This window comes from Diceros bicornis, chromosome 18 (genome assembly GCF_020826845.1).
Source record: "Diceros bicornis minor isolate mBicDic1 chromosome 18, mDicBic1.mat.cur, whole genome shotgun sequence".
Lineage (NCBI taxonomy): Eukaryota > Metazoa > Chordata > Mammalia > Perissodactyla > Rhinocerotidae > Diceros > Diceros bicornis.
The window spans coordinates 19,785,731-19,856,882 of record NC_080757.1 but is presented as its reverse complement, the minus strand read 5'-3'; the positions used below and the strand labels follow the sequence as shown (position 1 = coordinate 19,856,882).

The following is a 71,152-nucleotide window of genomic DNA, read 5'->3' as shown; positions in this document are numbered from 1 at the left end:
AACTGGACTGATTATTACATGAAACAAGGGAATGAGCCCATTGTAAGAAGACATTGCCTTTGAGGCTCTTTCAGATGTGGATTGAATAAACAACCATAGCATCACAAAAATCTTAAATGACATTCTGGCAATTAATTAAAAGATTTTGTAAATGAGATACAGCTTAAGTATTAAAAGGGTTTAGATGAGGAGATACAAGATTGGAAATACAGACCTGGTCGAGGATCTTGAGGCATCTGTCTACAACAGATGTTGACTTCTTCCCGTCCCGGTTTGGTGGCACCTGTCTTAGTTAAAGCTGAGTGTCAGTAACAGGAGGTGAAATCCACTGAGGAGGAGAGGCCTTTTTAAAATGAGAAATGTGAATCCAGGAATTTAGGCCTTTTAATTTTGCAGTGCATGGATTGGTTAAGAGTACCTGGTAGTGTCCTTTCCAACAAGGCTAGAAAGAGTCTTTCATTTGGTGTCTCTTCTAATAAACAAATTCTCCAGGTTGTAGTCCATGACCCTTAAGGTCTTTGTCTCCCAGGAGCTCAGTGTTAAAGGAATCTGCTACCAATTTTTACTTTCTTTTTAGTGTCTTAATAAGACCTTGACAATAATGCAAGATATCTCCTTTGAGCAAAGTTGGTTAATACATTCCTTCATGTAATTTCATAGGCTGTTCCATTATTATGTCAAAAGGAGATGGCCGATGTTTACCAACGGGTATAGATTTATGACTGAGAAGCACTAGTAGATGAGTTTTGTCCATGAGAGATTAAATGCTTCTGAACTTTTACCAATTGAGTTTTGATAGTGCCGTTAGTTCTTTCCTTTAATCCTGAGGATTGGGGATGATGAGCACAGCGAAAGTGCTGCATTATTGGCCAAGTGTCACAAACAGATTTAAATATTTATCCAGTGAAATGAGTTCTCTGGTTACTGTGTAACTCAATGGGAATTCCTCAAACAGGCATCATTCTGTCTAGTAGCAATTTACCTACTGTTAAGGCCATTGCCCTTCTGCGAGGGAAAGCCTCAATCCAATGTGAAAACACACAAGTCAGTATTAAGATATATTTATATCCTTGAGGTAGTGACATTTGAACAAAGTCCAACTGCCATACCTCAAAGGGTCCCTTAGGAAGGGGAAAGTGACCTTGTGACCTAAGAAGTGGTTTCCTGGGATTATATTTAGGACATTTAGTACAGTGAGCATAGGCTTTATGAACCACTGTGTAAGAAAGTTTCCACAAATATTGTTTTCCTCACAACATCATCTTTTCAGGTTCCAAGTTGGTTAATTCATGTATATGCCGGAGCAGTGGCAATAGTGCTCCAATAGGCACTATGGATTTTTTTCTTGGACCCAATTAAATTTGTGTGGTGGAGTCAACAATTCCCCCTTTTTGTGGCCATCTCTGTTTCTCTTCTTCCGTGGCAATTTCTTGAGCATGTAGAAGGGAATCTTTCACTGGGTTATCAGGGTTAACAGAGAGCAGTGGGCATTCTTGAGGCTCAACAGGCTGAGTTTTTAAAATTACCCACTTAGCAGTTACATCAGAAAGTTGATTTCCTTTAGTTTCCTAAGTGTCAGATTCGGAATGCCCCAGTATTTTAATAATCGCCAATTGTTTTGGTAGTGCTATAGAATTTGATAATTCTGCAACCTGTTTTCCATTTTTTATAGGTTTCCCTAAGAGGTTAAAATGCCTGAATGTTTCTACAGCATTCTGAAGTCAAGTGCTACTCCAAAAGCATAAAAAACATGGTGGTTGTCAGTAAAAATATTTGCCCCCTGATCTTTAGCCAATTGACAAGGTGTAGTTAAAGCAAGTAATTCAGCTTGCTGTGCTGACTTTATTTCTGGTAAATAAGAACTATCAATTCTGTCCACTGAGGATGTTATTTCATATCCAGCCCAGTAATTTCCTTGCTCATCCTTTAAGTAAGATACATCTGTAAACCAAACTAGATCAACATTATCAACATGAGTTTCTTGTAGGCCATTCCTAGGAGCAAGAGGGTAATCTGTTATTAACATGCAGTCATGGCCATTTTCCTTCTGCGGTGCTGGAAGCAAAGTTGCAGGGTTAAGATTATTACATCATGCTAAGGTAATATTAGGTGCAGAATGCAACAGAACTTCATAAGAGGCTAATCGCCTTACAGACTAATGCTGAGTGTGATAAGAATTTAGAAGACATTCAACTGAGTGTGGGACATAAATAGTTAAAAGAGACCCCACCACCATTTCTTCAGTGGCCATATACAAGAGAGCTGTTGCTGAAATAGCCCTCATACAAGGCAGAAGTTCTTTTGCCACTGAGTCTAATTGCAAACTATAATATCCAATAGGTCAATGTTGATCGGCATGTTTTTGAGTTAATACCCCTAAGCATTTCCTTTATCTTCATGTACAAAGAGAAAAAATGGCAAGTTGAGATTAGGGTGACTTGAAGTTGGAGCCTCGGCCAAAATGGACTTTAAGGTGTTTATGGCTTTTTCTCCTTCTGGTGCCCATTCAGTGAAATCAAATAGGTCAGACTTAAGTAATATATATAAATGTTCAGCAGTCACTGAAACATTATTTGCCCAATTCCTGCAGTAGGTAGTCAGTCCTAAAAATCCCCTCAATTGTTCTTTTATTGGCAGTTTTATGAAGCCATCAGTTTCTGTTAGAGGTCTGTAATTTTCTACCTAGTTCAGTTTGAGGATGTGAAAGTGCATCAGAAACCTGCGTTCTGCAGTGAATGGCAGAATCCTTCTCTGAAATGATTCAAAGGTGAAGAAAAGGACTTTTCATATTCTCTTTATCAAGAGCAGACTAAAAGTTCAAGAAAATTATCCTTTTAAGAGAAAACCAAATTCTAATTTTTGTACCAACTTACTTTTGATATTAAAACTTATTCACCTGATTAAATTCATTTCAGCCTTACCCAACTCGACCATGCACAAAACTCTTTCCTCAGAGTTTTTCTTTCACAAACCGTCTATTGCTTCTTTTGGAAGAATTGCCTCTATTCGGAATTCATCCTATGCCTTCTTTCCTTCCTGGTACTTTAGGACAAGTTTATCATTCTTAACAAAACAAACAACAATATCTCCATTCCTATACCTTCTTTACTTAAAACCTACATCTTATTTTCCTTGTATAAAGACTGTCTAGAAATGTGTACATTTTCATAGAAAATTTCTCAGCATCACACAAAATGTGTTTATTCACAAGCCCAAGTATTTCTTCAGTTTCTCTGAAGTAAGAAGCCAGAGGTAGATAAATCTATGTTTAGTAATTATTCTAATTTTACCTTATGTGGAAATGACCTGGATACTCAATAAATTTTAATCATTTAACTTAATGTTGCTAAACTCTAAGGTTTTAAGTTATCAAAAGATTTTGAAGTTCTTTTAAGTACATATACCATAACACATAGTTATTGTTAAAATATTCATCCAAAAACTTTTATCTTTTTCACATCTGTTTAATTGACTTGCTCCCAATAATTATATTTAGATTGCCTACACCAGAAATCAGGAAAGATACCACATGCTCACTCTCCTGACTTTCCCCTGCTACATGCTATGTGCTCTGGTGATGTGCTCCAACCTACTACAAACCATTGTGCCCCTTCCCAAGGCATAGAGTCAATGATGGGGGCCTGACATGGTGTCAGTGGGCTTCAGTCTAAGGTGTGAGGGGGTCTCCCCTGACAGTGCAGGACTCAGGGGTGTGGGTGTGAGGGAGACTCACTTACACAGCAGAGCTCTGGCATCAGTCCACTCTGCTCAATATTGCTTCACACTGGGTACTGGACAGTCCCAGCTCTCCTGCAGTTCCTGCCTTCTTAACAGGCCTACCCAATGAGGGCCTGACCCTGAGTCATCCTGTGTGTCCTGGAACACATTCACTTTCCTCCCAGCTGAGGACTTCTCAGTGGGGGCCCCCTACTGGTGGTCCCTACGATGTCTTTGGGAAGAACTGAGACACAAAATTAAATGACCTAGAGTCACACAGCGAGAAAGTCATTCTCCTTCCAAGTATCTTTCAATCCTTCTGAGGACCTCCAGAAGAAAGGCTCAGGTGGGTGCTGGCACCACCTCCCCAGCAGGGTTGGTCTCCCTTTTAACACAGAGAGGTCAGGCTTCACACTCAGAACTTGAGGTGGACAACATTCCCCAGCTGGAATTTAATAGCCTTCCTCTCCACCTTTTATAATGTGGTAAAATAAACATGACATAAAAGTGATCATTTTAACCATTTAGCTTCAAGGTCTCTTAAGGCTTCACCCCAGAAATTGCACGATGTGACTTCTGCTGCATTCTGTTGGCCACAGCAAGTCACAGGCCAGACCAGATTCAGGGCTGGGGAAATAGACTCCATGTCTTGATGGGAGGAAGGGCAAAGTCACATGGCAAAGGGCTGGACACAGGGCAGCATGACTCTTTCGGGCCATTGTACTAAGGAGCTATCACAAGAAGAGTATTTGTAACGACCTTTCATGTGCTAGCCATTCGAATTTAAGCTCTCAGAGGGGACAGGGTCTCCTGTTTGAGATTAAATCTGGGAAGGGAAAGCCAGGCCCCTCTGCTGCTCCCCAAGCTGCTCAGAATGGGAGGGGTTGGCGAGAGTGGCCCAGTGACAACACGCGGAGTCTTGCAGTTTCTTTCCTGCCTGTGGTCAGAAGTCCACAGCACCAGTGGACAGCTGCCCCTATTTTTTGTGAGGTCCATTAGCTCAAAGTAAATATTATTGAGCATATGTTATGTCCTGGGCCCTCTTCTCAGCAGTGTATGTGATTAACTCATTTAATCCTCCTACCACTCTGCCTGGTAGATACTATTATCATCTCATTCTTATAAATGAGAAAAGGAAACACAGCCAGTAAAAGTTAAGTTGTTTGTTCAAATCACTCAGCTAGCAGTGTCCTCTTTAATGTGGGCAGCATACACTCAGTAGAACTAAGGAGTTTGAGCACTATGAGAAAGGGGAGCATAGACATCAGGGAATGCTGATCAGGATACAAATCTCAGCCTCTCACTTATTGGCTCTATGACCCAGCACAAGTTCCCACACCACCCGGACCCTCATTGTCCTTATCGATGAAGAAAGTGGGATCTTGCTACCTGGCATAGATGTTGTGAAGAGTAGATAAATGAAGCGTGTAAAGCGCTTAGCCCATAGTGAATGTTCACAGCACAATGGCTGCCCTCATCCAGCCAGGATCTGCACCCCTCACTTCCCAGAGCACCAGGCTGCTCCTTGGAAGGGGAGCTATGCATGGACCCCGGTGACTTCCTTCTCTCTAGCACAAATGGACTCCAGCAGCAGGTCATCTTCCATGTTTGTATCAAATGTCACCCTCCAGTTTCCTATGTCAAAGCAGGTTTCCATCTCTGACCTGTATCCCACTTTTAAATTAAAAAAAAAAATTACCATGGCTTGCCCCATGGCCTAGTGGTTAATTTTGGTGTGCTCTGCTTTGGTAGCCCAGGCTCGGTTTGGACACGTACCTACACACCACTCATTGGTGGCCATGGTGTGGCAGCAACCCACATACAAAATAGAGGAGTATTGGTGCAGATATTAGCTTAGGGTGAATTTTCCTCAAGCAATACCGAGGAAGATTCACATCAGATGTTAGCTCAGGGTGAATCCTCCTCAGCACAAAAAATAAAAACAAAACAAAAATTGCCAGACATTTCTGTAATTTTCTAGACTGGGAGGCAGAGTAGCATTGGGGAAGCATACACATTAAGAAGATATTTTCACATATTGAGGTACATGGGGTAACCATTCAGGTTCAAAACTGATTTGGCTTGAACTAAAGATGCCTGACTTATGCCTGTCAAACATATGTTGTATATCTGCTTAACCATTAAAGTAAAGAATGCACTCCCTTAAGAGAAGAATGCCTACTTCCCCTCCTATGCCCTATTGGTAACGCCAGTCTTAGCCCCTTTCCAAACATCAGGGTCATGTTGACCTGCTAATGTACAACTGAATACCTCCTGGAAACTTTGATGAAAATGTATCCTGAGTGTTTTTAATGTATGTTCTTTGTTCTAAAAAGATATGACTGGGGGCCGGCCCCGTGGCTTAGCGGTTAAGTGCACGCACCCCGCTGCTGGTGGCCCGGGTTTGGATCCCGGGTGCACACCGACGTACCGCTTCTCCAGCCATGCTGAGGCAGTGTCCCACATACAGCAACTAGAAGGATGTGCAGCTATGACATACAACTATCTACTGGGGCTTTGGAGGAAAAATAAATAAATAAATAAATAAAATTTAGAAAAAATATAAAAAAAATAAATAAAAATATGACTGTACTGAAAACTGGGCTCCTCTGGAACAACTTCTTCATTTCTAGAAGAGGTCTTCCTGGGTTATAATTCTCACTCTGGCTGTAGTAAAACTCATATATTTCTCTTATCCAGAGAAAGATTATTGGTTATTTTGCAGCAACAGCATGTAAGCGCATTCATCTTATCATCACCACGTGGGAACTGAGTGTCTACTATCTTTCCCACTTGAGCACATGGGGTTCAACACTCCTTGGGGATAGCGGTGGTTGGGTAGCAGATTCAGGGGGCATAGGCAAGGAAGACAATTTCTCAACCCTCTATGTCCTTCTGGCTGGTCTAAGAATTAAGTAGACATGAGACAGAATAACAGGAGAAAGTCAAACAAAGCTTTATAATGTGTGTACATGGGAGAAACCCAGGAAATCTAAGGAACTCACCAGAATGGCCAAAGCTGCTGCCTTCGCACTGTTTTCAGCTAAAGACAAAGGAGGATGTTGGGGGTAGTAGCTTGGGACTTCAAGGGGGAAGAAGGCAATTTACATGGAGATGGAAATGCAAATGGGCCAACTATAGACAATGTGACCTGAGAGACACATTTGACATTACATTACTGTTATCTTATAGGATTAGCTCCTACCTGGAATAGGCCCTTCTGTTTTAAATTAGATGCTTAGGGGGAAAGTTTCTTTCAGAGTCTTTTGTTCTTAAAAATAATCAACCCAAAGAGATACATTCTGGGGTGGCCAGTTGTGATCCCCCATAGGCTCGCCCTTGAAACTTTATGAAGATTCACAGTCCTTTGAAACTTTAAGAAGTTTCATAGTCCAGAAGCTGAGTTGGCAGATTGTTCCATATCATTGAACACATCTTTTTTTAAGTCCTGATAATAGGTCAGTCCAGTTAAATTCATTTTAGAAGGCAGTGATGTAGGTGGGCTCCCAAAGTTGGGCCTATATTGTGGAAGCAAGCAATCAGGTATTTAATAAGAACTATTTCTATGGAAACAAAAAGAAAAACAAGGTTAATGGTTGGAGCAAATTATAAACCAGTTTCTGAGTCCAGGGGACAGCCAGTCAAGAAGATTTCTAGATGTCAGGGACAAAGCATCTTTTGCAGCTTGAAATGTCTCTGATGATGTCATCGGGTGTTCAGGCAACCTTCTGAGGGGCTTACACAGCAATGGGCATGTTATCGTGGTAATCTCTCTCAAGTTTATATCAAGTTGCCCAGCTTCAGTATACAGGGCTTCAGGAACAAGGGTGGTTTTAGTTCTCAATGATTCCAAATGAAAATGATGGAAAAAAGTGAAAATGTTAGTTTGTAGATTTGTAGCCAGATATTTCAGGAGACTGGAAGAATTCAGGATCCAGTCCAGGTTACAGGTAGAAAACAAAAAACCTCAAAAACCATTAACAGAACTAGGACCTAATATCCACAAATGTGTCTTCTAGTTTTTACTGAAATATATTTTTTTCTCTAAAATCACCCTCATTTTTACCAAAGATAGCAAAATTAACACTAATTGGTTTGTAAAGTAAGTCTGGTTTTAATAAATTTGGCCCAGTTATTTAATAAGTACAGCAAGAATAGGACTGATAATATAGGCTCCTTTAAACCTGCTTTGCTGGAACTTTTTATAAGGAATCTCAGATTGAACTTTGTAGGCCTCTTGAGGACAGGAAAACTAAGCCAAGGACTTGTCATCAGATTTTGCCTGTAATACCTATAGCTTTGGGTGAATTTCTTTCTTCTCTTGAGGTTTCCCAAAATATTCTGAGGTTTCTTACACCTGCCAGAGATGTGACCTTCTTCACTCACCTGGTACGGTTCCTGGAAACCCTGTACACAAGGTACCAGGTCAGTGTTTCCAAGTGGCTTTATTTCATAAAGTCCAACCTTCATTCCTCAAAAACTGTTCGGTCATAGCTGAGCCTACGTATGTTTCTCTCAAACATGACATTCCAGACAAAGCTTTGGTAATATAACCAATATTTTCAATTGTGTCCTGTTATAAGGAAAATAGATTCTTATTGAAGTTATGTGAATAACCATATTGCCGTGAAATAAGAATAATCACTTACTAAGAGTTTCCAAATTCTGGAGGGCTCAGGTAGGGAGAAAAAGATAAATGTTTCAATTTTGCTTACAAAGGGATAATTTACCAAATTGCTGTCAGTCATAGTTAGCTTAAGAGAAAAGAGAAAAAGTTTTCCTTAAATCTGAAAAAATAAAACATTAAAAACATCAGTAATATTTCAAACGAAAAGTCATAAAATTTATACCAACTTCATCAGTTCATTCAGTCCCATGTAATCAGCTTTTGAGCTTGATCTTCTGGGAGCAGTTTCGTGAAGTCATCAGTTTCTCTGTTAGAGTAATTTCTTACCCAGTTCACTTTTATGATTTGAAAGATTGTCAGAAACCTGTATTTTAGAATAAGTGTCAGAGTCTTTTCCATCTCTCTGAAGAATCTCTGAAGATGAAACATATTTGCAAAAGCAGAGTAAAACAAAACTGTCTGTAAATGACAAAAGACTTAAAAATGGCAAACGAGAAAGAAACTTGGTTATTTCTGTGACATACAACATTTTAAGATAATAACTAGAATTATGACTGACAACCAAGACAGATCAGAATTTTAGGAATGTTATATAATTTTTAAACACTTATTATATCAGTAATATTTACCCACATAATATCATAGGTCCCTATGAAACAATGTTTAGTTATCCATTTAACCACAATGACAATTGAAGATTTTCAGGTGAATGTGGAGAATTAAATAGTGGTGAGAAAAACCTTGGCACCTGTGATTAAGACCTGATAAAAACAATACAGGAAATTAATTTTGATAAAACATAAAAACCTTTCATAATTGTTTTGTCAAGAGCAGACTAAAAGTTTAAGAAAGTATCCTTAATAGAGGGAGAAAAACAAATTCTAACCATGCACCAGCTTACTTTCAATATTAAAACTCATTCACTTAATTAAATTTACTTTAATCTTAGCCAACTTGACCATACAGAAAACTCTTTTTCCAGAATTCCTCTTTCACAAACTTTCTATAACTTTCTTTTTACATTCAGAATTTGTCCCATGTCTTCTTTCTTCCCTTCTAGTACTTTAGGACAAATTTATCTTTCTTAACAAAACAACAATCTTTCCATTCTTGGTACCTTCTTTACTGAAAACATGCATTTTACTTTCCTTGAATACAAAGATCTTTCCTTTATTAATTTTAGTAGGTTTAATTACATATATTAATTGAAATTCCTAACCCTTATAAACCTTAATTTTAGTGAAAACTAAGAAGTAAATAATCATAAACTGTCTTTTATATTAGCATTCTCTGGCTTGGCAGATTTATAAATGACTTTTATGATTTTTAGAAATATGTTACTTTATAGTACTATCTTTTCATAAAACACAAGACATGTTTACCAATAAACCCAAACACCTTTTAGTTTCTGTGTAATAAGAAGCAAAGAATAGATAAACTTGTATTTAATAACTAATGTGCAATATTTTATCTTATATGGAAATGATCTAGAGACACAACGAATTTTTATCATTTAATTTAACCAAGTAAAATTTTTTTTTAATTTTTTTAAATTTTATTTATTTTCCCCCCAAAGCCCCAGTAGATAGTTGTATGTCATAGCTGCACGTCCTTCTAGTTGCTGTATGTGGGACACGGCCTCAGCATGGCCGGAGAAGCGGTGCATCGGTGCGCGCCCGGGATCCGAACCCCGGCCGCCAGCAGCGGAGCACACACACTTAACTGCTAAGCCACGGGGCCGGCCCAAACCAAGAAAAATTTTAAAGTTTCAAGTTACCAAAGAGGTTTTGGAAGTTATTTGAAATACACATGTCATAAACTATAATTATTCCTAAAAGTTTATCTATAAATTTTTATCTCATTTACGTCTAAATCATGTGTTCCCAACAGTTATGTTTAGAGTACCCGTGAAAACATCAGGAGACGTTAGACAACATTAGCTGTCATTCTGAGTTATTATGCTGCTGACAAATCTGTAACAGGGATAACACGAAGCTATTGCACTAGTAAACCCAGGCTGCACGTCCACATCATATCCAATGCTGACGACCCTGAGGACGTGTCTATTTCAACCAAACCAAACTTAAACAAGCTTTCATTTACCAAAGATTATTTCCTATCATGTGAACTTGAAAGACATTGGCGGTAGTTTCTACTACATTTAGAAATAACTTGTGTAAGCACTTACGTTAAGCCAATTAAACAGAGCTCTTAATTTTGGCCCTACCATCCAGAGGAAAAATATCACACATATAACATACATATAGACAGGGAGAGTCCACAGCTATTGTTCTAAAACGTTAGGACAATGTACCACACCTTTAAAGGCCTGCACAAAGCATTTAACAAAGGCCATTTTTCTCAAGTGTACAATTTAACACCATACCAACTTACCCCTGGAGGTGGGGGAGGCTTTTATTATCTCTTTTATTAGTACCTGCTGTTAGCTTCTAGTTTTTATCTCATATGACATGGGCTCAGGCAACCCTATTGTCTTCCTTTAGCATGTTTAATTAACAGTGTCTTTAGGGCAGATTTACGTGGTGTCTTACAATCAGGCAGGGGAAACATTTCCTTTCCCCAGCGAGACACAGTGTCTATCCCGACAATACAATCTATAACACAATCATGCAAAAAGAGATGTAATCACTTCACATAAAGTCCATAAATACATCAATTTTCATAAGAAATTACATCTGAATTCCATCGACACTTATACCTCTGATCATAGCTTTCATTAGGACTTTATCAATAGGTCTTGGTCTTATAATATTAGATAGGGGAAGCATTCCCCGCCAAATATAACACATTTAGGCAGAGTTGGTATAACCTCTTTATATAAAGTTAGCTCAAACATTCCAATCTTTATAATCTTATCAACATTTAACTTTTACGTTTACTCAATTTAATTGTAGCCTGTCATTATTTTTATTTTTATTTTTTTGTGAGGAAGATCAGCCCCGAGCTAACATCCGTGCTAATCCTCCTCTTTTTTGCTGGGGAAGACAGGCTCTGAGCTAACATCTATTGCCAATCCTCATCCTTTTTTTCCCCCAAAGGCCCAGTAGGTAGTTGTATGTCTTAGTTGCACATCCTTCTAGTTGCCGTATGTGGGACGTGGCCTCAGCATGGCCGGAGAAGCAGTGTGTCAGTGCGTGCCCAGGATCCGAACCCGAGCTGCCAGTAGCGGAGCGCACACACTTAACCGCTAAGCCACGGGGCTGGCCCCTGTCATTATTTTTTTATATTTCTTTTTTACTTTGGCCTTTTCATAGGTACCAATAAAACAATTATAGTGAGAGCTCTCACAACTTTTTTTACAATTTAAAAGTTTTTCCAATTTAAATGATCCATCATCTGGCCACGTTGAGGAGCAGGATCTAAACGCGACTCAAACCAATAAACCTTTTACAGCTTAACCCTGGATGCAAGAGGTGTCCTCAGAAAGAGAGCGCAAAAGAACCAGCCCTCACCAGATCCAGAAAATTCACTCCCAAAAATAGTCTAAGAAAGCAGAGGCCTTCATTGCACAGGCAGAGCATACTAACAAGCAACAAAGTTTGAGACAACAAAGGCCCCTATGAAAGCAATTGGGACCTCTTATGACAAACTCCCCTGAGAGCTGAGAGCCAGACAAAAAGAGTACGTCTTGGAATCCCAGCCTATTCCACCAGCCACCAGGATGCATGCCGGTATGTGTATCCTTCAGATGGCGGAGACCGGAAAGGTCACAAGCCAAGCTCTCAAGACCTAGAACAAGATGGAAGAAAAAAACCTTGTCTGCTATGCACATTAACAGCTTTAGCTAAGCCTTGGGTCTCTTGGAGCCAGATTAATACCTAGGAGGGAGGTGCCATGAGGTTGGGGGATGTATGTGGTTTTACAGCGTACCTCATCCTTGCACTGACATTTTCTGGAAGTTGGTGGGGTACCTGTGTCATCTACCCCATTCCGTGACCCAACTGATCCTATCACGGGAGTCTACTTGAGGTGGCTAGCACCCTAATGGCACTTAACTGCGCTTACCTGCTCGATCCATGCCAATCAAATTTGGGGCCTTTTTCGCTTCAAAGATGACCTTAGCAACAGCTTCACCTCATGCTCATATTCCCAGACAACAGGCTTATAGAGCTGCCTGCACCTTGCCCTATGGTTTTTCTTTTTATGAAAAATGACACAAAAGACAGAAACAAGAAAAATAGTGACCATCTCTCAGAGGAAAAGATCAATAAACCAATGAGTACTCAAACCACATTTCCTAGAGTTGCTGAGTCCAAGAAGCTAGCTTCACCAATATTATCTCCTACTAATCTAAATTTAGAAAAGGAAACAAAAGTCACCACTCTTGCTTCCACTGGACCCTGCAGGCAGAGATCCAGGAGACTGACATGGTAAGAACTACCACCTCCTGCCGGTTCTCGTCAGAGGTCCAGGACCTTCCAGTTGCAGTAGTCCAGGAGTGAGCAGCCTTCAGTCAGTGATGTTTATCCCCATCAAGTCATCAAACTGTAGAGGAGGAAGACAATTCCTCTACCCTCTAGGACCTTCTGGCTAGTCTAAGAATTAAGTTGACATGAGACAGAATAACAGGAGAAAGTCAAACAAAGCTTTATAACATGTGTACATGGGAGAATCCCAGGAAATCTGAGTAACTCGCCAGAATGGCCAAAGCTGCCACCGTAAGCACCATTTTCAGCTAAAGACAAAGGAGGATGTTGGGATTAGTGGTTTGGGACTTCAAGGTGGAGGAAGGCAATTTACCTGGAGATGGAAATGCAAATAGGCCACCTATAGACAGTTTGACCTGAGAGACACATTTGATATTACATTAGTTCTCTTACGTATTAGCTCCTTCAATTTCAAATTTTTTTAGGCAGTTGGGGTTAGGCCAAAGTTTCTTTCAGAGTCTTTTGTTCTTAAAAACAATCAAGCCAAAGAGATATATTTTGGGGTGGCCAATTGTGATCCCTCACAGGGGTCTAGGTTCTGAATCTTACCTGGTCCCTGCTTTGTAGGGTGGATTAGGCAAGCCTCCCATGGCAGTGTAGAAGAAAGGCCTGAGTCATGGAGGAAGTGGCCTGGGATTTGCCATGTTTCGGGAACACCACAACCATCACTGTGTGCAGCTGGGCCCATTATGATGGCTGCTGCGAGGGGGCTGAGGAGCAGCTGCTACATGTGCAAAGAACTGTAGGATTTTACTTGGGGAAAACCACTGAGTGATATGGCTGCCCCCCAAAGTAAAATCATCTTAGGCTGCATTCCTAGAGGTGGAATACCTAGAAACAAGGAAGGTGGAAGCCCCGTACTGTTATGTGTTAGTCTGATTCCTTGGGTACAGTGTCCAGTTCTGGGTCCACACCAAGAGGCCAGGGCAAAGCAAGAGAACGTCACTGAGTGCCTACTATGTGGCAGGGCCACTGCACTATTGTGATTTACAAGAAATATATATTTGTTCATTCAGATGATCGAAATATATTTCTCATATATATATATGGTCTTCATCCACAGTTCCTAGCTCACAGCTCCAAATACCTTTGGAATTTCTTGTTTATGCTACTAAAGCTGACTTTTGAACCCCACCCAAGGGAGGGGACTGGTTGCCAGGAGAACCAGCCATGTGATCAGAGGATTGGAACTTTCAGTGTCATCCTCTGGTTTCCAGGGAGGGAAAGGGGTCTTGAGATTGAGTCAGTTGCCAATAGTCAATGACTTAGTCAATCACGACTACATAATGAAACCTCCATAAAAACCTAAAAGATCAGCTAGTCTGTGTTTTTCAAAGAGCCTCTGGGGTGGTGAACACATGGAGGTGCTGGGAGAGTGGCACGCCTGGAGAAGGCATGGAAGCCCCACACCCCTTCCCTCATATCTTGCCCTACGCATCTCTTCCATCTGGATGTTCTTCGGTATCCTTTATCACATCCTTTAAGAAACCGGTAAACTCAAGTAAGCATTTCCCTGACCCTGTGAGCTGTTCTAGCAAACGAATCGAACCTGAGGAGGCGATCATGGGAACCTCTGATTTATAGCCAGTCAGTCAGGCATGGACAACAACCTGGATTTGCGAGTGGCATCCTGGGGTGGAGGGGTTGTTGGAACCTCCAGTCTGTATGGATCAGTCAGAAGCACAGTGACAACTTGGAGTTGCGACTGGCGTCTGAGGTGGAGGGTGGTCTTGTGGGACTGAGTCCTTTACCTGTGGAATCTGATTCTATCCCTGGTTAGATAGTGTCTGAACTGAGTTGAATTCTCAGACAGCCTGCTGGCATCTGAGAACTGCTTGTTGGTGTGGGGTAGCCTACACACACAACACACGCACGAACGCGCGCATGCACACACACGTGTTGGAATTGGGTCCAGGAACTTTTGCAGCCATGCAAGGTGCTTTACATGTGATCTCTCATTTCATATCAGGCAAATGATATGAGAAAAGTATTACCCCCATTTACAGAAGGAGAAACAGGGGTCACTGAGGTGAAGTAACCCGCTCTGGGTCATCCAACCAGCAAGGGAGGAGCTTGGATTTGAAGCCACATCTGGCTGATTTCCAAAGTGTGTCTCTTGCTTCACACCTGGGTTCCCCTATGAGATGATGCTCCACTCTGTAGAAAATACCATTTTATTCCACATTACATTCTTCTCAGGGGGTTCCTTGATACAAAAGAGAATGGACTCATTGTTCCTTCCTGTTCAGCAGAGCAGCCTCGACCCCCAATTCCCTGCCAACACTCTGGAATGGGCCATGGATCAGCGTGTGTTGACAGGACCCAAATATGAGCCTGACATGCTGGGCTTCTGACTCCCAAGGTACAGAAAGTGTTGAACAATAATGAAAGTAGGAGACTGCTCTGGCAGAGCCCTCTTTGCCCCTGGGGGCACAAAGCACAGTGTCACAAGGGCTCTTGTTCCCTGTGACATGTTGGGTCCCATGAAAGGAGGCAGATCCCATGAGAAGGCATCTGAGAAGTAAGGCAGGGTGGTGCAGTGGTTAGCGGAACAGGACCATTGATGGACTGCCCGGGATTAGTCCCAGCTCTGATACTTTCTAGCTGTGTGAGCTTGGGAAAGTTGCATCACCTCTCTGTGACTTCACTTCTTCCGAGGTAGACTGGGCATAATTAATTGCACCTACTTCATAAAGCTGGTGGAGGATTAAATGTAAGGCACTCATAATGATGCCTAGCACATAATCAGCACTATATAGGTATTAACTTAGAAACAATCTCTGAGCACTCCCTCCTCTATGCCCACCTAGCTCCCAACAGTATGTATGTCTTAACCCTTTGGGATATGAGCTACTCAAGGTGGGGACTGTGCCCAAGTCCTTACTGTATCCCAGTGCCCAGGAGGGGCCCAGCCCTTGTTTATTGACTGTGGCCATCACTGGATTTCCAAATATTTCATGTCCCACATGCTCTTCCAGAATCTTGCTGCTGCCCATCAAGAGGTGAGGCCTCTTCTCTCCTCTTGAACCTGGGTTGGGCTACTGGGATTGCCTCAACAAATAGAATGCCGTAGAAATGGTGCTGCATGACTTGTGAAACTGGGTTATGAATGGGATAGAACTTCCACCTGGCTCCTGCTCACCCTTGGGATCCAGCCACCATATTGTGAGAAATCCAAGCCATGTGGAAAGTCCACTTGTAGGTCTTCAGGCAAATAGCTCCAGCTAAAATCTCAGCCAATGGCCAGAATCTACTAACCGGCAGACATGTGAGTGAAGTAGCCGCCAGGTTATTCCAGCCCCACCTCTGGGCCACTCCAACTGATGCTGGGTGGAGCAGAGATGAGCTCCCCCCACCCAGCCCTGCCCAAGTTCAGGTTTGGGAGCCAGATAGGTGTTGTCATTGTTTTAAGCTGCTAAGTTTTAGTGTAATTGTTACGAAGCAATAGGTAATCACAACATGGACTAGATGAATCAACCGGGTGGTGGGCTCAGCTCAGCAGCTCAGCAGCTGGTTCCTAGTTGCTCAGCCAGCTGCCTCAGGGGGTGTCTTCAATCTACACTCCAATAGAAGGAGGGTCTGCTGGGGGTAGGGGACGACACAGACCTAGGAGCCAGGCTGACCTGGTTTTTATCCTGGTTCTGCTGCTCATTACATGCGTGGTCTTGGGCACTTCTCTGATCCGTAGAGTCACCAATTATTCAACCCGGGGAGGGCTGCCAAGAGCTTGACCAGAGATGACAGATGTAAAATCTCTGGCCAGGAGCCAGGCAGAGAGCGATCTGGTGTTAGTAAACTGGTTTCTTTCCTGGAGAGTGTTCACAGTGAACCAAAGAGGAATTTTGTTTCCTGAAAGCACAGAGCGGGGAAAGAAGGAAGAATGGGAAGCAGCCAAGAGGGAGGGCGTGGGCTGGGGTCAGGTGTTATAGCCAATCCAGTTTCATCTCTACCTGGCAAATACCACTGGCTGCCAGCCTGTCCATCATCCCATCTTCCCGGCTGGTGTACGAATTGAACCCAGAGGAGGGCTCACCGAGAAGCTTGAACTTCAGGGCCCTTCACTGCACGGGCGATGGGTCTGCATGGTCACAGGTGTCTGTAACGTTTGCAGAAGTTAAGACGTATTAAATGAACTGAAGAACACTACTGTCTCCTTCCCCTCCATCACTCTTCCTCTTGAGTCTGGTAGTGTTGCAGAGGTCTTTTCCTTTTTTGGGATCTGGCTAAGGCGGAGTTGAGTTGGGCACACATTTATTCTACCTGTAGTGAGATATGTTTATGTGGTTCACAGCCACTTCTGTGAATAATTCAGTTATTCCCAGCTGTCCCAGCTGATGAAAATAATAAGGATAATAGGAAGTTTTCACATACTGAGGTATATGGGGAAGCCATTCTGGTTAAAATCTGATTCAGCCTAAAACTTGTTTTTCCCAGAGCAGCCTGACTTATGGCCCACCAGACATGCATTGTACACCTGCTTCCAACATTTTCCCAAAGCAAGGAGTGTAGTCTTTCAAGATTGGGATGAATGTCTCTCTCTCTCTGACCCTCATACCACCACTTGTTTGAGGAGAAGCTTTTCTTCCTAGAGAACTAAGGTCAAGTTGACCTGCTGTGTATGTGCTAAACTGAGGCAAAACATCTCCTTGTGACTTTGGGGGAAAAAATTGTATTCCTGTTATCTTGATGTATGTTCTTTGTTCTGGAACAGTATATACCCATGCTGTAACCACGCTTCCCCACAGTGCTTTCTTCCCTCAGGGAGGGGAGAACTCCTGGGCTAGTCCTTACATTAGGCTCACTAAATTTCACTCTATCTTTTCATATCTATAGATTGCTTATTGATTTTTTTGCATCAGCACAGCGTAGGACTGGTTTTTGGAACACTCCTCCTGCCCATGTGCAGAGTCAGCTGGGTGCAGATACAAAGATGCAGGGCCAGAGATGCATCACGAAGAAATGCGTGCAACGTTGCACGGTGCCCAAGTCCACAGGCAGCAGAGAAGCAGCAGGACATTGGAGAGACAGAGTGGTCTTCCCACTTTCTCTACAGGAAATATGTCAGACCTTCATCACAGGAAGACGCAAAGAGTGTGTGGCCAAAACACTCGATAAGTATTATACTGCCAAGAAATCATTAATAAAAATATGATTATTCTGGATTTTCTGACGTTTGGGGTATCTGTCAACTGCTATGGTCCGAATGTTTGTGTCCCGCCAGATTCGTGTGACACATTCTCCCATTTCAGCCACCATTAGTTTTTATTTATGGAAGTGTTAATGGTTTTCATTTGTGGTCATGGCATATAGTTTCATTTTAAAATAAATGCATTGAAATTCATTTAACGGAAATGAGATGGAAGGCTGGTCTCAGGCTGGTCCCACGAGGACTAAAGGCAGGGGCAGCTGAGTGTCTGGCTAATTAAGTGATAGGACACTAATCCTTTGCACGTCTGATACTAAATGTTTGCTCACATGTGTTGTTGAAAATCAATTGACCTAATAATTGTGGGTCTACTTCAGGACTTCTATTCTGTCTGACTTAATTGTCTATCTTTACAACAATACCTTAATATCCTGATTGGGCTTGTATTAGAGTAAGTCATGAAATCACGATAGTGTAAATGATCTTTGTTTCTCTTTTCTAAGTTTGTTTTGACTCATCTAGATCCTCTGCCTTATCATATAAATTTTAGAATCAGCTTGTTAATTCCCCCAACCCCTAGAAAAACGTCTGCTGGGATTTTGATTTGATTTTGATGTGTACTTGAGAAGGAGGAATGTCCTACTAATGTTGAGAGTTCTGTTCTGTAAATAACAATTAAGTTCGGGTGATAGTGTTTAAATCATTCATCTCTTTAGTGATTTACCGGCTGTTTGTTCTATCAGTTACTGTCATCTCTCGGTATCCCTGGGGAATTGGTTCCAGGACCGTGCAGATACCAAAATCCACAAATGCAGGAGTCCCAAGAGTGGGGTCACTGGATGGGAATTAGGGTGCGGGAAGGGAAGACTAGGGTCACTCACTCGGTCACTTATCTAGGTCACCCAGGGCTTTCTGAAGACAGAACTTCATGGGGAGGGACAGCCTAGTTCCTCCTCTGGTTGTTTCACAAGTACCTGTGTCATAAGCTGGTGATACGTTCACTTGAGATGAATGTCTTGAAACAGATGCCTCAGCAATCAAAGCTTATCGTCAGGCACTTTCACTACCTTTCCCACAGCAGCCGCACCATTTTACACGCCCACCAACAGTGCCCAAGGGCTCCTTCTCCACATCCTCATCAACTTGTCATTCTCTGGGTTTTGACAGTGGCCATCCTAACGGGGGTGAGGTGGCAGACTCACATTTTGAACAGATCCTTCAGTCTATAATGCAAAGAACAGAGAGCTTCAGACAAGTGTCTGGGACTTGGAACAACAGAGCTCTGAGATGGAACTTTCCCAAGGGCTGCTTCCTGCCTCCTTTAGCCCAGACTAGGCACTGGGAATGGATTGTGGTGACCACACGGTGATGCCAAGCTGCCGAGCGCAGTTGTGCCCTGACGCTGTGTCTTGAAGATGCCCTCCTACTGTCTTAATTAGTCAGAAAAGCCACTGCCCTTTGGGTGTGACTGTTGGCCCTCTCTGCAGAGTGGGAGCAGAGGGCCCTGGGACTCTCTTTCTGGGATGGATTCACGTGAGTCACCTCTAAGGTACAAGGCAACACCATAGCGCTTGTTGCTGACACTCTAGCCGTCCCTGTGTTCCCCTAGGTTCTGGGAGTCTTTTGTTTTTCTTAACAGAACTTTACAGAGATATTACATCCATAGAGTAAAATGCACAGATCCTAGTTTGCTGGATGAGTCTTACATATGTAAACGGCCGTGTGCCCGCCATCCAGATCAGGCTCAGAACACTTCCAGCCCCAGAAGACTCCTCGGGCCCCTCCAAGGGAAATCGCTATTCTGACCTGTTACCACAGCCGTGCTCGCTGCCCTCTGGCTTCTTCTGCTCAACTGTGACGTTCATTGATGTTGTTTCCTGTATCCACAGCTCCTTGTTATTGCTGACAGCTATTCCATCGTATCAATACTACAGTTTGTGTCTCCTTTCTCCAGTTGGGGAACATTTGCATGGTTTCCAGTTTGGGGCTGTGGCGAGTCAAGCTGTTATGAACATATGTTGGGTCTTGACCTGTCTTGGGCAAATAGCTAGGAGTAGAATAGCCGGGACACAGGAGAGGTAGATACTTGACTTTACTAGAATCCATCAAAAGTTTCCAAAGTTATGTTATTTTACGCTCCAACCTGGCAATGAATGGGGTTCCAGTTGTTCCACATCCCAATCACGGTGACGTTGTCCCCGGTGTCCCTGGTGTCCCTGGTGAGGGTGAGGATGGCAAAGAATGTCCCTTTCTTTCCCTCCTTTCTGCTCCAACTGTGCTGTCTGCCCCTTCAATCTGGTCAATCTCTGGTTGATCCAGGAATACAGTGGGGATGGAGGGAGGGCAGGGGGACACGGGGCCTGTCTATGGGAGCGTCTCAAAGAAGTCAGTCTTTGCAAATGATGGTGCATCGAGCAAGGTGCAAGAAGGAAGGGGGTGCAGACAGATATGCGGCCCTGGGCGCCTTCTACCCACTGGTGCCTGCAGGACGCTGAACGGCTCGTGCTCGGCTGACCGCTGGGCCTCTCCCTGGCACACTGCAGGGACCTGCTGGACTTCACGGCTCCCCTCCTCCCCACCACCCCACCCCGCCTATCCTGCTCGTCTCCTTCAGTCCATCACGTCCCTTAACTGGGTGCTAAAGCCAGGTAAGGACAGTTTATTTATTATGTCCTCCCAACCGCACGTCACTTGGCATGTTCTATTAAGTCTAAGATTTTCCTCTCTCCATTCTAAAACCCAGAAAAAAGAGAGAGAGGAGCGGAGAGGGAGAAGAGAGGCAGGAGTTAAATTCATAAAGAGGGGCCTCAGAAGCTGCCAGGAAACCGCAATACTCTAGGGCAACAATCTCTATTTTGATGTTTTGTATTTACAAAACATTTCTTTCTATGTGATTATGGTTTTATACCAGGAATAGAATTTTCAGGGGAGAAACACTTTTTTGAGAACCCAAGTATCCTCATATAGCTCAGGCTGCAGCTAGTGAGCAGTGTGACCTTGGGCGTGTCCCTTAGACTCTGAGCCTCAGCTTCTCTGTGTGTAAATGGGTATAACCAGGCCTTCCCACCACGGCCACCACTTGGGCACAGGCAACGTCCAGACACACATGCCCTGTCAAGTAGCCCCACTGTTGTTGGGACACTGCCCAAGCGTGCTCAGGAGACTGTTACATACAATGGGCGGTATCGTCTAGAAACTCACTGTCGTGTCAGTGTGGTCAGGCTCTTTGAACCTCTAGGAACCAAATATGATTCAGTCTCAGGGGTGGAGCTCACAAAAGAGAGGAAGGAAGGGTCACCGGGTTGAGGAACGTCCACTTCCCTCTTAGCAGTTCCCACCCTCGCCCCTTCTTCCCCAGGACTCTACCTTCTGTCTTTCTCCAGATCCACTTCCTCTTGCTCCTGGCTCCTCCCTGTTGAATAACTGCCACCTTGTCAGTGAACGTAAGTGAGGCCATCTTGTCATGATAAATGACCCTTTCCTAGTTAAAACCCTTCTAGCACGTAATCCTTATAAATTACTACAAGCTTTCATGATTTTGACATACCCCTGCTGAGGTCCTCTGACAGCTTTGTTCCTAACAAACTTAACAAATATTCCCACGACCAAGAAGGTCTCCCAGAGGAAGGAATACCTGTAGGATATTCATCATCACTGACAGAAGAAAAGAACAATGCAGACCCAGGAATCCATCTTGCCTGAAGGCTGACACTCTAATGCCCCTCCTTACTGCCCATTTTCCCTATATAACTGCCTCAAGATTCTGCAAGTGTTTAAGATGGTTTGTTTGAGAAATTAGTCTGCCATCTTCTGGTTATGCTGGCTAACCAAGTGAAAGCTTCCTTTCTCAACCTCCAACTCATTGTGATTAATTGGCTCAGACTGTGGCGAGCAGAGCGAGCCTATTGGTCAGTAACAAAATAGTGTTGGTATCTATATCTTGGTTGAGTCCTCCCCAGTGCAGACGACTGCCCGGCTGGTGTGAAAATCAGTGGCAGCCCCAGAGGTGGTGGAGAGATGGCCAGCAACACCCAGCCTCCCTACATGACCCCAGTGAGTCCTGGGGCTGTGGGCACTGGGCAGTGCTGGCCCAGGTGGAGCTGGAGGTCTCGAACAGATGGAGGATTCTGCAGACCCAGTCAGGCCCTGCCATTTCATTATCCTGGTGACTAGTGTTTACTTTCCAACCCTTGGATTCAAAGGCCAAATTTTTCAAATCAGAAGGACAATCCTCCTATGGGCAGCACAGAATTAAAACACAGCCTTGGAGTTGGCACGAGAAAGAGGACGGGCGCAGTCCCCACAGACGTGCAGAGCCCCCTAGTGACCCACTGACCTCCAGGAGTAAGAACCAGGCTGCTGCCTCCACGGTGCAGTGGGACTGTCTCACGGCCCAGCTGTTCTGTTCAGTTCCAGCCCCCTCAGAGGGCCAGAACAGAAGCTGCGACCACAGGCAGCACAGGATTCGCTGTTTGGTCCGGGAAGCACTTGGTGAGCCAGGAGCAAGGGTGTTCTGTGCTTCATGGTGAGAAGAAGCCTGTGTGGTGGTTACAAGCATGGGTGCCTGGGTTCAAACCCCACTCTGTCACTCACCTGCTGTGTGGCTTTGGGAAGTTCCCAAACCTTTCTGTGCCTCAGTTTCCTCATCTGTAGAGGTGGCACTAATCATGGCCTGGGTTGTTGTGAGGATAACGAGAAACACAGACAGGAAGGTCGGCCACCAGAAGGGCCTCGGGACATCTGGGGCAGCAGCATCCTCTGGCGAAAAGCCTCACACTGCCTCCTGCAGGTGAGCTCCCTCTTCCAGTGGGGCTGGGTGCCCTCTGGTGACATGGGGCCTCCAGAAGGAGGCTGCCCACCCTGTGGCCTGTAGGGCCTGGCTCTGCTGTCTGGACTTCTGGATAGGAAGGGAAGGAAAATGTTCTCAGGCTCCAGGCCCGGCCAGAAGCAGAGAGCAATTCTAACCCAGCACAGAGACTAATTCCTCCAGACGCAAACACCTGCCACCTTCAATGCCTGTAAGCCAAGGCCTTCCCCGTGGCATCACACCTAATCCTCCGGAGAACACTACCAGGCTGGGGATGCCGTGTCGCTGCTCCGTGGATGAACCTGGGGTGCAAACAGCTCAAGCGACTTGCCCAATAGCAGAGCTGTTCGCACAAGGAGCAGGAGGCAAGCCCCGGCCTGTGGGACCATAAAACCAGCACAAAAACCCATCCTCCTGTGCCATGCGGAGCAAAAGTGAGTGCTGTTGTTTCCTGCTAAGATCACTCACTCACACAGACACACACACACACACACCCACATGCACACAACCAGGTCCAAACTCCACAACAGACCCGCTGGTCAGGCTTAAAAGAAAACAAATTTCTTCTGTCAGTTCTCGAGGTCAGAAATCAAAAATGAAAGTGTCAGCAAGGCTGTTTCCTTCCGGAGGCTTCAGAGGAGAATCTGTCTTCTCTCTGCAGGTCATTCCCTTCTCTGGGTTCATCCAAGGGGATCTCAAGGAAGGACTTGAGATCACTGTCAATGGGGCCCATGTCCCGTGGAACCAGGTACCAGGAAGTGTGGTTTCTCTGTAGCCTCGCCCCTTAGCAAAGATTGGCACCTGTCCGCTCAGGTTGGTTGTCCCAACACACTCCCAGCTGCCTGCACCTGGAGATGCCAGATAAGTGGGGCCTGGCCTCTGCCAACACTAAATTGCACCATTGCCCTCTGCCAATAGCGTGCGGGCACAGTTAACACAGAGTCTCAGTAGACATAGGGATGACGGGAGCTCGAAGTCTAGCAGAGAAGCAGGCAAGCCTGGAGGCAGATGATTATGTTGCAGGGTTGAACGTTGCACACTGTGAGGCAGACTTGCAAAAGGAGACTTTCTTTATTTCCTGTAACGGCCCTCATCTATTTCGGAATCCTCATTCGGTTAGAGCGGCAATTTAAACTTGCAATCACATGTTATATGATGAAAACCTTCGTGCCTGGAGACCTCATCTTTATTCTATGCCACCCCTTTTATTTTATTTTATTCATGTTTTGGTTTCGTCCCCCCTTTTAGACTCTGTCTTTGTAGCTACATTCCCATCAATTTCATATGTTCTTTAAATTTGTTCTCCTCTTTCTCTATTGAGCAGACATGGGCCAGCCTCCAACCAGTGTCCACCGGGTGCTGAAGGCTCTTCTAGGCACGTTACCCAACATCCATCTTTGACACAAATTTGTAATTACTTTCCAAGACCTACGCTTCTTGTCGCTAGCGTCAACACTTTTCTTTACCCATTTTCTACTTATTTTTAGAAAATCACACTGTAAGGGCAAAATGCAATAACTGCACCAAAAGACACTAAGTGCTAATTAGGGGAACAGAAAGGATGGCGACAGACTGAGGTTCGCGGGTCGCAGGCAAATTCCCGGACATTCGCCAGTCAAAGGCGAGGCCCTCCCGGTCCTGCCATTGGCATCAGCCAGGCTACAGTTGACTATCTGATTTCCTTCGCCTAGGTTTGCTGTGAACTTTCAGATTCGCCGTAGTGACAATGACATTCCTTCACTTCAACCCACGGTTTGAAGAGGTGGTGTGTGTGGTCTGCAACACGAAGCAGAAAGGACGCTGGGGGCCAGAGGAGAGGAAGACGCCACTGTCCTTACAGAGGGGGAGTCCCTTTGAGTTCAGCGTCCTGGTGCAGAGCTCCCATTTCCAGGTGAGCAGGAGCACTCCTCTCGTCCCTCCCACTGCTTGTCCCCTCAGCCCCAACAGCCATGGTGACTAGCCTTAAATAGTCACACACTTTGAGATCTGGCCGAGCAAGGCCATAATAGCGATAACAGGATCATTTCCTGGTAAGGGTGTTACTGATGGCTGCAGTCTCCTTACATACCTTTGCCTGCACCTACAGGGGCAACTGTTGCTTCTTTTACCCAGGAAATAAGAACTAGATAAGTCTCCAGGGTGTTTTTTGGCCTCCTGGGTCTTTAAAGTTCCAGTTAATTCTGTTCCTCTTCTGTAGTCATTGATCCATTAAGCTCCTTGAGAAGATTTGTTTTTTGGCAACATTGTTGCAGCCTTTATCCAGGGTCTGTTATGGAGGGCAGCGAGGGTGGGGGAATGCGTATATCTGTGTCTGAGCTTCCTGGTGCCAAGGTGGATGTTCCGTCCCCTCCATGTGCAACCCGAGGTCGCCTCTCCTCTGTTCCCTATGAACAGTTTGAGGCATATTTAAATAACACCCCAGGTGAGCTAGGATCAGACAGACAAACCTACTGCGATAAACAAACAACCATAAGAATTAAAAAGCCGACAACTAGAGCCAAGCAGAGATTGAGTGTGGATGTCCTACAGGCCCCACCAAAGATTCCCTGTCTCCCTCCACCAGGCACCCAGAGCTGGGACCTGGGAGTCATCTTTGGTTCTTCCCTCCCCCCTTTCATCTCTCTCCAGAGCACCACCTCTCCCGCCCGAAGCCACTGCCTTGGTCTAGGCCACCTGACCCCTCACCACGAGGACCCTGGTCCAGTTCCCCACTCCCATCTCACCCACCCACTGCGGCAGTGACCTTCCTATAAGCCAATCTGCTTGCGTGCTCTCCCTGCTTAAAAATCCTGAAGGCCCCACATCCTTCTAAAGAAAGCCAAACTCCCAAGCAGGACGTGCAGCATCCTCCCCAGTCTTGCCCCAGCACATCTCCCGGCCTCAGCCCTCCCCGATGAAGCTCACGCAGCCTCCACTGCTCTGTCAAGGCATCTGAGGCCACCAGGCTTTTGCATCCGCTGTCCCGGTGCTGAAAGCACCCTTTGCCACCTCACTCCCATCCAACGCCTAATGGCCCCTCAATGCTCTGCCTAAATGTCTCTCCTCAGGGGCATCTTCCCTGCCTGGCGGACCACTGGATCCCTCCCGACCAGGCCTACCGTGTCCCATTGGACAATTTTTTATTTTGTGAGGAAGATCGGCCCTGAGCTAACACCCATGCCAATCCTCCTCTTTTTTTGCTGAGCAAGATTGGCCCTGAGCTAACATCCGTGCCCATCTTCCTCTACTTTATCTGAGACGCCACCACAGCACGGCTTGACAAGCGGTGCGTCGGTGTGGGGCCGGGATCCGAACCTGCGAACCCTCGGGCTGCCGGAGCAGAGCACGCGCACTTAACCGCTGCACCACAGAGCCTGCCCCCTCACATTGGACTTTGTACATCACTTTTCCGTGCCAGTCACCACGTCCCAGTGTAACTGTGCTTACCTATCTGTCCCCATCACTCCACCCACAACTTCCCTCCTCCCCTGAGCCTTGTGGGCTGGGACTGTGGCTTGTTCAGTTGTGTGTCCCCAGCACTCTGCACAGTACCGGGCACACAGGAGGGACCAGGTAAGTGAATGTGGAATGTGGTTCGCACAGCCAGTAGAAGAGGAAACCGGTCAGGGCCAGAAGATCCGTTTGCTGGGAGAGACAGGGTCCAGGACACGAAGGGGAGCAGGATCTGGCCCCGACTTTGGCTCCTCAAGCGCTGGGGGTGGGAGAAGGCGTGTCTCTCCACCCAGCCTTCCTGGGGCCCATCACAGTCCCGCTCGGGCACCCGCCTCCTGCCCCGCTGACGGCAGGACTGTGGAGCTCCAGGGAGCCCTGCAGGGCAGCCGGACTCGGGCCCTGGCCTGGGCAGGACAGGGTGTGGGGGGCACAACCAGACAGAACTGGCCACCATATGGGATTTATCGCTTGCTACCTGGGCGACTTTGGGCGTGTTGCTTAACCTTTCTGAGTCTGGATGCCTCGCTAGTCAAACAGGAGCTAATTTCTCCCTCGTAAAGCGCTGAAGGCCGAGCCCGGCACGCAATTGGCTCTCAGTAAAGGCTAGTCTTCACCTTCTGGGTGAAATGTGGCCTGGAAGCAATGGGAGCTAAGGGAAGCTGGCGGGTCTACCTCAGACTCGTCCTCCTCTCCCTCTGGAGGAGCCAGTGGGGATCGCCCCTCCTCCAACCCCGGCACTGCCCGCTTCCTAACCAGAGTGCACCTGGGAGGGTGGGGAGATCTGGGCGCCTTGAGCTCAGGAAGGCTTGATGGGACGAAAGTAGGCGAGGGGGAGTCAGGCGTGGCATTTCTGACCACAACTCTGCCGTGGTCTCACCCTCGTGTGGCACCAACTTTAACCACCATTTTGACTTTCTCATCCCTTCCGTCTCCAGGGATCAGGACGGCCACCTCAGCTCCCATTATAAGCCCCTGCTCTCTCTTCGGAACCTCTTCCTTTTGGTTCTTCCTGTGGGTTGAAGGGAGGAGGCAGCGCCAGGCATCGGGCCTCTCCCATAGGGAGGGTGGGGCAGACCCCTGACCCTCTGCCTGGCTGTGGGGGTGCTGTGGGGCTGGGGGGTGGCCCTGGTGATTTGGGAAACTCCCTGAATCCCACTTGTGGGCTCAGTCCTCCGCCATTTGTGGGCGGCCCCAGAAGAGCGAGGCCCCACATTCAACGTCACCTGCCAAGTGAGGCTGTGCTGGAGACACTCCCTGAGAAGAAAGATGTGCCAGAGGCCAGAGTGCAGCCGTGTTTCTTCTCAGAGGAAAGCTTTCCCCCTGCCTCGTCCTCTTGAGAGAAGAAACAGCCCTGTCCTCCAATTCTGGCTGTCTGCTCGGGGCCATAGGGCTCGTTAACTGCTCAAGATCAACTCACATCAGAGAATTGTGTTGTGGTGCCCTCTGGGTGTGCGTGGTGGTCTTCACGCTGGTGAGAGCTGGTTAAAGCCTGGGTTTCTTTCTTCCAGAAGCAAACAATCATCCACAAGTTGCTGAGCACTCCTCCACAGATGGACGCGGTAAGTCTGGAAGCGCTGGTCAGCTCACAGCCTCACTGCCTCCCCCTTCACTGATGACTGATCTCTGGTGCCAGAGTCAAGAAGAAAGTGGTTTAGCAAGGGGATGGGGACATTGGGGCTGGGCCCTCTGCTCAAGAGACATGGAGTGAAACTCTCTCAGGGACAGCACAGTCTGGAGAAGGCTGGACTCAGCCAGTGGCCCCAGAGGCAGGTCCCCTAGGGACCAGCAGCAAAATGGGTCCTTCTGTCACTGGGAGGGGAGTGCAGTGGTCCAGCATCAGGGGAGGAGGCCCTGGATCCAAGGACAAGCCCTGTTATATCATTGCTGTTCCTCCTCCTGCCAGTGCAGAGCAGACGGGAGACCTAGAGTCAGCGGGGCTGCCGTGGGTGGAGGGGCAGGTGACCCCGATGGGGTCTAGGAACATGGCAGGAAGTCCTACCAAGGCTGACATGAGAAGGAAGGTGATGGAGAATCCAAGGGCTGAGGCCTCAGGACCTCTGTGTCACAGCAGAGCATCCCGTCTCAAAAGTGTGGGGCGCGTGTGTGTGTGTCACTCCCACACTGAATTTCCTAGTCCCTTCTCAACAGAATCCCGCAGTCCCACCTCCAGCATATCCCAACCCAGCCTATGTGAGTGTGCTCCAGGGAGGGCGGGGGTGTGGTTTGGGGTGGGCAGGGCGGGAGGTGAGGGGCAGTGACAACAGTGAGGCATCCTCCAGTGGCGGAAGTTCCTCAAACACCCGAGTAAACGAGGAGACTATTGACAGGAGTTTCACCTTTACAACGGTCCCTTCCCCATGAGCATGTATGCAGCCTCCCCCTCTCAGCCCAGTGTTTTGTCGTGTTTGGCCAAAGGTCTTTTCATGACAGTTTAAGCCCATTCATTTGAGGGACGCCGGGAAGTTTTCATGTGGCATTTACTGAACCAAGTAAAGATACCATGGAGTTCTTTCTTGGAAACGTGTGACTCACAGGCATGGTTGTCAAACTCATTTGACAGTCCAGAATCATGGAAATTGGCACAAAGTGCCCTCTGCAGCAGTGGCTGCTCTGTCTGCTGGGGCTGACCTGGCCCTCTCCTCCCGACAGCCACTGCCTTTCTTCACCAACATCCCGGGTGGGATGTACCCCTCCAAGAACATCACCGTGTCGGGCACCGTCCTGCCCAGTGCTCAGAGGTAAGCCAGGGCTCTCGGGGAGGAGAGACGGCCCAAGGTCGTTCTGGCCATCCCCCTGGCTCTGGGCAGGCTGGAGAGGGCCAGGGACCCAAGCTCAGTGGGCAGAGGAGGTCCATGTGAGCTGCCCACCCCCAGGTTCTACATCAACCTGCACTCTGGGAATGACATCGCCTTCCACCTGAACATTCGTTTCGATGAGAACGCCGTGGTCCGCAACACGCAGATCAACGGCTCTTGGGGGGCTGAGGAGCGAAGCCTGTCAGGAAAAATGCCCTTCACCCAGGGCCAGAGCTTCTCGGTAAGCTGCCCCTCAGAGGGGCTCTCATGGGGCCAACGGAGCAGGGGGTGTGTGCGCTGGGGGCACCTGGATCGAGATGGGAGCTGATGCCTCTGGGTGAGGGCTGGGGCCAGAAGAAGAGAAAGTGTTCAACCCATTGTTGTTATTATGGTACTATTTCCGTCCCACATACGGCAGGTGGGGGCTCTGCTGTTTACAGGTGAGGAAACAGACTCACAATGCAGGTTACTCGCCTGAGGTCACATAGCCGATCAGCGCCAGATGGAACCCAAGAATGAGGGTCATTCCTCATCCACTCACTCACTCACTCATTCACTCACTCATTCAGTCAACAATCATTTCTCAGCTGTTCTATCAGGGCCCACTTTGCGTAGGAAGTGCCCCAGGAGCGGGAGGACAGCCACTAAACGGACAGACGAGGTCCTGCGCCCAGGGAGTTGACAGTTCAGGTGGGAGAGGAACAAGGACACAGATGCTTGGACAGGTCCTTGCAGATGATAGCAGGTTCTCTGCAGAAGGCCAAACAGAATAAGCGGACGGAGTGAGCATGTGGGCAGGGGCCGCGCTGCCTTCCACGGGACAGCTCTCCGAAGAGGCCACCGTGCAGCTGAGACCTCAATGGTAGAAGCAGCCCGCCTCCCAGAGATCTGCGGGGTATATTCAGGGGGACAGTGGAGGGAGCAGCTGTTTTTGCAAAGGCAGAGAGTCATGGGCATGGCCCGTCCTGGAACTGGGGGGTCAGGGGCTTCCCCGGAGAGAGTGGGACAGAGAGGGGTGGGTGGCACAGCTGAGGCCCGGCTCACACAGATCAGGTGTTGTCAGCCTTGACTACGCAGTCAAATCCCCCTGGGGAAATTAAAGAAGAAAAGTCGATGCCTCTGCCCGCCCCAGGCCAATGAGGGGGTGAGCCTGGGCCTCCATATCTTTAAATACACCCTGATACGCTTCACCCAGGGTGGAAAATGACTGATATAGGGCCTTGAGGGCCATGGAAAGGAGTTTGGATTTTAATACAGTGTGTTGGTGTGTGTCAAGCCAGTGATATATCACAAGTCTGTGATATATAGATAGCTGTGGTACTTGAGGCAATTGACCACTGCTCTGTGCCTCAGTTTCCTCATCTACAAAGGGGCAAATAATAACATCATCTCATAGAGATGTAAGAATGAAGTGCAATCATGTTTATGACATGCTGAGGACAGGGTCTGGTGTGCAGTAAGTGTGCGAGGGTCAGCTAGTGCGATGGGGTGATGACATTTTCACAGACGTGCTCTGACAGCCTCCTGGAGAATGTTTGGGGAGAAAAAGACAAGTTAGGAGGCTGCTGCTGCAGGAGTGCAGGCGCGGAGCGCTCCTGTGTGCCGGGTACTAGGGACGTGGATGGCAGAAGCCAGCATTACTGCCCCTGGAGGCTCAGGGTCCAGCTGGAGAATGAGGATGGGGGTGGGGGCCATGGCCTGAGGAGGCACCTGACTGGACTAGGAGGGCGTCAGGAAGTGGGGAAGGCAGGGAAGGCTCGCCTTCCTGGAGGGAGGGGGGAGAATCCAGTAGGATGAGCACAGTTATCCCTGTGGGCGAGGTGTGCAGAGTGGGGAGCAGAGGAGGAAGGGCATCCCGGGCGGTGGGAACAGAACATGCAAAAGTACAGGCAGGAGAGCACACGGCTTTTAGTGAAGAACGAATCCTTCAGAGTGACTAGAAGGCAGGTGTGGGGCCTGCTTGGTTATTGTTTGAGGAAAGCAGGAAGGAGGGAGGGAGACACAAGCCCGCATTTAGGGTTGAGGACTTTCCAAGCCGAGTGCAAATAGGTGGTCTCTCTGTCCAGGTGTGGATCACGTGCGAAAGCCACTGCCTCAGGGTGACCGTGGATGGTGGGCACCTGTGTCATTACTACCACCGCCTGAGGGACCTGCCCGCCATCAACAACCTGGAGGTGGGGGGCGACATCCAGCTGAGCCAAGTGCAGACATAGGCGGGATCCCTGCCCAGGGGACGAGGGCTGGGGCATGTTGCTGTCCGGATCTGCTTATCACCTCCACCTTCCCTGTCCCTGCCCCAGCCCCTCCCAGCCTGCCGAGGATCTCTGTTGGGGAGACCACGTCCTTGTCTGGCCCTGCTGAGGCTGCAGCCAGCCTGGAGTGGCGAGGGCAGCTGGCTGGGACTGCCTTCCTCGGTCGGGGCAGGACCTGGGGCTCCAGCTGTCCAAGTCCTACCATCCGAGGAAAGGGGTGGTCCGTGCAGGCTACAGCCCTGTGGTCAGTCCCCTCGGCAGAAAGGGAGGTCCTGGGCCGTCCCAAGCACCCAGCCCAAGCCTACACCCCATCTGCCCCTCAACGACATTCCCGCCCCACTCAGCTCCACCTCAGTCCCAGGCCACCAGCTGTGTCCTCCACGGGGGAGGCGGTGTCCTCGGTCCCTCCCCATTCTCCTACCTTCTGCCTCTCCCGCACCTGCAACCTCGCTCCAGAAAAGCTGCCCTGAGGACACCCTGCTGGTTTCCACCAACTGATGGGAACTGTCTCAGCAGGGGGCTCTCCCTTTCCCGGTGTCATTCAGAGAAAGAAAGAAAAATGCTTGTCGGCACACGTGTCCGGGATGATTGTGGCTATTTTAACGTGTTTGGAGACATTTTGGAGTCTCTGGAATTGGGGGGATCCTGGCTGAGGGGGGCGGGAGGAGAGAGTGTGGGCTCGTTTTGATTGGGGGGGAATCCCTACATCCACCCCTGCTCCCAGTGGGTCCACTACAAACGCCACCAGGGTGTGGGAGAAGGCAGGCCGGGCTCAGGCCTCTTGGGTGGGAATCTCTGACGCAGGAAGCTTGGGAACAGAGGAGAACCCAGGAAACAGCCCCATGTTCCCGAGATGGGCCAAGGGCTGGGCCTGAGCCTACAGGGGCGTTAGATGGCAGGGCCAGCTCGTCAGAACCCTGTGTCTCAGCAGGAGGAGGTGGCAGGTGGGGTCTGGAGAAGCTGACTTAGAATGGAGTCCTGTTCGTGGGGTTCTGCTATGGGTCTGCTAGCCTTGGGCCTCAGTGGTTGGGGTGTGGTGGGGAAAATGGCTCAGTGTGTGGGGTTCTGCCAGCCACTGGGCGGTGCAGGGGGCCCGGCTCTAGGTCCATATGATGCCGACACATCCTGAACTCCGTCAAGAATCTAGGGCCTCGGGAACCAGGGTGCGGCTCAACGTGTAGTCCTCAGGCCAGTAGCATGAGCAGCACCTGGAAGCCTGTTAGATATGCAGAAGCTCGGGCCCTGGGGCAGACCTCCTGAACCAAGGTCTGCATTGTAATGAGATACCAGCGGGGTGGTGTGCACGTTAGGGAAGAGCATGAAGGGCACCGGGTTAGGTGACCGCATTCTTGACCAGGTCCCAGATGCATTGCCGGTACAGTGGAGGTTGGCATGCTCCCGTTACCCCCCCTCATTTGAGTGGGAGCGGGGAGAGGAGAAGTGGGCAGGGAGCCAAGGACAGGGAGGCCAAAGCCAAGCTGGGGTCAGATTTTGCCAGACCCCCACTTCGCCTCTGCCTGAGCTCCCTCCTTGTTCACCCCTGAAAAGGAAACATGTCTCCGTCCCTTGAGAAGCCTTCAGTCACAGAGGTGGACCATCACAGGATCTTGGTCCCTTTTGGGTCGCCAATTGTTAACACACAAAATGGGGTTCTCTGCCCGATGCACATAAACAAGCCAATTAATTACGGCATCAGCCGTTGGGAAGAGAAATCAGCTTTTATTCTGCAAGATCGATCTACAAGGAGACTAGGGGAGTGTGCCCTCAGATCTGTCTCCCCGATTCAGGATTTGGGGCCAAATTTAAGAGGTTAGGGAGAACAGGTTGGCACATGGAAACACTAGTGAGACAGGTTTTGATTGGTGGACCTCAACTATTTATGGTAAGGTTTTAGACATTTATGACAGGGTTACAAACATTTATGACGGGGGTCTAAACATTTATGATAGGGTTCTAAAAATTTATGATGGGGTTCTAAACATTTATGATGGGGTTCTAAACATTTATGATGGCGTCTGGAAGGCATTTTAACACGGGACCTTCCTGAATGAGGGACCCCTGTCTTCTGATAAGTGTCTGGGTTCCGTGGGGAGGAGGGTCTTTAGTTTCGAGGTCGTTTCAGGTCATGATTTCTTCTTTTACGCCTGCTAGGGCTTCGTGACTTTGCAGTTTTTCTGAAAGACAGTCCTTAATCACTTTGTTGATAAGAGATGGAGTCTGTTGGAACTGGCTCTAAATGGGCCTGTGGTTACAGTCTCTGCAACACTACCTGACTCAAGAGGAAGAGTGATGGAGGGGAAGGAGACAGTAGGGTTAATCAGTTCATTTACTACGTCTTAACTTTTGGAAACATTACAGACACCTAAGACCATGCAGACCCATTGCCATGCAGGGAAGGGCCCTGAAGTTCAAGCTTCTCAGCGACCCCTCCTCTGGCTTCAGTCCCTAAACCAGCCGGAGGGCGGGATGATGGACCGGCTGGCAGCCAGTGGTGTTTGCCAGGTGCAGATGAAACTGGTTTGGCCATAACACCTGACCCCAGCCTGGACCCGATTCCAGTGTGTGTGTGTGTGTGTGTGTGTGTGTGTGTGTGTGTGTGTGTAGGCTTCCCCTACACCAACAAGCCATTGTTGGATGCCAGCAGGGTGTCTGAGAATTCAGTTCAGTCCTGACACTACCTACCCAGAGATAGAATCAGATTCCACAGGTAAAGGACTCAGTCCCACAAGACCGCCCCCCACTATAGACGCCAGTCGCAAGTCCAAGTTGTCACTGTGCTTCTGACCGATCGGTACGGACTGGAGGTTCCAACAACCCCTCCACCTCAGGATGCCAGTTGCAAGTCCAGGTTTTGTCCGTGCCTCTGAGTGACTGGCTATAAATCAGAGCTTCCCATGATCGCCTCCTCAGGTTCGATTCCTTTGCTAGAATGGCTCACAGGACGCAGGGAAACACTTACTTAGGTTTACTAGTTTATTAAAGGATGTGATAAAGGATACAGATGAGCATCCAGATGGAAGGGATGCGTACGGCAAGAAATGAGTGAAGGGGTGCGGAGCATCCACGCCCTCTCTGGGCATGCCACTCTCCCAGCACCTCCGTGTATTCACCAACCTGGAAGCTCTTAGAAAAAGACAGCTGACCTTTGGGGTTTTTCTGGAGGCTTCATTAGGTAGTCATGATTGACTAGGCTGTTGGGAATTGATTCCACCTCGAGCCCCCCACTCCTGCTACCCCTTCACCCCGGGAATCAGGGGGTAGGTCTGAAAGTTCCAATCCTCTGATCACATGGGTTGTTCTCCTGGCAACCAGCCCCCTCCCTTGGGTGGGTCTGAAAGTCATCTTCAGTAACATAAACGAGAAATTCCAAGGGTTTTGGGAGCTGTGAACCAGGAACTGTGGATGAAGACCAAACATATATGAGAAATATATTTTGATCATCTAAATGACTAAATGTATATTTCCTATAAATCACCATATTGCATGGCCCTGCCGCATAGGAGACACTCAGTCATGTTCTCTTGCTTGTCCCTGGCCTCCTGGTGTGTGCCCAGAACTGGACACTGTACCCAAGGAATCTGGCCAACACCTAACAGTATGGGGCCTTCACCTCCCTTGTTTCTAGATATTCTAGCTCTAGGAATGCAGCCTAAGGTGGTTTTATTTTTGGGGGCAGCCATATCACTCGGTGGTTCTCACCGATGAAAGCCCTACAGTTCTCTCCACATGTAGCAGCTGCTCCTCAGCCCCCTCCCAGCAGCCGTCATAATGGGCCCAGCTGCAGGCAGTGATGGTTGTGGTGTTCCAGAAACATGGCAAATCCCAGGCCGCTTCCTCCACGACTCAGGTCTTTCTTCCACACTGCCATGGAAGGCTTGCCCTATCCACCCAACAAAGGAGGCACCAGGTAAGATTAGACCCTAGCCCCTGCACCTCCTCCCCAACCACCTCTATTCCCAAGGGGTGTCAGACCCACCACATGCTCAAGGGGGAAAGATTCCTAAGTTCCTACCTGGTGATGATAAGACGAATGAGCTTACGTGTTGTTGACCCAAAATAACCAATAACCAGTCTCTAGAGAAGAGAGATAGGTGAGTTTCGCTTGTGCCATAGTGAGAATTATAACCCAGGAAAGCCTTTTCCAGAAAGGAAGAAAGCCTTCTGGAGAAGCATGATTTTCAATACAGTCTTATATCTTTTTTAGAACAAAGAACGTACATTAAACACACCCAGGATACATTTTCATCATAGTTTCCAAGAGGTATTCAGTTGCAAATTAGCAGGTCAACATGACCCTGATATCAAGAAAGGGACTAAGGTGGGTGGCATTACCAAAATGGGGTGGGAGGGGAAGTACACATTCTTCTCTTAAGACAGTGCATTCTTACTTTAATGGTTAAAGGAGCTGTATGTAGTATGTGAGAGAGGCCATAAGTCAGGCTTCTTTAGTCCAGGCCGAATCAGTTTTGAACCCGAATACTCACCCCATACACCTCAATGTGTGAAAATCTCCTGTCTTTTGCCCCTTTGATCAATAGTCTTTCTTTTTTTTTTTTTTGTGAGGAAGATCAGCCCTGAGCTAACCTCCAAGCTAATCCTCCTCTTTTTTTTTTTTTGCAGAGGAAGACCGGCTCTGAGCTAACATCTATTGCCAATCCTCTTCCTTTTCTTCCCCAAAGCCCCAGAAGATCGTTGTATGTCATAGCTGCACGTCCTTCTAGTTGGCATATGTGGGACGCGGCCTCAGCATGGCCGGAGAAGCGGTGCGTCAGTGCGCTCCCGGGATCTGAACCCAGGCCGCCAGTAGCGGAGCACGCGCACTTAACGCTAAGCCGCGGGGCCGGCTGAATAGTCTTTCGATAGAAAGCACTGATGATCAAAATATTGTCCCTCGAGGGGCCGGCCGGGTGGCGCAAGCAGTTAAGTGCGCACGCTCCAGTGCGGCGGCCCGGGGTTGGCCGGTTCGGATCCCGGGGGCGCACCGACGCGCTGCTTGTCGAGCCATGCTGTGGCGGCGTCCCATATAAAGTAGAGGAAGATGGGCACGGATGTTAGCTCAGGGCCAAGGTTCCTCAGAAAAGAGAGGAGGATTGGCATCAGATGTTAGCTCAGGGCTGATCTTCTTCACACACGCAAAAAAAATATTGTCCCTCGCTGCCAGGGTGGTTGCTGCCTGCCCTGGGTCTATCGTGTCCCTCGGTGCTAGGCTGTTATGTCATTGATTTCCCCAGTTATCCACATTGGGGGAAGTAGTCGGATATAGTGCACAAGCATAGAGGCATATAGTAACCGGGGAAGCATTTGATAGGTTATGTAATTTGTCAATTATTTTTAGATTATCACACAAACATTGTACAAGTGCTTTGATATGACTTCCTATAGTTACATTGTCTATAACAATTATAGAACAGATAATCCAGTACTTGAAAGGATTAGTTTAAAATGAGTTCTTAGGGATAGTCTTTATCAGAAAAGGAAATTCGTCCAGGGTTGTAAGATTGATTGACCATTCAAGTCGATGAGCAATCAATTCTCTAGCCTGCGTGCCAGTCTTACAACACTGAGTAAAGAAAACAGTAATGAGTTTGAATATTATGACTAATACAAGAATTCCCAGGAGTAACAGAAATAGGAATTGGAATCCATTCTCACAAAAGGGAGCCAATACCAGAGGGGAGCCAACCAAACAAATCAAGACTAGGTGTAGTGTGGCTTACGGCATTCACCTGCTTTTTCACGTGCGTTAGCAGAGATGACACCCTGGAAGACTCATCAGTTATAAAACCACAGCATTCGGTTGGAACGATTGCACACGTACCACCTAGGGCTGCAGTTACATTATCTAAGGCCATTCTACTTTGAAGGACAGCGTTTCTCATTCAAAATATTTCAGTATGTAATAAGGCTATTCCTGCTTGACTATCGTTAAGGGCTTGTTGAGTAAATTTAGTCAGGGCTTCTATATGTGATATGACATCTTCTAGCCCCAAAGAAGGAACAAAGAGAGCCTCTAGGTGCCCATGCCAGTGGAACACTGAACGAGCTCGTCTGGCTTTAAGGAGAGGAAGATTGGCAACAGTTGTTAGCTCAGGGCGAATCCTACCCTGCACCCGAAGGAGTCCCAGGGTGCAGTGTCCTATCCATCCCAGCAGTAGCCAAGGCCAGAAGTTTGTTCCGCATAGCCATTGAGTTCAGTCAGGAGCCACCCAAGAAGTGCCTGACCTTCAAGACCAGCCTGTTCCAAACCAATCACTTTCTTTAAGTATGATAGTATTCTGAATTCTTAAATAGAACAATTATAAAATGAGTACATGGCTTAAGCATTACAAGGGTTTAAATGAGGAGATATAAGGTTGGGAATACAGACCTGGTCCAGAGTCTTGGGACAGCTGTCTACAACAGATAATGTCTTCTTCTCACCCTGGTTTGGAGGTATTTGTCTTGGTCAGTCAAAATCAGGTGTCAGGGCCGGCCCCGTGGCTTAGCGGTTAAGTGCGTGCACTCTGCTACTGGCTTCCTGGGTTCGGATCCCGGGCGCGCACCAACGCACCGCTTGTCCGACCATGCTCAGGCCGCGTCCCACAAGCAGCAACTAGAATGACGAGCACCTATGACGCACGGCTATCTACTGGGGCTTTGGGGGGGAAAAAAGGAGGAGGATTGGCAATAGATGTTAGCTCAGAGCCGGTCTTCCTCAGCAAAAAGAGGAGGATTGGCATGGATGTTAGCTCAGGGCTGATCTTCCTCACAAAGAAAGAAAGAAAGAAAGAAAGAAAGAAAGAAAGAAAGAAAGAAAGAAAGAAAGTCAGGTGTCAGAAACAGGAGTTGACATCCACTCAGGCACAGGAGACTTTTTTAAATGAGGAATGTGTATCCCTGAGTCTATGTCCTTTAATTTTGCAGGGCATGGATTGGTGAAAAATTCCTGTGATGGTTCTTTCTGATGGGGCTGCAGAGAGTCTTTTATTTGATGCCTCTTCCAACAAATAAAATCTCCAGGTTGTAGTCCATGATCCTTAAAGCCTTCATCTCCTGGGAGCTCTCTGGGAAAGGAATCAGCTACCAACCTTTCACTTTTTAAGCACCTCAGTGAGACCCTGACAACAATGTAATATGTCTTCCTTAAGCCTAGCAGGTTCATGCATTTCCTCATCGAATTGCATAGGCCGTCCTATTATTATTTGAAAGGGAGACAGCCGACGTTTACCAAAAGGTACAGATGTAAGATTGAGAAGAAGTAGCAGAAGAGCTTTCGGCCATGAGAGATTAAATGTTCCTGAAAGTTTTGCCAATTGAATTTGGATCATACAACTAGTTAAAATGTTGCATTATGGCCAAATGTCACAAACAGAGTTAATTATATGTCTGGTGGAATATGTTCCCCGGTCACCAAATAGCTCAGTAGGAATCCCCAGACAGGACTTATCCTTTCCAATAACTACTAAAGCCATCGCTCCTCTGCAGGGAAACGCCTCAATCCAATGTGAGAACACACAGATCATTACTAAGATATTTATATCCTTGAGATGGTGACATTTGAACAAAGTCCAATTGCCATACCTCAGAGGGTCCCTTCGGAAAGAGAAAGTGGCCTTGTGACCTGTGAAGTGGTTTCCCGGGATTATATTTAGGACATATAGTACAACGAGCATATGCTTTATGAGCCACTGTGGGAGACAGTTTCCAGAAATATTGTTCTCGTCATAATATCACCTTTTCAGGTGCCCAATGGGTTAGTTAATGTCTATGCTGGAGAAGTGGCAAGTGTCCTCCAATAGGCACTTCGGTCAGTTATTGAGCCTGAACCACATCTGTGGGGTGGCATCGAAAGTTCCCCCTTTCTGTTGCCACCTTTGATTCTCTTCTTGCATGGTGATTTCTTGAGCCTGCAGAAGGAAATCTTTTACTGGGTTAGCAGAGTTAATAGAAAGTAGTGGGCATCCTCAAGGCTGGACAGCATATCCAGCTTGATAATGTCCTTGCTTATCCTTTAAGTAAGACACATCTGTAAATCAAATTAGATAACAGATTGCAGTCATGATCATTTTCCTCCTGTAGTGATGGCAGCAAAGTAGCAGGGTTAAGATGGTGAAGAATATTGACCTATGCAGTATAACCTAAGAAGGTTTATCATCATTTCCTTGACAGTGCTTCCCATGCAATTTAGCATACCAAACAAGCCTAATTAGTTGACTATCTCCCTCTTTATAGGAAGAGAGAACAAACGTCTTTGAGAAGTCCCAGGGGCCCTCTGAAAATTCTCAGAGAAATTTTTAAGTCAAAAGAAAGACTTCATTTAGGATTTGAATTGGGGGGAAGCTTGTCAAAAATAGAAGGTTTTAAAACACTCGGTTTAACAAGATCAACTCATTCTTTGCAAATTGTGGTGTGTCGAACAAGGTGCAGGAAGGAAAGGGGTGCAGACAGATGTGCGGCCCTGGGGCGCCTTCTACCTGTGGGTGCCTGTATGACTCTGAACTGCTCATCCCCAGCTTGGGGCCTGCGGGTCTCTCTCTGGTACATTGCAGGGACCTGCTTGACTGCACTGTTCCCTGCCCCCCCACACTCCCCAACCAAGCCTATCCTGCTAGTCTCTTTCAGTCCATCATGTTCCTGACTGGGTGCTAAAGCCAATTACGGACGGTTTATTTAACATGTCTCCCCCACCCTCATGTCACATAGAAGGTTCTATTAAGTCCAAGATTCTCCTCTCTCCATTCTAAAACCCAGAAACAAGAGAGAGAGGAGAAGAGAGGGAGAAGAGAGGAAGGAGATAAATTCATAGAGAAGGGGCTCAGAAGCTCCCAGGGAACCACAGTACTCTAGGAGAACAATCTCTATCTTGATGTTTTGTATTTACAAAACATTTCTTTCTATGTGATTATGGTTTTATACCAAGAATAGAATTTTAAGGGAAGAAACATTTTTTTGAGAACCCAAGTATCCTTATATAGTTCAGGCTGCCGCTAGTGAGCAGTGTGACCTTGGGCGTGTCCCTTAGAGTCGGAGCCTCAGCTTCTCTGTGTGTAAAACGGGTATAACCAGGCCTTCCCATCGCGGCCACCACCCTGAGCACAGGCAAAGTCCAGCCACATGGGCGCTGTCAAGTAGCCCCACTGCTTTTGGGATACTGCCCAAGCATGCTCAGGAGACAGTTACATACAATGGGCGGTATCGTCTAGAAACTCACTGTCGTGTCAGTGTGGTCAGGCTCTTTGAACCTCTAGGAACCAAATATGATTCAGTCTCAGGGGTGGAGCTCACAAAAGAGAGGAAGGAAGACACCACTGTCCTTACGGAGGGGGAGTCTCTTTGAGCTCAGCGTCCTGGTGCAGAGCTCCCATTTCCAGGTGAGCAGGAGCTCTCCTCTCGTCCCTCCCACTGCCTGTCCCCTCAGCCCTAGCAGCCATGGTGACTAGCCTTAAGTAGTCACACACTTTGAGATCTGGCTGAGCAAGGCCATAATAGCGATAACAGGATCATTTCCTGGTAAGGGTGTTACTGATGGCTGCAGTCTCCTTACACACCTTCGCCTGCACCCACAGGTGCACCTCTTACTTCTTTTACCCAGGAAATCAGAACTAGATAAGTCTCCAGGGTGTTTTTTGGCCTCCTGGGTCTTTAAAGTTCCTGGTAATTCTGTTCCTCTTCTGTAGCCATTGATCCATTAAGGTCCTGGAGAAGATTTGTTTTTTGGCAACATTGTTGCAGCCTTTATCCAGGGTCTGTTATGGAGGGCAGCCAGGGTTGGGGGATGAGTATATCTGTGTCTGCACCTCCCGGTGGGAAGGTAGATGTTCCCATCCCCTCCATGTGCAACCCGAGGTCGCCTCTCCTCTGTTCCCTATGACAGTTTTAGGCATATTTAAATAACACCCCAGGTGAGCTAGGATCAGCCAGACCTACTGCAATAAACAAATAACCATACGAATTAAAAAAACAACTAGAGCCAACTGAACCAAGTAAAGATACCATGGAGTTCTTTCTTGAAAACATGTTACTCACAGGCACGGTTGTCTAACTCGTTTGACAGTCCACATTCATAGAAACTGGTACTAAGGTCCCCCTGCAGTGGCGCCGGCTCTGTCTGCGGGGAGTGACCTGGCCCTCTCCTCCCAACAGACACTGCCTTTCTTCACCAGAATCCCGGGTGAGCTGTTCCCCTCCAAGAGCATCATCATCTCAGGCACTGTCCTACCCAGTGCTCAGAGGTAAGCCAGGGCTCTCGGGGAAGAGAGCTGGCCCAAGGTCGTTCTGGCCATCCCCCTGGCTCTGGGCAGGCTGAGGAGGGCCAGGGACACAGAGCTCAGTCGGTAGAGGAGGTCCACGTGAGCTGCCCACCCCCAGGTTCCACATCAACCTGCGCTCTGTTAGTGACATCGCCTTCCACCTGAACCCCCGTTTCGATCAGAACACTGTGGTCCGCAACAAGCCGATCAATGGCTCTTGGGGGCCTGGGGAGTGAAGCCTGTCCCAAAACTGCCCTTCACCCGGGGCCAGAGCTTCTCGGTGAGCAGCGCTCAGAGGGGCTCCCATGGGGCAGACAAAGCAGGGGGCGGGGGCGCTGGGGGCCCCTGGAACGAGATGGGAACTGAGCCTCTGGGTGAGGGCTGGGCCCAGAAGAAGAGAAAGTGTTCAACCCATTGTTGTTATTATGTTACTATTTCTGTCCCACACACGGCAGGTGGGGGCTCTGCTGTTTACAGGTGAGGAAACAGACTCACAATGCAGGTTACTCGCCTGAGGTCACACAGCCGATCAGCGCTAGATGGAACCCAAGAATGAGGTGTCCTTCCTTCACCCACTCACTCACTCACTCACTCATTCGTCAACAGTCATTTCTCAGCTGTTCTATCAGGGCCCACTTTGTGTAGGAAGTGCCCCAGGAGCAGGGGGACAGCCACAAAGCAGACAGACGAGGTCCTGCCCCCTCATAGTTGACGGTTCATGTGGGAGAGGAACAAGGACACAGATGCTTGGACAGGTCCTTGCAGATGACAGCAGGTTCTCTGCAGAAGGCAACACAGAGTAAGGGGACAGCATGAGCCTGGGGCAGGGGCCATGATGCCTTAGACGGGGACAGCTCTCCGAGGAGGCCAGCGGGCAGCTGAGACCTCCACGGTAGAAGGAGCGTGCCTCTCAGAGATCTGCGGGGTGCATTCAGGCAGGCAGCAGAGGGAGCAGCTGTTTTTGCAAAGGCGGAGAGTCGTGGGCATGGCCTGTCCTGGAACTAGGGGGCCAGGGGATTCCCCAGAGAGAGTGGGACAGAGAGGGGTGGGTGGCACAGCTGAGGCCTGGCTCACACAGAGTAGGTGTTCTCAGCAGTGACTAAGCAGTCAAATCCCCTGACGAGCTTAAAGAAGAAAACTCAATGCCTGTGCCCGGCCTCGGCCAACGAGGGGTGAGCTACATATATAGCTGCTAGTTAGGTAAGTTTTTTGTGGAATAATTTCTCTATTCCCAGCATAAAGGTGCTGATGTACTTGAGGACCCATATGTAGGAGGAAGCCAAGCAAATCCATCCCAGATTCGTGTGAAATCTGCCATAGTTCTTGTTGTAGAATCCAATTTCTTTTGTTTAGCAGCAAGTTGTTGGGATATCTTAATAGTTTAAGCAACAGAAAAGGAATAACCAAGTCCTGTACCATGAATATTATTGGCTATTGGCCAGGTTTCAGGATCATAATTAGTAATATCAAATGAACTGTGAACATTGGAACTAGACCTCCGTATCATAATAAATTGTTTTAGAGCTTTCGACTCTGTACCTCAAAAGGGAGAAACCGAAGATATCCCAGATGTACTAGAAAGGGGAAGTTGGCCCCATGGCCAACAACTGGACTGATTATTACATGAAGCAAGGGAATGAGCCCATTGTAAGAAGACATTGCCTTTGAGGCTCTTTCAGATGTGGATTGAATAAACAACCATAGCATCACAAAAATCTTAAATGACATTCTGGCAATTAATTAAAAGATTTTGTAAATGAGATACAGCTTAAGTATTAAAAGGGTTTAGATGAGGAGATACAAGATTGGAAATACAGACCTGGTCGAGGATCTTGAGGCATCTGTCTACAACAGATGTTGACTTCTTCCCGTCCCGGTTTGGTGGCACCTGTCTTAGTTAAAGCTGAGTGTCAGTAACAGGAGGTGAAATCCACTGAGGAGGAGAGGCCTTTTTAAAATGAGAAATGTGAATCCAGGAATTTAGGCCTTTTAATTTTGCAGTGCATGGATTGGTTAAGAGTACCTGGTAGTGTCCTTTCCAACAAGGCTAGAAAGAGTCTTTCATTTGGTGTCTCTTCTAATAAACAAATTCTCCAGGTTGTAGTCCATGACCCTTAAGGTCTTTGTCTCCCAGGAGCTCAGTGTTAAAGGAATCTGCTACCAATTTTTACTTTCTTTTTAGTGTCTTAATAAGACCTTGACAATAATGCAAGATATCTCCTTTGAGCAAAGTTGGTTAATACATTCCTTCATGTAATTTCATAGGCTGTTCCATTATTATGTCAAAAGGAGATGGCCGATGTTTACCAACGGGTATAGATTTATGACTGAGAAGCACTAGTAGATGAGTTTTGTCCGTGAGAGATTAAATGCTTCTGAACTTTTACCAATTGAGTTTTGATAGTGCCGTTAGTTCTTTCCTTTAATCCTGAGGATTGGGGATGATGAGCACAGCGAAAGTGCTGCATTATTGGCCAAGTGTCACAAACAGATTTAAATATTTATCCAGTGAAATGAGTTCTCTGGTTACTGTGTAACTCAATGGGAATTCCTCAAACAGGCATCATTCTGTCTAGTAGCAATTTACCTACTGTTAAGGCCATTGCCCTTCTGCGAGGGAAAGCCTCAATCCAATGTGAAAACACACAAGTCAGTATTAAGATATATTTATATCCTTGAGGTAGTGACATTTGAACAAAGTCCAACTGCCATACCTCAAAGGGTCCCTTAGGAAGGGGAAAGTGACCTTGTGACCTAAGAAGTGGTTTCCTGGGATTATATTTAGGACATTTAGTACAGTGAGCATAGGCTTTATGAACCACTGTGTGAGAAAGTTTCCACAAATATTGTTTTCCTCACAACATCATCTTTTCAGGTTCCAAGTTGGTTAATTCATGTATATGCTGGAGCAGTGGCAATAGTGCTCCAATAGGCGCTATGGATTTTTTTCTTGGACCCAATTAAATTTGTGTGGTGGAGTCAACAATTCCCCCTTTTTGTGGCCATCTCTGTTTCTCTTCTTCCGTGGCAATTTCTTGAGCATGTAGAAGGGAATCTTTCACTGGGTTATCAGGGTTAACAGAGAGCAGTGGGCATTCTTGAGGCTCAACAGGCTGAGTTTTTAAAATTACCCACTTAGCAGTTACATCAGAAAGTTGATTTCCTTTAGTTTCCTAAGTGTCAGATTCGGAATGCCCCAGTATTTTAATAATCGCCAATTGTTTTGGTAGTGCTATAGAATTTGATAATTCTGCAACCTGTTTTCCATTTTTTATAGGTTTCCCTAAGAGGTTAAAATGCCTGAATGTTTCTACAGCATTCTGAAGTCAAGTGCTACTCCAAAAGCATAAAAAACATGGTGGTTGTCAGTAAAAATATTTGCCCCCTGATCTTTAGCCAATTGACAAGGTGTAGTTAAAGCAAGTAATTCAGCTTGCTGTGCTGACTTTATTTCTGGTAAATAAGAACTATCAATTCTGTCCACTGAGGATGTTATTTCATATCCAGCCCAGTAATTTCCTTGCTCATCCTTTAAGTAAGATACATCTGTAAACCAAACTAGATCAACATTATCAACATGAGTTTCTTGTAGGCCATTCCTAGGAGCAAGAGGGTAATCTGTTATTAACATGCAGTCATGGCCATTTTCCTTCTGCGGTGCTGGAAGCACAGTTGCAGGGTTAAGATTATTACATCATGCTAAGGTAATATTAGGTGCAGAATGCAACAGAACTTCATAAGAGGCTAATCGCCTTACAGACTAATGCTGAGTGTGATAAGAATTTAGAAGACATTCAACTGAGTGTGGGACATAAATAGTTAAAAGAGACCCCACCACCATTTCTTCAGTGGCCATATACAAGAGAGCTGTTGCTGAAATAGCCCTCATACAAGGCAGAAGTTCTTTTGCCACTGAGTCTAATTGCAAACTATAATATCCAATAGGTCAATGTTGATCGGCATGTTTTTGAGTTAATACCCCTAAGCATTTCCTTTATCTTCATGTACAAAGAGAAAAAATGGCAAGTTGAGATTAGGGTGACTTGAAGTTGGAGCCTCGGCCAAAATGGACTTTAAGGTGTTTATGGCTTTTTCTCCTTCTGGTGCCCATTCAGTGAAATCAAATAGGTCAGACTTAAGTAATATATATAAATGTTCAGCAGTCACTGAAACATTATTTGCCCAATTCCTGCAGTAGGTAGTCAGTCCTAAAAATCCCCTCAATTGTTCTTTTATTGGCAGTTTTATGAAGCCATCAGTTTCTGTTAGAGGTCTGTAATTTTCTACCTAGTTCAGTTTGAGGATGTGAAAGTGCATCAGAAACCTGCGTTCTGCAGTGAATGGCAGAATCCTTCTCTGAAATGATTCAAAGGTGAAGAAAAGGACTTTTCATATTCTCTTTATCAAGAGCAGACTAAAAGTTCAAGAAAATTATCCTTTTAAGAGAAAACCAAATTCTAATTTTTGTACCATCTTACTTCTGATATTAAAACTAATTCACCTGATTAAATTCATTTCAGCCTTACCCAACTCGACCATGCACAAAACTCTTTCCTCAGAGTTTTTCTTTCACAAACCGTCTATTGCTTCTTTCGGAAGAATTGCCTCTATTCGGAATTCATACTATGCCTTCTTTCCTTCCTGGTACTTTAGGACAAGTTTATCATTCTTAACAAAACAAACAACAATATCTCCATTCCTATACCTTCTTTACTTAAAACCTACATCTTATTTTCCTTGTATAAAGACTGTCTAGAAATGTGTGCATTTTCATAGAAAAATTTCTCAGCATCACACAAAATGTGTTTATTCACAAGCCCAAGTATTTCTTCAGTTTCTCTGAAGTAAGAAGCCAGAGGTAGATAAATCTATGTTTAGTAATTATTCTAATTTTACCTTATGTGGAAATGACCTGGATACTCAATAAATTTTAATCATTTAGCTTAATGTTGCTAAACTCTAAGGTTTTAAGTTATCAAAAGATTTTGAAGTTCTTTTAAGTACATATACCATAACACATAGTTATTGTTAAAATATTCATCCAAAAACTTTTATCTTTTTCACATCTATTTAATTGACTTGCTCCCAAAAATTATATTTAGATTGCCTACACCAGAAATCAGGAAAGATACCACATGCTCACTCTCCTGACTTTCCCCTGCTACATGCTATGTGCTCTGGTGATGTGCTCCAACCTACTACAAACCATTGTGCCCCTTCCCAAGGCATAGAGTCAATGATGGGGGCCTGACATGGTGTCAGTGGGCTTCAGTCTAAGGTGTGAGGGGGTCTCCCCTGACAGTGCAGGACTCAGGGGTGTGGGTGTGAGAGAGACTCACTTACACAGCAGAGCTCTGGCATCAGTCCACTCTGCTCAATATTGCTTCACACTGGGTACTGGACAGTCCCAGCTCTCCTGCAGTTCCTGCCTTCTTAACAGGCCTACCCAATGAGGGCCTGACCCTGAGTCATCCTGTGTGTCCTGGAACACATTCACTTTCCTCCCAGCTGAGGACTTCTCAGTGGGGGCCCCCTACTGGTGGTCCCTATGATGTCTTTGGGAAGAACTGAGACACAAAATTAAATGACCTAGAGTCACACAGCGAGAAAGTCATTCTCCTTCCAAGTATCTTTCAATCCTTCTGAGGACCTCCAGAAGAAAGGCTCAGGTGGGTGCTGGCACCACCTCCCCAGCAGAGTTGGTCTCCCTTTTAACACAGAGAGGTCAGGCTTCACACTCAGAACTTGTGGTGGACAACATTCCCCAGCTGGAATTTAATAGCCTTCCTCCCCACCTTTTATAATGTGGTAAAATAAACATGACATAAAAGTGATCATTTTAACCATTTAGCTTCAAGGTCTCTTAAGGCTTCACCCCAGAAATTGCACGATGTGACTTCTGCTGCATTCTGTTGGCCACAGCAAGTCACAGGCCAGACCAGATTCAGGGCTGGGGGAAATAAACTCCATGTCTTGATGGGAGGAAGAGCAAAGTCACATGGCAAAGGGCTGGACACAGGGCAGCATGACTCTTTCGGGCCACTGTTGTAAGGAGCTATCTCAAGAAGAGTATTTGTAACGACCTTTCATGTGCTAGCCATTTGAATTTCAGCTCTCAGAGGGGACAGGGTGTCCTGTTTGAGATTAAATCTGGGAAGGGAAAGCCAGGCCCCTCTGCTGCTCCCCAAGCTGCTCAGAATGGGAGGGGTTGGCGAGAGTGGCCCAGTGACAACACGCGGAGTCTTGCAGTTTCTTTCCTGACTGTGGTCAGAAGTCCACAGCACCAGTGGACAGCTGTCCCTATTTTTCGTGAGGTCCATTAGCTCAAAGTAAATGTTATTGAGCATATGTTATGTCCTGGGCCCTCTTCTCAGCCCTCCCCCATGAAGCTCACGCAGCCGTCACTGCTCACTCGAGGCTCTCCGGGGCCACCAGGCTTTTACACATGCTGTCCTGGTGCTGAAATCCCATCCAACCCCTAATAGCCCTTCAGTGCTGTGCTTAAATGTCCCTCCTCAGGAGCATCTTCCCTGCCTGAGGATCACTGGGTGCACCCCCACCCCCGAGTCCCCATGGACTTTGTACTTCTCTGTGCTGTGCCAGTCACCATGTCCCAGTCTAACTGTGCTTACCTGTCTGTCCCCATCACTCCACGCACTCTTCCCTCTGCCCATGAGCCTTGGGGGCTGGGACTGTGGCTTGTTCAGTTGTGTGTCCCCAGCACTCTGCACAGTGCCAGGTGAGCAAGAGGGACCCAGGAAGTGAATGTGGAATGTGGTTTGCACAGCCAGTAGAAGAGGAAACCAATCAGGGCAGGAAGATCAGTCTGCTGGGGGGACAGGGCCCAGGAAAGTAAGAGGACGGGAAGGGCTCCTCATTTGGCTCCTCGAGTGATGGGTTGGGGGGAAGGGGTGTCTCTCCACCCAGCCGTCCTGGGGCCCATCACTGTCCCGCTCGGGCACCCACCTCCTGCTCCGCTGACGGCAGGACTGTGGAGCTCCAGGAAGCCCTGCAGGGCAGCCTGACTTGGGCCCCGGCCTGGGCAGGACAGGGTGCGGGGGACACAACCAGACAGACCAGGCACCATGTTGAATTTATCCCCTGCTACCTGGGCGAGCTTGGGCACATTGCTTAGCCCTTCTGAGCCTGGCTGCCTCCCTAGGGAAACAGGAGCCGGGATCACCTCCCTTGTGAGGCACTGAAGGCTGAGCCCGGCACGCGATAGGCGCTCAGTAGATGCTAGTCTTCACCTTCCAGGTGAAATGCGGCCCTGAGCCTTGGGAGCTGAGGGAAGCGGGCGGGTCTACCTCTGACTCGTCCTCCTCTCCCTCTGGAGGAGCCAATGCGCATGTCCCCTCCTCCAACCCCGGCCCCGCCCACGTCCCCCTTCACCAAGGGGGTGAATTCTCTGGTGCCAGAGTCAGGGAGAAAGCAGTGTAGCAAGGGGATGGAGACACTGGGGCTGGGCCCTCTGCTCAGGAGACGTGGAGTGAAACTCCTCTTAGGCCAACACAGTCTAGAGCAGACTGGATTTACCTGGTCCTGCTGTCACTGGGAGGGGAGTACAGTGGTCCAGCATGGGGGGAGAAGGCCCTGCATCCAAGGACAAGCCCTGTTATATCATTGCTGTTCCTCCTCCTGCCAGTGCAGAGCAGACAGGAGGCCTAGAGTCGGTGGGGCTGCTGTGGGTGGAAGGGCAGGTGACCCCGATGGGGTCTGGGAACATGGCAGGAAGTCCCACCAAGGCTGACATGAGAAGGAAGGTGATGGAGAATCCAAGGGCTGAAGCCTCACGACCTCTGTGTCACAGCGGAGCATCCCGTCTCGAAAGTGTGGGGCCCGTTTGTGTGTCACTCCCACACTGAATTTCCTAGTCCCTTTTCAACAGAATCCCTTAGTCTCACCTCCAGCATATCCCAACCCAGCCTATGTGAGTGTGCTCCAGGGGGGCGGGGATGTGGTTTGCAGTGGGCAGGGTGGGAGGTGAGGGACAGTGACAACAGTGAGGCATCTTCCAGTGGCTGAAGTTCCTCAAACACCCGAGTAAACGAGGAGACTATTGACAGGAGTTTCACCTTTAAAACTGTCCCTTCACCATGGGCATATATGCGGCCTCCCCTCTCAGCCCAGTGTCCTGTCGTGTCAGGTCAAAGGTCTTTTCATGACAGTTTAAGCCCATTCATTTGAGGGACGCCGGGAAGTTTTCATGTGGCATTTACTGAACCAAGTAAAGATACCATGGAGTTCTTTCTTGGAAACGTGTGACTCACAGGCACGGTTGTCAAACTCGTTTGACAGTCCAGATTCATGGAAATTGGCACAAAGTGCCCTCTGCAGTGGCGCCTGCTCTGTCTGCTGGGGCTGACCTGGCCCTCTCCTCCCGACAGACGCTGCCATTCTTCACCAGCATCCCGGGTGGGCTGTACCCCTCCAAGAGCATCACCATGTCGGGCACCGTCCTGCCCAGTGCTCAGAGGAAAGCCAGGGCTCTCGGGGAGGAGAGACGGCCCAAGGTCATTCTGGCCATCCTCCTGGCTCTGGGCAGGCTGGGGAGGGCCAGGGACCCAGAGCTCAGTGGGCAGAGTAGGTCCACGTGAGCTGCCCACCCCCAGGTTCTACATCAACCTGCGCTCTGGGAATGACATCGCCTTCCACCTGAACCCCCATTTCAAAGAGAATGCCGTGGTCCGCAACACACAGGTCAACGGTTCTTGGGGGCCTGAGGAGCGAAGCCTGTCAGGAAAAATGCCCTTCACCCAGGGCCAGAGCTTCTCGGTAAGCTGCGCTCAGAGGGGCTCCCATGGGGCCAACGGAGCAGGGGGCGGGGGCGCTGGGGGCCCCTGGAACGAGATGGGAGCTGATGACTCTGGGTGAGGCCTGGGCCCAGAAGAAGAGAAAGTGTTCAATCCATTCTTATGATTTTACTGTTTCTGTCCCACATATGGCAGGTGGGGGCTCTGCTGTTTACAGGTGAGGAAACTGACTCACAATGCAGGTTACTCGCCTGAGGACACACAGCAGATCAGCGCCAGATGGAACCCAAGAATGAGGGTCATTCCTCATCCACTCACTCACTCACTCACTCACTCATTCATCAACAATCATTTCTCAGCTGTTCTATCAGGGCCCACTTTGTGTAGGAAGTGCCCCAGGAGCTGGGGGCCAGCCATGAAACGGACAGATGGGGTCCTGCACCCAGGGAGTTGACAGTTCAGGTGGGAGAGGAACAAGGACACAGATGCTTGGACAGGTCCTTGTAGATGACAGCAGGTTCTCTGCAGAAGGCAACACAGAATAAGAGGACAAAGTGAGCCCGGGGGCAGGGGCCGCACTGCCTTAGACGGGGACAGCTCTCCGAGGAGGCCACCGGGCAGCTGAGACCTCCATGGTAGAAGGAGCCCGCCTCCCAGAGATCTGCGGGGTGCATTCAGGCGGGCAGCAGAGGGAGCAGCTGTTTTTGCAAAGGCAGAGAGCCATGGGCGTGGCCTGTCCTGGAACTGGGCGCCAGGGGCTTCCTCGGAGAGAGTGGGACAGAGAGGGGTGGGTGGCACAGCTGAGGCCCGGCTCACACAGATCAGATGTTCTCAGCCTTGACTACGCAGTCAAATCCCCCTGGGGAAATTAAGGAAGAAAAGTCGATGCCTGTGCCCGCCCCAGGCCAACGAGGGGGTGAGCCTGGGCCTCCATATCTTTAAATACACCCTGATACGCTTCACCCAGGGTGGAAAATGACTGATATAGGGCCTTGAGGGCCATGGAAAGGAGTTTGGATTTTAATACAGTGTGTTGGTGTGTGTCAAGCCAGAGTGCCATATACTGTGATATATAGATAGCTGTGTGACTTGAGGCAACTGACCACTGCTCTGTGCCTCAGTTTCCTCATCTACAAATGGGCAAATAATAACATCATCTCATAGAGATGTAAGAATGAAGTGAAATCGTGTTTGTGACATGCTGAGGACAGTGTCTGGTGTGCAGTAAGTGTGCGAGGGTCAGCTATTGCGATGGGGTGATGACATTTTCACAGACGTGCTCTGACAGCCTCCTGGAGAATGTTTGGGGCGAAAAGACAAGTTAGGAGGCTGCCCTGCAGGAGTGCAGGCGCGGAGCGCTCCTGTGTGCCGGGTACTAGGGACGTGGATGGCAGAAGTCAGCATTCCTGCCCCTGGAGGCTCAGGGTCCAGCTGGAGAATGAGGATGGGGTTGGGGCCGTGGCCTGAAGGGGCACCTGACTCGACTAGGAGGGCGTGAGGAGGTGGGGAAGGCAGAGAAGGCTCGCCTTCCTGGAGGTAGGGGGGAGAATCCAGTAGGATGAGCACAGTTATGCCTGTGGGCAAGGTGTGCAGAGTGGGGAGCAGAGGAGGAAGGGCATCCTGGGCGGTGGGAACAGAATATGCAAAAGTACAGGCAGGAGAGCACACGGCTTTTAGTGAAGAACGAATCCCTCAGAGTGGCTAGAAGGCAGGTGTGGGGCCTGCTTGACTATTGTTTGAGGAAGGCAGGAAGGAGGGAGGGAGACACAAGCCTGCATTTGGGGTTGAGAACTTTCCAAGCTGAGTGCAAATACGTGTTCTCTGTCCAGGTGTGTATCACGTGTGAAAGCCACTGCCTCAGGGTGACCGTGGATGGTAGGCACCTGTGTGAATACTACCACCGCCTGAAGAACCTGCGTGCTATCAACAACGTGGAAGTAGGGGGCGACATCCAGCTGAGCCACGTGCAGACATAGGCGGGATCCCTGCCCAGAGAACGAGGGCTGGGGCATGTTGCTGTCCGGATCTGCTTATCACCTCCACCTTCCCTGTCCCTGCCTCAGCCCCAGCACTTCCCAGCCTGCTGAGGATCTCTGCTGGGGAGACCCCGTCCTTGTCTGGCCCTGCTGAGGCTGCAGCCAGCCTGGAGTGGCGAGGGTAGCTGGCTGGGACTGCCTTCCTCAGTCGGGGCAGGACCTGGGGCTCCAGCTGCCCAAGTCCTACCAACTGAGGAGAGGGGTGGTCCGTGCAGGCTACAGCCCTGTGGTCAGTCCCCTCGGCAGAAAGGGAGGTCCTGGGCCGTCCCAAGCACCCAGCCCAAGCCTACAACCCATCTGCCCCTCAACGACATTCCCGCCCCACTCAGCTCCACCTCAGTCCCAGGCCACCAGCTGTCCCCTCCACGAGGGAGGCGGTGTCCTCGGCCCCTCCCCGTTCTCCCACCTTCCGCCTCTCCCGCACCTGCACCCCAGCTTCAGGAAAGCTGCCCTGGGGACACCCCGCTGGTTTCCACCAACTGATGGGACCTGTCTCAGCAGGGGGCTCTCCCCTTCCCGGTGTCATTCAGAGAAAGAAAGAAAACTGCTTGTCGGCACACGTGTCCGGGATGATTGTGGCTATTTTAACGTGTTTGGAGACATTTTGGAGTCTCTGGAATTGGGGGGATCCTGGCTGAGGGGGGCGGGAGAAGACAGTGTGGGCTCGTTTTGATTGGGGGGTGTCCCTACATCCACACCTGCTCCCAGTGGGTCCACCACAAACCCCACCAGGGTGTGGGAGAAGGCAGGCCAAGCTCAGGCCTCTTGGGCAGGAATCTCTGACGCAGGAAGCTTGGGAACAGAGGAGAACCCAGGAAACAGCCCCATGTTCCCGAGATGGGCCAAGGGCTGGGCCGGAGCCCATGGGGGCGTTAGATGGCAGGGCCAGCTCGTCAGAACCCTGTGTCCCAGCAGGAGGTGGCAGGTGGGGTCTGGAGAAGCTGACTTGGAATGGAGTCCTGTTTGTGGGGTTCTGCTATGGGTCTCCTAGCCTTAGGCCTCAGTGGTTGGGGTGTGGTGGGGAAAATGGCTCAGTGTGTGGGGTTCTGCCAGCCACTGGGCGGTGCAGGGGGCCCGGCTCTAGGTCCATATGATGCCGACACATCCTGAACTCCGTCACGAATCTAGGGCCTCGGGAACCAGGGTGCGGCTCAACGTGTAGTCCTCAGGCCAGTAGCACGAGCAGCACCTGGAAGCCTGTTAGATATGCAGAAGCTCGGGCCCTGGGGCAGACCTCCTGAACCAAGGTCTGCATTGTAATGAGATACCAGCGGGGTGGTGTGCATGTTAGGTCAGAGCATGAAGGGCACCGGGTTAGGTGACCGCATTCTTGACCAGGTCCCAGATGCATTGCTGGTACAGTGGAGGTTGGCATGCCCCCGTTACCCCCCCTCATTTGAGTGGGAGCAGGGAGGGGAGAAATGGGCGGGGAGTAAGGACAGGGAAGCCAAAGCCAAGCTGGGGGTCAGATTTTGCCAGACCCCCACTTCGCCTCTGCCTCAGCTCCCTCCTTGTTCACCCCTGAAAAGGAAACATGCCTCCGGCCCTTGAGAAGCCTTCGGTCACAGAAGTGGACCATCACAGGATCTTGGTCCCTTCTGGGTTGCCAATTGTTAACACCCAAAATTGGGGTTCTCTGCCCGATGCGCATAAACAAGGCAATTAATTACGGCATCAGCCGTTGGGAAGAGAAATCAGCTTTTATTCTGCAAGATCGATCTACAAGGAGACTAGGGGAGTGTGCCCTCAGATCTGTCTCCCCGATTCAGGATTTGGGGCCAAATTTAAGAGGTTAGGGAGAACAGGTTGGCACATGGAAACACTAGTGGGACAGGCTTTGATTGGTGGACTTCAACTATTTATGGTAAGGTTTTAGACATTTATGACAGGGTTACAAACATTTATGATGGGGTTCTAAACATTTATGATGGGGTTCTAAACATTTATGATGGGGTCTAGAAGGCATTTTAACACGGGACCTTCCTGAATGAGGGACCCCTGTCTTCTGATAAGAGTCTGACTTTCAAGTTCCGGTGGAGTCCTGGCCCTTGGGTTCCGTCGGGAGGAGGGTCTTTAGTTTCGAGGTCGTTTCAGGTCATGATTTCTTCTTTTACGCCTGCTAGGGCTTCGTGACTTTGCAGTTTTTCTGAAAGACAATCCTTAATCACTTTGTTGATAAGAGATGGAGTCTGTTTGAACTGGCTCTAAATGGGCCTGTGGTTACAGCCTCTGCAACACTACCTGACTCAAGAGGAAGAGTGATGGAGGGGAAGGAGACAGTAGGGTTAATCAGTTCATTTACTACGTCTTAACTTTTGCAAACGTTACAGACACCTGTGACCATGCAGACCCATCGCTCATGCAGTGAAGGGCCCTGAAGTTCAAGCTTCTCAGCGACCCCTCCTCTGGGTTCAGTCCCTAAACCAGCGGGAGGGCGGGATGATGGACCAGCTGGCAGCCTGTGGTGTTTGCCAGGTGCAGATGAAACTGGTTTGGCCATAACACCTGACCCCAGCCCACGCCCTCCCTCTTGGCTGCTCCCCATTCTTCCTTCTTTCCCCGCTCTGTGCTTTCAGGAAACAAAATTCCTCTTTGGTTCACTGTGAACTCTCTCCAGGAAAGAAACCAGTTTCCTAACACCAGATTGCTCTCTGCCTGGCTCCTGGCCAGAGATTTTATGTCAGTCATCTCTCCTCAAGCTCCTGACAGCCCTCCCCAGGTTGAATAATTGATGACTCGAAGGATGAGAGAAGTGCCCAGGGCCACGCATGTAATGAGCAGCAGAACCAGGATAAAAACCAGGTCAGCCTGGCTCTTAGGTCTGTGTGCTCCCCCACATCCAGGAGTCCCCTCGCTCTATTTGGGTGTAGATTGAAGAGACCCCCTGAGGCAGCTGCCTGAGCAACCAGCAACCAGCTGCTGAGCTGCTGAGCTGACTCCACTGGGGTTGATTCAGCTAGTCCATGTTCTATTTATCTCTTTCTTCATAACAATTATACTAAAACTTAGTAGCTTAAAACAATGACAACACTTATCTGGCTCCCAAACCTGAACTTGGGCAGGGTTGGGTGGGGAGAGCTCATCTCTGCTCCACTCAGCGTTGGTTGGAATGGCTCAGAGGGTGGGGCTGGAATCATCTGAGGCCTCCTTCACTCACACGTCTGCCAGTTAATCCACGCTGGCCGTTGGCTGAGAATTTAGTTGGAGCTATTGCCCTGAACACCTCCAGGTGCCTTTCCACATGGCTTGGGCTTCCTCACAATATGGTGGCTGGATCCCAAGGGTAAGCATCCTAGAGAGTAGGAGCCAGGTGAGAGTTGTATCCTGTTTATAACCCAGTCTCACAAGTTATGCAACATTTCTACCACATTCTATTTTTCGAGGCAATCCCAAAAGCCCCACCCAGGTTCAAGAGGAGAGAAGAGAACTTACTTCTTTTCTTTCTTTTTTTTTTGATGAGAAAGATTGGCCCTGAGCTAATGTCTGTGCCAATCTTCTTCTATTGTATATGTGGGATGCTGCTACAACATGGCTTGATGAGCAGTGCGTGGGTCTGCGCCTGGTTCTGAACCCACGAACCCTGGGCCGCCGAAGCGGAGCCCTCAAACTTAACCATTACACCACCTGGAAGGCCCCCTCTGGTTTCTTTTTTTTTTTTCTTTTCCTTTGGTGAGGAAGATTAGCCCTGAGTTAACATCTGTTTCTAATCCTCTGTTTCTTTGCTGAGAATGATTGGCCCTGGGCTAACATCCGTGCCCATTTCCTCCACTTTATATGTTGGACACCTACCACAGCATGGCTTGACAAGCGTGCATGGCTCTGCACCTGGGATCCGAACCCGCAAACCTCAGGTGGCCGAAGCAGAGCATGGGAACCCAACCACTACGCCAGCAGGCCGGCCCCTCTGGTTTCATTTTTGATCACTATTTTCTGTACCTGGGGAGTGGGAAGCCCAGTGTGCCAGGCTCAGCTTTGGATCCTGTCAACACACTCTCATCCATGGCCCATTCCAGAGGGGTGGCGGGGAATGGGGGTGGGGTTGATCTGCTGAGCAGGAAAGAACAATGAGTCCTTTCTCTTTTGTATCCAGGGACCCCTGAGAAGAATGTGATGTGGAATGAAACGGTATTTTCCACGGAGTGGAGCATCATCTCATAGTGGAGCCCAGGTGTGAAGCAAGAGACACACTTTGGGAATCAGCCAGACGTGGCTTCAAATCCAAGTTCCTTCCCTTGCTGGTTGGATGACCCTGAGCAGGTTACTTCACCTCAGTAACCCCCTGTTTCTCCTTCTGTAAATGCGGGTAATGCTTGTCTCCCATCATCTGCCTGACAGGAAATGAGAGATCACAGGTAAAGCAACTTGGACAGCTGCAAAAGGTTCCTGGACCCGATTCCAGTGTGTGTGTGTGTGTGTGTGTGTGTGTGTGTGTGTGTGTGTGTAGGCTTCCCCTACACCAACAAGCCATTGTTGGATGCCAGCAGGGTGTCTGAGAATTCAGTTCAGTCCTGACACTACCTACCCAGAGATAGAATCAGATTCCACAGGTAAAGGACTCAGTCCCACAAGACCACCCCCCACTACAGACACCAGTCGCAAGTCCAAGTTGTCACTGTGCTTCTGACTGATCGGTACGGACTGGAGGTTCCAACAACCCCTCCACCTCAGGATGCCAGTTGCAAGTCCAGGTTGTTGTCCGTGCCTCTGAGTGACTGGCTATAAATCAGAGCTTCCCATGATCGCCTCCTCAGGTTCGATTCGTTTCCTAGAACGGCTCACAGGACTCAGGGAAACACTTACTTAGGTTCACCAGTTTATTAAAGGATGTGACAAAGGATACAGATGAGCATCCAGATGGAAGGGATGCATAGGGCAAGAAATGAGTGAAGGGGTGCGGAGCATCCACGCCCTCTCTGGGCATGCCACTCTCCCAGCTCCTCCGTGTATTCACCAACCTGGAAGCTCTTAGAAAAAGACAGCTGACCTTTGGGGTTTTTCTGGAGGCTTCATTAGGTAGTCATGATTGACTAGGCTGTTGGGAATTGATTCCACCTCGAGCCCCCCACTCCTGCTACCCCTTCACCCCGGGAATCAGGGGGTAGGTCTGAAAGTTCCAATCCTCTGATCACATGGATGGTTCTCCTGGCAACCAGCCCCCTCCCTTGGGTGGGTCCGAAAGTCATCTTCAGTAACATAAACGAGAAATTCCAAGGGTTTTGGGAGCTGTGAACCAGGAACTGTGGATGAAGACCAAACATATATGAGAAATATATTTTGATCATCTAAATGACTAAATGTATATTTCCTATAAATCACCATATTGCATGGCCCTGCCGCATAGGAGATACTCAGTGATGCTCTCTTGCTTGTCCCTGGCCTCCTGGTGTGTGCCCAGAACTGGACACTGTACCCAAGGAATCTGGCCAACACCTAACAATATGGGGCTTTCACCTCCCTTGTTTCTAGATATTCTAGCTCTAGGAATGCAGCCTAAGATGGTTTTATTTTGGGGGGCAGCCATATCACTCGGCGGTTCTCACCGACTAAAGCCCTATAGTTCTCTCCACATGTAGCAGCTGCTCCTCAGCCCCCTCCCAGCAACCGTCATAATGGGCCCAGCTGTAGGCAGTGATGGTTGTGGTGTTCCAGAAACATGGCAAATCCAGGCCACTTCCTCCACGACTCAGGTCTTTTTTCCACACTGCCATGGAAGGCTTGCCCTATCCACCCAACAAAGGAGGCACCAGGTAAGATTAGACCCTAGCCCCTGCACCTCCTCCCCAACCACCTCTATTCCCGAGGGGTGTCAGACCCACCACGTGCTCAAGGGGGAAAGATTCCTAAGTTCCTACCTGGTGATGATAAGACGAATGAGCTTACATGTTGTTGACGCAAAATAACCAATAACCATTCTCTAGATAAGAGAGATAGGTGAGTTTCACTTGAGCCAGAGTGAGAATTATAACCCAGGAAAGCCTTTTCCAGAATGGAAGAAAGCCTTCTGGAGAAACATGATTTTCAATACAGTCTTATATCTTTTTTAGAACAAAGAACGTACATTAAACACATCCAGGATACATTTTCATCATAGTTTCCAAGAGGTATTCAGTTGCAAATTAGCAGGTCAACATGACCCTGATGCCAAGAAAGGGACTAAGGTGGGTGGCATTACCAAAAAGGGGTGGGAGGGGAAGTACGCATTCTTCTCTTAAGACAGTGCATTCTTACTTTAATGGTTAAAGGAGCTGTACGTAGTATGTGAGATAGGCCATAAGTCAGGCTTCTTTAGTCCAGGCCGAATCAGTTTTGAACCCGAATACTCACCCCATACACCTCAGTGTGTGAAAATCTCCTGTCTTTTGCCCCTTTCGATCAATAGTCTTTTTCCTTTTTTTTTTGTGAGGAAGATCAGCCCTGAGCTAACATCTATTGCCAATCCTCTTCCTTTTTTTCTCCAAAGCCCCAGTAGATCGTTGTATGTCATAGCTGCACGTCCTTCTAGTTGGCGTATGTGGGACGCGGCCTCAGCATGACCGGAGAAGCGGTGCGTCAGTGCGCTCCCGGGATCTGAACCCGGGCCGCCAGTAGCGGAGCACGCGCACTTAACCACAAGGCCGCGGGGCCGGCCGAATAGTCTTTTGATAGAAAGCATTGATGAAAAAAATATTGTCCTTCGAGGGGCCGGCCAGGTGGTGCAAGCGGATAAGTGCGCACGCTCCAGTGTGGCGGCCCGGGGTTGGCTGGTTCGGATCCCGGGGGCGCACAGACGTGCTGCTTCTCGAGCCATGCTGTGGCGGTGTCCCATATAAAGTAGAGGAAGATGGGCACGGATGTTAGCTCAGGGCCAAGGTTCCTCAGAAAAGAGAGGAGGATTGGCATCAGATGTTAGCTCAGGGCTGATCTTCTTCACACACGCAAAAAAAATATTGTCCCTCGGGACCAGGGTGGTTGCTGACTGCCCTGGGTCTATCGTGTCCCTCGGTGCTAGGCTGTTATGTCATTGATTTCCCCAGTTATCCACATTGGGGGAAGTAGTCGGATAGAGTGCACAAGCATGGAGGCATATAGTAACTGGGGAAGCATTTGATAGGTTATGTAATTTGTCAATTATTTTTAGATTATCACACAAACATTGTACAAGTGCTTTGATATGACTTCCTATAGTTACATTGTCTATAACAATTATAGAACAGATAATCCAGTACTTGAAAGGATTAGTTTAAAATGAGTTCTTAGGGATAGTCTTTATCAGAAAAGGAAATTCATCCAGGGTTGTAAGATCGATTGACCATTCAAGTCGATGAGCAATCAATTCTCTAGCCTGCGTGCCAGGCTTACAACACTGAGTAAGGAAAACAGTAATGAGTTTGAATATTATGACTAATACAAGAATTCCCAGGAGTAACAGAAATAGGAATTGGAATCCATTCTCACAAAAGGGAGCCAATACCAGAGGGGAGCCAACTAAACAAATCAAGACTAGATGTAGTGTGGCTTACGACATTCACCTGCTTTTTCACATGCGTTAGCAGAGATGACACCCTGGAAGATTCATCTGTTATAAAACCACAGCATTCGGTTGGAATGATTGCACACGTACCACCTAGGGCTGCAGTTACATTATCTAAGGCCATTCTACTTTGAAGGACAGCGTTTCTCATTCAAAATATTTCAGTATGTAATAAGGCTATTCCTGCTTGACTATCGTTAAGGGCTTGTTGAGTAAATTCAGTCAGGGCTTCTACATGTGATATGACAGCTTCTAGCCCCAAAGAAGGAACAAAGAGAGCCGCTAGGTGCTCATGCCAGTGGAACACTGAATGAGCTCGTCTGGCTTTAAGGAGAGGAAGATTGGCTTGGCCACAGTTGTTAGCTCAGGGCGAATCCTACCCTGCACCCGAAGGAGTCCCAGGGTGCAGTGTCCTATCCATCCTGGCAGTAGCCAAGGCCAGAAGTTTGTTCCACATAGCCATTGAGTTCCGTTAGGAGCCACCCAAGAAGTGCCTGACCTTCAAGACCAGCCTGTTCCAAACCAATCACTTTTTTAAGTATGATAGTATTCTGAATTCTTAAATAGAACAATTATAAAATGAGTACATGGTTTAAGCATTACAAGGGTTTAAATGAGGAGATATAAGGTTGGGAATACAGACCTGGTCCAGAGTCTTGGGACAGCTGTCTTCAACAGATAATGTCTTCTTCTCACCCTGGTTTGGAGGTATTTGTCTTGGTCAGTCAAAATCAGGTGTCAGGGCCGGCCTTGTGGCTTAGCGGTTTAGTGGGCGCGCTCCGCTACTGGCGGCCAAGGTTCGGATCCCAGTTGTCCGGCCATGCTGAGGCTGCGTCCCACATGCAGCAGCTAGGAGGATGTGCAACTATGACGTACGGCTATCTACTGGGGCTTTGAGGGGAAAAAAAGGAGGAGGATTGGCAATAGATGTTAGCTCAGAGCCGGTCTTCCTCAGCAAAGAGAGGAGGATTGGCACGGATGTTAGCTCAGGGCTGATCTTCCTCACAAAAAATTAAATAAATAAATAAATAAAGTCAGGTGTCAGAAACAGGAGTTGACATCCACTCAGGCAGAGGAAACTTTTTAAAATGAGAAATGTGAATCCATGAGTCTATACCCTTTAATTTTGCAGGGCATGGATTGGTGAAAAATTCCTGTGATGGTTCTTTCCGATGGGGTTGCAGAGAGTCTTTTATTTGATGCCTCTTCCAACAAATAAAATCTCCAGGTTGTAGTCCATGATCCTTAAAGCCTTCGTCTCCTGGGAGCTCTCTGGGAAAGGAATCAGCTACCAACCTTTCACTTTTTAAGCACCTCAAGGAGACCCTGACAACAATGTAATATGTCTTCCTTAAGCCGAGCAGGTTCATGCATTTCCTCATCGAATTGCATAGGCCGTCCTATTATTATTTGAAAAGGAGACAGCCGACGTTTACCAAAAGGTACAGATGTAAGGTTGAGAAGAAGTAGCAGAAGAGCTTTTGGCCATGAGAGATTAAATGTTCCTGAAAGTTTTGCCAATTGAGTTTGGATCATACGACTAGTTAAAATGTTGCATTATGGCCAAATGTCACAAACAGAGTTAATTATATGTCTGGTGGAATATGTTCCCCGGTCACCAAATAACTCAGTAGGAATCCCCAGACAGGACTTATCCTTTCCAATAACTACTAAAGCCATTGCTTTTCTGCAGGGAAACGCCTCAACCCAATGTGAGAACACACAGATCATTACTAAGATATTTATATCCTTGAGATGGTGACATTTGAACAAAGTCCAATTGCCATACCTCAAAGGGTCCCTTCGGAAAGAGAAAGTGACCTTGTGCCATGAAGTGGTTTCCCGGGATTATATTTAGGACATATAGTACAACGAGCATATGCTTTATGAGCCACTGTGGGAGACAGTTTCCAGAAATATTGTTCTCGCCATAATATCACCTTTTCAGGTGCCCAATGGGTTAGTTAATGTCTATGCTGGAGAAGTGGCAAGTGTCCTCCAATAGGCACTTCGGTCAGTTATTGAGCCTGAACCACATCTGTGGGGTGGCATCGAAAGTTCCCCCTTTCTGTTGCCACCTTTGATTCTCTTCTTGCATGGTGATTTCTTGAGCCTGCAGAAGGAAATCTTTTACTGGGTTAGCAGAGTTAATAGAAAGTAGTGGGCATCCTCAAGGCTGGACAGCATATCCAGCTTGATAATGTCCTTGCTTATCCTTTAAGTAAGACACATCTGTAAATCAAATTAGATAACAGATTGCAGTCATGATCATTTTCCTCCTGTAGTGATGGCAGCAAAGTAGCAGGGTTAAGATGGTGAAGAATATTGACCTAATGCAGTATAATCTAAGAAGGTTTATCATCATTTCCTTGACAGTGCTTCCCATGCAATTTAGCATACCAAACAAGCCTAATTAGTTGACTATCTCCCTCTTTATAGGAAGAGAGAACAAACGTCTTTGAGAAGTCCCAGGGGCCCTCTGAAAATTCTCAGAGAAATTTTTAAGTCAAAAGAAAGACTTCATTTAGGATTTGAATTGGGGGGAAGCTTGTCAAAAATAGAAGGTTTTAAAACACTCAGTCTAACAGGATCAACTCATTCTTTGCAAATTATGGTGTGTCGAACAAGGTGCAGGAAGGAAAGGGGTGCAGACAGATGTGCGGCCCTGGGGCGCCTTCTACCTGCGGGTGCCTGTATGACTCTGAACTGCTCATCCCCAGCTTGGGGCCTGCGGGTCTCTCTCTGGTACATTGCAGGGACCTGCTTGACTGCACTGCTCCCTGCCCCCCCACACTCCCCAACCAAGCCTCTCCTGCTAGTCTCTTTCAGTCCATCATGTTCCCTGACTGGGTGCTAAAGCCAATTAAGGACGGTTTATTTAACATGTCTCCCCAACCCTCATGTCACATAGAAGGTTCTATTAAGTCCAAGATTCTCCTCTCTCCATTCTAAAACCCAGAAACAAGAGAGAGAGGAGAAGAGAGGGAGAAGAGAGGAAGGAGATAAATTCATAGAGAAGGGGCTCAGAAGCTCCCAGGGAACCACAGTACTCTAGGAGAACAATCTCTATCTTGATGTTTTGTATTTACAAAACATTTCTTTCTATGTGATTATGTTTTTATACCAAGAATAGAATTTTAAGGGGAGAAACATTTTTTTGAGAACCCAAATATCCTCATGTAGGTCAGGCTGCCGCTAGGGAGCAGTGTGACCTTGGGCGTGTCCCTTGGAGTCTGAGCCTCGGCTTCTCTGTGTGTAAAATGGGTATAACCAGGCCTTCCCACCGCGGCCACCACCCTGAGCACAGGCAAAGTCCAGCCACATGGGTGCTGTCAAGTAGCCCCACAGTTTTTGGGACACTGCCCAAGCATGCTCAGGAGACAGTTACATACAATGGGCGGTATCGTCTAGAAACTCACTGTCGTGTCAGTGTGGTCAGGCTCTTTGAACTTCTAGGAACCAAATATGATTCAGTCTCAGGGGTGGAGCTCACAAAAGAGAGGAAGGAAGACACCACTGTCCTTACGGAGGGGGAGTCTCTTTGAGCTCAGCGTCCTGGTGCAGAGCTCCCATTTCCAGGTGAGCAGGAGCTCTCCTCTCGTCCCTCCCACTGCCTGTCCCCTCCGCCCTAGCAGCCATGGAGACTAGCCTTAAGTAGTCACACACTTTGAGATCTGGCTGAGCAAGGCCATAATAGCGATAACAGGATCATTTCCTGGTAAGGGTGTTACTGATGGCTACAGTCTCCTTACACACCTTCGCCTGCACCCACAGGTGCACCTCTTCTTTTATCCAGGAAATCAGAACTAGATAAGTCTCCAGGGTGTTTTTTGGCCTCCTGGGTCTTTAAAGTTCCAGGTAATTCTTTTCCTCTTCTGTAGCCATTGACATTAAGGTCCTGGAGAAGATTTGTTTTTTGGCAACGTTGTTGCAGCCTTTATCCAGGGTCTGTTATGGAGGGCAGCCAGGGTTGGGGGATGAGTATAACTGTGTCTGCGCTTCCCGGTGCGAAGGTAGATGTTTCCATCCCCTCCATGTGCAACCCGAGGTCGCCTCTCCTCTGTTCCCTATGAACAGTTTTAGGCATATTTAAATAACACCCCAGGTGAGCTAGGATCAGAGGGACCTACTGCAATAAACAAGTAACCATACGAATTAAAAAAACAACTAGAGCCAACTGAACCAAGTAAAGATACCGTGGAGTTCTTTCTTGAAAACATGTTACTCACAGATACGGTTGTCTAACTCGTTTGACAGTCCACATTCATATAAACTGGTACTAAGGTCCCCCTGCAGTGGTGCCGGCTCTGTCTGCTGGGGGTGACCTGGCCCTCTCCTCCCAACAGACACTGCCTTTCTTCACCAGCATCCCGGGTGAGCTGTTCCCCTCCAAGAGCATCATCGTCTCGGGCACTGTCCTGCCCAGTGCTCAGAGGTAAGCCAGGGCTCTTGGGGAAGAGAGACGGCCCAAGGTCATTCTGGCCATCCCCCTGGCTCTGGGCAGGCTGGGGAGGGCCAGGGACACAGAGCTCAGTGGGTAGAGCAGGTCCACGTGAGCTGCCCACCCCCAGGTTCCACATCAACCTGCGCTCTCTTAGTGACATCGCCTTCCACCTGAATCCCCGTTTCGATCAGAACACTGTGGTCCGCAACAAGCCGATCAATGGCTCTTGGGGGCCTGGGGAGTGAAGCCTGTCCCAAAACTGCCCTTCACCCGGGGCCAGAGCTTCTCGGTGAGCAGCGCTCAGAGGGGCTCCCATGGGGCAGACAGAGCAGGGGGCGGGGGCGCTGGGGGCCCCTGGAATGAGATGGGAGCTGAGCATCTGGGTGAGGGCTGGGCCCAGAAGAAGAGAAAGTGTTCAACCCATTGTTGTTATTATGTTACTATTTCTGTCCCACACACGGCAGGTGGGGGCCGAATTGACATTCTGGCAATTAATTAAAAGATTTTGTAAATGAGATACAGCTTAAGTATTAAAGCTGTTTACAGGTGAGGAAACAGACTCACAATGCAGGTTACTCGCCTGAGGTCACACAGCCGATCAGCGCCAGATGGAATCCAAGAATCAGGTGTCCTTCCTTCATCCACTCATTCACTCACTCACTCATTCATCAACAGTCATTTCTCAGCTGTTCTATCAGGGCCCACTTTGTGGGAAGTGACCCAGGAGCGGGGGGGACAGCCACAAAGCAGACAGATGAGGTCCTGCCCCCTCATAGTTGACGGTTCATGTGGGAGAGGAACAAGGACACAGATGCTTGGACAGGTCCTTGCAGATGACAGCAGGTTCTCTGCAGAAGGCAACACAGAGTAAGGGGACAGCATGAGCCTGGGGCAGGGGCCGTGCTGCCTTAGACGGGGACAGCTCTCCGAGGAGGCCAGCGGGCAGCTGAGACCTCCACGGTAGAAGGAGCGTGCCTCTCAGAGATCTGCGGGGTGCATTCAGGCAGGCAGCGGAGGGAGCAGCTGTTTTTGCAAAGGCGGAGAGTCTTGGGCATGGCCTGTCCTGGAACTAGGGGGCCAGGGGATTCCCCAGAGAGAGTGGGACAGAGAGGGGTGGGTGGCACAGCTGAGGCCTGGCTCACACAGAGTAGGTGTTCTCAGCAGTGACTAAGCAGTCAAATCCCCTGACGAGCTTAAAGAAGAAAACTCAATGCCTGTGCCCGGCCTCGGCCAACGAGGGGTGAGCTACATATATAGCTGCTAGTTAGGTAAGTTTTTTGTGGAATAATTTCTCTATTCCCAGCATAAAGGTGCTGATGTACTTGAGGACCCATATGTAGGAGGAAGCCAAGCAAATCCATCCCAGATTCGTGTGAAATCTGCCATAGTTCTTGTTGTAGAATCCAATTTCTTTTGTTTAGCAGCAAGTTGTTGGGATATCTTAATAGTTTAAGCAACAGAAAAGGAATAACCAAGTCCTGTACCATGAATATTATTGGCTATTGGCCAGGTTTCAGGATCATAATTAGTAATATCAAATGAACTGTGAACATTGGAACTAGACCTCCGTATCATAATAAATTGTTTTAGAGCTTTCGACTCTGTACCTCAAAAGGGAGAAACCGAAGATATCCCAGATGTACTAGAAAGGGGAAGTTGGCCCCATGGCCAACAACTGGACTGATTATTACATGAAGCAAGGGAATGAGCCCATTGTAAGAAGACATTGCCTTTGAGGCTCTTTCAGATGTGGATTGAATAAACAACCATAGCATCACAAAAATCTTAAATGACATTCTGGCAATTAATTAAAAGATTTTGTAAATGAGATACAGCTTAAGTATTAAAAGGGTTTAGATGAGGAGATACAAGATTGGAAATACAGACCTGGTCGAGGATCTTGAGGCATCTGTCTACAACAGATGTTGACTTCTTCCCGTCCCGGTTTGGTGGCACCTGTCTTAGTTAAAGCTGAGTGTCAGTAACAGGAGGTGAAATCCACTGAGGAGGAGAGGCCTTTTTAAAATGAGAAATGTGAATCCAGGAATTTAGGCCTTTTAATTTTGCAGTGCATGGATTGGTTAAGAGTACCTGGTAGTGTCCTTTCCAACAAGGCTAGAAAGAGTCTTTCATTTGGTGTCTCTTCTAATAAACAAATTCTCCAGGTTGTAGTCCATGACCCTTAAGGTCTTTGTCTCCCAGGAGCTCAGTGTTAAAGGAATCTGCTACCAATTTTTACTTTCTTTTTAGTGTCTTAATAAGACCTTGACAATAATGCAAGATATCTCCTTTGAGCAAAGTTGGTTAATACATTCCTTCATGTAATTTCATAGGCTGTTCCATTATTATGTCAAAAGGAGATGGCCGATGTTTACCAACGGGTATAGATTTATGACTGAGAAGCACTAGTAGATGAGTTTTGTCCGTGAGAGATTAAATGCTTCTGAACTTTTACCAATTGAGTTTTGATAGTGCCGTTAGTTCTTTCCTTTAATCCTGAGGATTGGGGATGATGAGCACAGCGAAAGTGCTGCATTATTGGCCAAGTGTCACAAACAGATTTAAATATTTATCCAGTGAAATGAGTTCTCTGGTTACTGTGTAACTCAATGGGAATTCCTCAAACAGGCATCATTCTGTCTAGTAGCAATTTACCTACTGTTAAGGCCATTGCCCTTCTGCGAGGGAAAGCCTCAATCCAATGTGAAAACACACAAGTCAGTATTAAGATATATTTATATCCTTGAGGTAGTGACATTTGAACAAAGTCCAACTGCCATACCTCAAAGGGTCCCTTAGGAAGGGGAAAGTGACCTTGTGACCTAAGAAGTGGTTTCCTGGGATTATATTTAGGACATTTAGTACAGTGAGCATAGGCTTTATGAACCACTGTGTGAGAAAGTTTCCACAAATATTGTTTTCCTCACAACATCATCTTTTCAGGTTCCAAGTTGGTTAATTCATGTATATGCCGGAGCAGTGGCAATAGTGCTCCAATAGGCGCTATGGACTTTTTTCTTGGACCCAATTAAATTTGTGTGGTGGAGTCAACAATTCCCCCTTTTTGTGGCCATCTCTGTTTCTCTTCTTCCGTGGCAATTTCTTGAGCATGTAGAAGGGAATCTTTCACTGGGTTATCAGGGTTAACAGAGAGCAGTGGGCATTCTTGAGGCTCAACAGGCTGAGTTTTTAAAATTACCCACTTAGCAGTTACATCAGAAAGTTGATTTCCTTTAGTTTCCTAAGTGTCAGATTCGGAATGCCCCAGTATTTTAATAATCGCCAATTGTTTTGGTAGTGCTATAGAATTTGATAATTCTGCAACCTGTTTTCCATTTTTTATAGGTTTCCCTAAGAGGTTAAAATGCCTGGAGGTTTCTACAGCATTCTGAAGTCAAGTGCTACTCCAAAAGCATAAAAAACATGGTGGTTGTCAGTAAAAATATTTGCCCCCTGATCTTTAGCCAATTGACAAGGTGTAGTTAAAGCAAGTAATTCAGCTTGCTGTGCTGACTTTATTTCTGGTAAATAAGAACTATCAATTCTGTCCACTGAGGATGTTATTTCATATCCAGCCCAGTAATTTCCTTGCTCATCCTTTAAGTAAGATACATCTGTAAACCAAACTAGATCAACATTATCAACATGAGTTTCTTGTAGGCCATTCCTAGGAGCAAGAGGGTAATCTGTTATTAACATGCAGTCATGGCCATTTTCCTTCTGCGGTGCTGGAAGCACAGTTGCAGGGTTAAGATTATTACATCATGCTAAGGTAATATTAGGTGCAGAATGCAACAGAACTTCATAAGAGGCTAATCGCCTTACAGACTAATGCTGAGTGTGATAAGAATTTAGAAGACATTCAACTGAGTGTGGGACATAAATAGTTAAAAGAGACCCCACCACCATTTCTTCAGTGGCCATATACAAGAGAGCTGTTGCTGAAATAGCCCTCATACAAGGCAGAAGTTCTTTTGCCACTGAGTCTAATTGCAAACTATAATATCCAATAGGTCAATGTTGATCGGCATGTTTTTGAGTTAATACCCCTAAGCATTTCCTTTATCTTCATGTACAAAGAGAAAAAATGGCAAGTTGAGATTAGGGTGACTTGAAGTTGGAGCCTCGGCCAAAATGGACTTTAAGGTGTTTATGGCTTTTTCTCCTTCTGGTGCCCATTCAGTGAAATCAAATAGGTCAGACTTAAGTAATATATATAAATGTTCAGCAGTCACTGAAACATTATTTGCCCAATTCCTGCAGTAGGTAGTCAGTCCTAAAAATCCCCTCAATTGTTCTTTTATTGGCAGTTTTATGAAGCCATCAGTTTCTGTTAGAGGTCTGTAATTTTCTACCTAGTTCAGTTTGAGGATGTGAAAGTGCATCAGAAACCTGCGTTCTGCAGTGAATGGCAGAATCCTTCTCTGAAGATGATTCAAAGGTGAAGAAAAGGACTTTTCATATTCTCTTTATCAAGAGCAGACTAAAAGTTCAAGAAAATTATCCTTTTAAGAGAAAACCAAATTCTAATTTTTGTACCATCTTACTTTTGATATTAAAACTTATTCACCTGATTAAATTCATTTCAGCCTTACCCAACTCGACCCTGCACAAAACTCTTTCCTCAGAGTTTTTCTTTCACAAACCGTCTATTGCTTCTTTTGGAAGAATTGCCTCTATTCGGAATTCATCCTATGCCTTCTTTCCTTCCTGGTACTTTAGGACAAGTTTATCATTCTTAACAAAACAAACAACAATATCTCCATTCCTATACCTTCTTTACTTAAAACCTACATCTTATTTTCCTTGTATAAAGACTGTCTAGAAATGTGTACATTTTCATAGAAAATTTCTCAGCATCACACAAAATGTGTTTATTCACAAGCCCAAGTATTTCTTCAGTTTCTCTGAAGTAAGAAGCCAGAGGTAGATAAATCTATGTTTAGTAATTATTCTAGTTTTACCTTATGTGGAAATGACCTGGATACTCAATAAATTTTAATCATTTAACTTAATGTTGCTAAACTCTAAGGTTTTAAGTTATCAAAAGATTTTGAAGTTCTTTTAAGTACATATACCATAACACATAGTTATTGTTAAAATATTCATCCAAAAACTTTTATCTTTTTCACATCTGTTTAATTGACTTGCTCCCAATAATTATATTTAGATTGCCTACACCAGAAATCAGGAAAGATACCACATGCTCACTCTCCTGACTTTCCCCTGCTACATGCTATGTGCTCTGGTGATGTGCTCCAACCTACTACAAACCATTGTGCCCCTTCCCAAGGCATAGAGTCAATGATGGGGGCCTGACATGGTGTCAGTGGGCTTCAGTCTAAGGTGTGAGGGGGTCTCCCCTGACAGTGCAGGACTCAGGGGTGTGGGTGTGAGGGAGACTCACTTACACAGCAGAGCTCTGGCATCAGTCCACTCTGCTCAATATTGCTTCACACTGGGTACTGGACAGTCCCAGCTCTCCTGCAGTTCCTGCCTTCTTAACAGGCCTACCCAATGAGGGCCTGACCCTGAGTCATCCTGTGTGTCCTGGAACACATTCACTTTCCTCCCAGCTGAGGACTTCTCAGTGGGGGCCCCCTACTGGTGGTCCCTACGATGTCTTTGGGAAGAACTGAGACACAAAATTAAATGACCTAGAGTCACACAGCGAGAAAGTCATTCTCCTTCCAAGTATCTTTCAATCCTTCTGAGGACCTCCAGAAGAAAGGCTCAGGTGGGTGCTGGCACCACCTCCCCAGCAGGGTTGGTCTCCCTTTTAACACAGAGAGGTCAGGCTTCACACTCAGAACTTGAGGTGGACAACATTCCCCAGCTGGAATTTAATAGCCTTCCTCTCCACCTTTTATAATGTGGTAAAATAAACATGACATAAAAGTGATCATTTTAACCATTTAGCTTCAAGGTCTCTTAAGGCTTCACCCCAGAAATTGCACGATGTGACTTCTGCTGCATTCTGTTGGCCACAGCAAGTCACAGGCCAGACCAGATTCAGGGCTGGGGAAATAGACTCCATGTCTTGATGGGAGGAAGGGCAAAGTCACATGGCAAAGGGCTGGACACAGGGCAGCATGACTCTTTCGGGCCATTGTACTAAGGAGCTATCACAAGAAGAGTATTTGTAACGACCTTTCATGTGCTAGCCATTCGAATTTAAGCTCTCAGAGGGGACAGGGTCTCCTGTTTGAGATTAAATCTGGGAAGGGAAAGCCAGGCCCCTCTGCTGCTCCCCAAGCTGCTCAGAATGGGAGGGGTTGGCGAGAGTGGCCCAGTGACAACACGCGGAGTCTTGCAGTTTCTTTCCTGCCTGTGGTCAGAAGTCCACAGCACCAGTGGACAGCTGCCCCTATTTTTTGTGAGGTCCATTAGCTCAAAGTAAATATTATTGAGCATATGTTATGTCCTGGGCCCTCTTCTCAGCAGTGTATGTGATTAACTCATTTAATCCTCCTACCACTCTGCCTGGTAGATACTATTATCATCTCATTCTTATAAATGAGAAAAGGAAACACAGCCAGTAAAAGTTAAGTTGTTTGTTCAAATCACTCAGCTAACAGTGTCCTCTTTAATGTGGGCAGCATACACTCAGTAGAACTAAGGAGTTTGAGCACTATGAGAAAGGGGAGCATAGACATCAGGGAATGCTGATCAGGATTCAAATCTCAGCCTCTCACTTATTGGCTGTATGACCCAGCACAAGTTCCCACACCACCCGGACCCTCATTGTCCTTATCGATGAAGAAAGTGGGATCTTGCTACCTGGCATAGATGTTGTGAAGAGTAGATAAATGAAGCGTGTAAAGCGCTTAGCCCATAGTGAATGTTCACAGCACAATGGCTGCCCTCATCCAGCCAGGATCTGCACCCCTCACTTCCCAGAGCACCAGGCTGCTCCTTGGAAGGGGAGCTATGCATGGACCCCGGTGACTTCCTTC

General features: G+C 47.6%; 2 protein-coding genes across 2 annotated transcripts; both read left to right on the top strand.

The window, feature by feature from the left end:
* The first annotated feature begins 24,471 nt into the window (after positions 1–24,471).
* Positions 24,472–31,792, top strand: LOC131416813 (galectin-5-like). Its single transcript, XM_058559477.1, has 6 exons — positions 24,472–24,636; positions 27,656–27,736; positions 28,326–28,367; positions 28,827–28,915; positions 29,051–29,213; positions 31,039–31,792. The coding sequence occupies exons 1-6, from the start codon at positions 24,472–24,474 to the stop codon at positions 31,183–31,185; spliced, it is 687 nt and encodes a 228-aa protein (XP_058415460.1). The 3' UTR covers positions 31,186–31,792.
* A 1,898-nt stretch (positions 31,793–33,690) lies between these two features.
* Positions 33,691–52,229, top strand: LOC131416812 (galectin-5-like). The gene is made up of 4 exons (XM_058559476.1): positions 33,691–33,741; positions 41,347–41,435; positions 50,066–50,228; positions 52,036–52,229. Exons 1-4 carry the CDS (start codon positions 33,691–33,693, stop codon positions 52,180–52,182), a joined length of 450 nt encoding a protein of 149 aa, XP_058415459.1. The 3' UTR covers positions 52,183–52,229.
* Positions 52,230–71,152: the final 18,923 nt, after the last annotated feature.

Coding starts and splice junctions, on each gene's coding strand:
- LOC131416813 (XM_058559477.1), top strand. CDS start 24,472: ATGACATTCCTTCACTTCAACCCACGGTTTGAAGAGGTGGTGTGTGTG. Junction 27,737..28,325: donor CTCCTCCACAGATGGACGCG/GTAAGTCTGGAA, acceptor CCTTCTCAACAG/AATCCCGCAGTCCCACCTCC. Junction 28,368..28,826: donor CATATCCCAACCCAGCCTAT/GTGAGTGTGCTC, acceptor TCCTCCCGACAG/CCACTGCCTTTCTTCACCAA.
- LOC131416812 (XM_058559476.1), top strand. CDS start 33,691: ATGATGGACCGGCTGGCAGCCAGTGGTGTTTGCCAGGTGCAGATGAAA. Junction 41,436..50,065: donor GTCCTACCCAGTGCTCAGAG/GTAAGCCAGGGC, acceptor GCCCACCCCCAG/GTTCTACATCAACCTGCGCT. Junction 50,229..52,035: donor CCCAGGGCCAGAGCTTCTCG/GTAAGCTGCGCT, acceptor TTCTCTGTCCAG/GTGTGTATCACGTGTGAAAG.